The sequence below is a fragment of the Lathyrus oleraceus genome, chromosome 1 (genome assembly GCF_024323335.1).
Source record: "Lathyrus oleraceus cultivar Zhongwan6 chromosome 1, CAAS_Psat_ZW6_1.0, whole genome shotgun sequence".
Lineage (NCBI taxonomy): Eukaryota > Viridiplantae > Streptophyta > Magnoliopsida > Fabales > Fabaceae > Lathyrus > Lathyrus oleraceus.
The window spans coordinates 173,391,289-173,463,377 of record NC_066579.1 but is presented as its reverse complement, the minus strand read 5'-3'; the positions used below and the strand labels follow the sequence as shown (position 1 = coordinate 173,463,377).

The 72,089-nt window shown below is 34.9% G+C and overlaps 4 protein-coding genes, 1 long non-coding RNA gene and 1 pseudogene across 7 annotated transcripts; 2 read left to right on the top strand and 4 right to left on the bottom strand.

The window, feature by feature from the left end:
* Positions 1–14,362: 14,362 nt before the first annotated feature.
* LOC127097909 (uncharacterized) lies at positions 14,363–16,154 on the top strand (annotated as a pseudogene).
* A 5,526-nt stretch (positions 16,155–21,680) lies between these two features.
* LOC127115583 (uncharacterized) lies at positions 21,681–22,974 on the bottom strand. Its single transcript, XR_007800778.1, has 2 exons — positions 22,638–22,974; positions 21,681–21,872 (listed from the first exon to the last, which is right to left on the bottom strand). It is a non-coding gene; the product is annotated as an uncharacterized LOC127115583 (long non-coding RNA).
* A 12,730-nt stretch (positions 22,975–35,704) lies between these two features.
* LOC127097886 (uncharacterized) lies at positions 35,705–37,045 on the bottom strand. The gene has a single exon (XM_051036376.1). The coding sequence runs from the start codon at positions 37,043–37,045 to the stop codon at positions 35,705–35,707; it is 1,341 nt and encodes a 446-aa protein (XP_050892333.1).
* A 6,123-nt stretch (positions 37,046–43,168) lies between these two features.
* On the top strand, positions 43,169–52,625 carry LOC127125717 (FH protein interacting protein FIP2). 3 transcript variants are annotated; one of them, XR_007804793.1, is made up of 11 exons: positions 43,169–43,339; positions 43,432–43,541; positions 46,560–46,694; positions 47,937–48,092; positions 48,610–48,693; positions 49,296–49,342; positions 49,424–49,497; positions 50,580–50,638; positions 51,417–51,476; positions 51,574–51,683; positions 52,181–52,316. XR_007804793.1 is itself a non-coding variant. In XM_051054517.1 (11 exons), the coding sequence occupies exons 1-11, from the start codon at positions 43,288–43,290 to the stop codon at positions 52,232–52,234; spliced, it is 912 nt and encodes a 303-aa protein (XP_050910474.1). In that variant the 5' UTR covers positions 43,169–43,287; the 3' UTR covers positions 52,235–52,625. The 3 variants fall into 3 exon arrangements, 2 of the variants coding, with proteins under 2 accessions (XP_050910474.1, XP_050910483.1); XM_051054517.1 differs by having other exon boundaries at positions 51,603–51,683; positions 52,181–52,625; XM_051054526.1 differs by having other exon boundaries at positions 43,204–43,344; positions 51,603–51,683; positions 52,181–52,625.
* A 1,905-nt stretch (positions 52,626–54,530) lies between these two features.
* LOC127115582 (bifunctional UDP-glucose 4-epimerase and UDP-xylose 4-epimerase 1-like) lies at positions 54,531–55,713 on the bottom strand. Its single transcript, XM_051047096.1, has one exon. The coding sequence runs from the start codon at positions 55,581–55,583 to the stop codon at positions 54,531–54,533; it is 1,053 nt and encodes a 350-aa protein (XP_050903053.1). The 5' UTR covers positions 55,584–55,713.
* A 6,109-nt stretch (positions 55,714–61,822) lies between these two features.
* LOC127097877 (secreted RxLR effector protein 161-like) lies at positions 61,823–62,545 on the bottom strand. Its single transcript, XM_051036369.1, has one exon. It carries the CDS (start codon positions 62,543–62,545, stop codon positions 61,823–61,825), a length of 723 nt encoding a protein of 240 aa, XP_050892326.1.
* Positions 62,546–72,089: the final 9,544 nt, after the last annotated feature.

Sequence of the window (72,089 nt, the reverse complement as noted above, 5' to 3'; positions counted from 1 at the left end):
GCTTTTAACAAAAATTAAGTTTGAAAGGCACAAAGGCCTAAAATGGTTTGAATGAGTTAGTTCTTTTTGACTTTTTGAAAGTTTAAGTCAAGTATAGTTAAGTCTATGTACAAGTTTGATTTAAGAAAAGAAGTTTTGAAAATGCAATGGCATAAGGCCAAAGTTTCTATCTTTTTGCAAAAAGTGGTCAGAGTTTAGAACAAAAGTAGTTCACACAAAGAAGATTTAAAAAAAATGGAGGTAGAGATTTTTAAATTAAAGAAATGGGGAGAAGATGAAGAGACTATCCTATGCACAAAATTAAAAGTTTAGAGTTGAAAAGATCTGACCAAATGGGTAGCAATCCAATAGACAAAAATGTCAATAGAAACTCAAAATTCCCTTGGACTTTTTAGAATCAGGCAACACACAAATGCACAATTATATTATCTTGAAGAGCAAGGCATCAAATAAAGATGGCCACATCCAAGCTTATCCATTCCATGATCTTCTTCCAAAATAACCCATGTAACAGATGAATTCCACAAGTCACAGGTTCAAAAAATAACAGCTTCACAATGATCATGTTGCAGATGAACTCAGAGAGGTCTTCAAAGATGTATCAGATGAATTTCGAATTGTAAACACTTGGTTCTTCAACAAATTGGCATTGGCCAAGTCCATTAGCATATGAAGGTTGCCTAGATTCTAAGTCCATTTGTCCAGGATCAAGCCAACAGTCCACTCGAAAGTTTTTTTAGGCTTTTTGTTATTATTATGTACATTAATGGTCAAAGACCACACAAACAAGCAAAGTATACACAAACAAAATATATCACACAATATGGTCCAAATGGATAAAGTGAAAATTGCATTAACATAAACAATTAGAATGATATGAACAATGGCAAATGAAATAAAGTGCTAAAACTAAATTGCATTAAAGTAAAAGCTTGAAATTAAAAGTTAGTAGTTAGTAGGTTAGAAGTTAGTGTTGTTTTGCTTTTGCTTTTCAAGACATTCTTTGGAGAACACTCAACCCACTTATCACAAGCATGGATCCTTGAACCAAAACATCTTCCAAAGAAAGGAAAGAAGGCCAAGTTTCCACACAACACCATGAAAGAGGGGAGACTTACAATCTCACTAACTAGAATGCTTATGCCTTTTATGTCACAAATTTAGCGCTATGTTAAGCAATCGTAATTGGACTTATGTAGAAGTCACAACTATTTGAGGTCGGGCAATAAAACTTTGGTGTTAATGCATGTTAGAGACATAGTATAATGGACTATGCTCACGAAACATACCACACACAAAAAGAATATGCAAAAGGTGTGGCCTAATCTCATCCATACTTATGTCAATTTTTCAATCAACTAGCATTAGGACTTTGAGATGTCATAGGCCAAATGGAATGAACGAATGGAGAAGAGGAATAAGATGAAGTCGGAGGGCGATGAATGACATCACAAATTAGTCAAAGGAGGACTTTTACCAAATTAATATCATTCATTCATTTTGGGAGATGGAATGTATATTCCATCAATCCCCTAAATCCAATGATATTAATTTGACAAAGTCAAATCAACCGTGACCAAGGCCCAACAACAAGAGTTAAACATAAACAAGTCATCACAATTGGTCAACAAATTTATTTGACATTTATTCAATTTAAAAATACTAAAATAGTGCATTTAAATTAAATATGGTTTGTCCAATTCCTAAAATCTCATCAAAACACCAAAGAAATGGCCATGAGATTTATCATAGGTCAAACAAGGTCAAAGGACCTTGGACAAAAAAATTCATAATTTTTGGACATTTAAAAATATTTTTAAACAATTAAAAACAAAAGAAAAATAAATTAATTCATGAAAAATATTAATATTGATCCAAAAAATAATTTTAATTCAGAATATGAAAGAGAAAAATATTTGATTTTTTTGGTGAAAGTCCCATATTTTTTAGATCAATATTGAATTTAATATGAATTATTGAAAATAAAGCAAATAAAATGAAAATTAAAATATCAGAAAAAACGTGGACCACTTGATCTCCCTCATTAATTGAGGTGGCAGATCAAGTGGCCAGGAGCGCGCTATCCACCATAGTCCTTGGATTAAAACAAAATGAGTGGATCATGTGGTTCAGAGACTTGCCAACGCATCGCTGGAGCCAGAGCTCCGGTCATCTTCTCCGGTGGACCTCACCGGACTGGTCCACCATCAACCATTACCAAAATTAAAAACAAGGACATGATCTTAAAGAAAAAATGGCACTGAGCTCGAATCTGGCCTGAATTCACTCTAACTCCAAGTATATTGAGAGATACATGGAGTTGAAATTTGAGGTACATGAACTGAGTTGCTTTGATTTGACCTCAAAGCAACTTAAACTTCTTGCCGACATTGGTAGGACTTCAGACAACCAAAGAATCAATAGAATTGAGCAAGAATTTGAGAGAATCGAAGAGTTCAAAATTTCTGGAAAATACCTTCAATGGAGGTCTGGATTCAACTGATCTTGATTTTGCTTGTGCTTGGTCTCACTCCACTTGCTTGCAGAAGAAGGATTAGATGCTTGAAAGGCTATGGATTCCTGGAGATTTGAATTTCAAAACAGTGGAAATTCAACCTCAAATTCAAAAGAATTTCTCAGGCTTATCCTTTGCAAAGTGAGGGTTTGAGATGGGGGATCAAAGTTGGCGCGAATGTGTTCTCATTTCTGAGCAATTGAAGCTCTATTTATAGCCAAAACAGTTGATAATTGCACACTTCGAATCACTTTCCAATTTTGGCAAATAGTGATGCAAGGGTGCACGGGCATGCACAGGCCCATGAAATCATTGCTTGAGGTCCACAAATGAATGTTGGATAGTCTAAATTAAGCTTGGATTGCAAGGCAAGTGTGCATTGATGTTTGAAGTTTTATCCTTGCCAAGTGATATCACCCTGTTCATGAGGAAAGGTGCAAAATGTACGAATTTGAGCTCTTTGGAAAGGTGCGATCAAGAGGAACAACTTTCATGTTCAACATTTTTTCATTTGGAGCTTGGAACTTGGAGAAACTTGAGGTGGAAGTTTGTAAATTTTTGACATATCAAAATTTTTCTAAGTGTCAAGCCATATGTCTCAATATTCCACCTTGCTTAACTTTTTATATGAGCTTCAAATGAGAAAAATGTCTTCATAAAAGTTGTATCTCTCTCAAAGACCTTCAAAATGGTAACCAATTTCATGTCATTTGGATATGAAATGATAGAGTTATGCATTTTTGAAGTTTGGAAAAATCACTTGATCAATGGTATAGGTCAAAAGTGACCTATAATGTAACCTTATATCACATGCTCAAAAACGTTGAATTAGCTCCCACTCCAAACATCAAAGTTTAAGTAGACACATTGAATTTGATTGTTCAACTTAGAAATATTTCATCTTATAAAAATTGAGCAAGTTATGGCCTTGGGAAGTTGACTTTCAAATTAGGGTTTAGACAAAATGACCTATAATGTTTCAACATAGAAAATGATTTTCCAAGCAAAACTAGCTCTAGGTCTCAACATGAAAGTTGTTTTTTAATGTCATTTAGAGTAATTTTTCTCTTGGAATCATTTTCATATGGTGAAAATTGTAGGAGATAGGGTCTAGGGAGACCCAGTTTTGATTAGATGAATCCATCTGGCCAACCACCATCAACCAACTTGCTAACTTCCAATTCTCTTGACTTTCTTGGCTCATGGTAGATCATATATGCATAAGATGATGAATTTTGAAGTGTTCCTTGAGAAATTTGATTAATTGGTGAGATAGCTTGTTGGAGAAGTTATTCAAGATACCTAGTCAAGCTAGGGTTTCCAAGGCAAATCACCCTCAAACTCTTGAAGAAAACTTGATCAATATAATATGTAGAGATTATTGGGACTAATATATGATGTTCATAACCATTCTTGAATTAGTTCTTGGTTTCTCTTTGTTCATGAGAGTCTCAACCCTAGATGTGAACTTGATGAATAAATGGAATCATGCCCTTCCTACAAAAGAGTTAGACAAATGCAAAGACATATTTTTGGTATTTTGGTTAGTGAAATGATAAAATACAAGTATGATATAATCACAAAGTGTTTGGTGATCTCTCCCAAAACAAACCCAATGAAAAATGTGTAAGGAGAATGCCAAGACATGATTCCAATGCTAATGCTTATGATGGAATTGCATGAGGGATCTTAGGGTCAAATTTGGGGTCTTACAGTCTAAACCCTTACACTTCCCCCCATGGATACGCACACCTTTTGTCATTATTACTAAAATTGTCTATTTAAACTCACATCACTCACATTTTCACACCATGCGCACATTTATCCTACACTTTCAAGTTTTTTCATCCTCAAAACTCTCTCTCACTCTCTCTCTCAACTATTCTTCATCTCCATCTTCATCTTCATCACTCAAATGGTTGAACAATAATCTTCAATGCCTCAACATTCTGCAAAGTCTGTTGAACAACAACTCACTCTAAGTAGATCTAAGGATGCTCAGCAACAAAGGGTTCAACAACAGTTTCAACAACTACAATTAGATCAGACTAGATCTCATCCCAGATTTGTATCTGTTGAAGGATCTTATTCAGTTAAGGAAGAAATAAATGTCAATACTACTCAGGTGGAGAACTATCATATCTTCTCAAAGGTTGATCCTCATAAAGTCTTGGCGCTTAACATGCAGATCTGTCATGAAGAATGTGTTGATCCTTTAGTAGATCCCCTAAATCTCCCGGATAACTACCCAGTTGACTCGCCACCGCCTACCCCTTCCCCCCCAAACCCTTGGTTTTTATAAAATGTATTAGCACTTGCTTGTTTACCTAAGTGTGTCTATATGACTCTTATGTTTTCTTGCTGCATTTCGTTTGTATTTCTTGTTAAGTATCTTGCATTTCTTTTCCTTTGTTCTGAAACTGTACTCTGCACTACCTTTTTGGCATGTTTTAATGAAATCATTATTTGTTTTTCTTTATTTACTTTGTCTTTTTATTCTTTTTGATTAATGATAAAGGGGGAGAAAACATAACCTTCTAAAGGTTAATAATTAAGAGTTTATTTTGATATCTAAATTCCTAAGTAAAAAATCTAAACATTGTTTTAATGTTTCTATTAACAAATACTTCGAGAAAATTTTGTTAAGTGTTTTTGCAGGGATAACTCTCACGATTCAGAATAATTTGTTAAAGCTTATTTCTCAAGAATCAGAATGATTCTTCAAAACAAAATCTGAAGAAAGGTCTTCAAACAGGTTCTGAAGAAAGACTCTTCAAAGAAGTTTCTAAAGAAAGCCCTTTTGAAGGTCTATCAAAAGAATGATGTTATCAACCAGTGTTCTGGACAACATCAATCAACTTCTGAAGTTAAACCAGATTATGACTAATTATCCATTCTGGTACTTCAATAGGTAAATCAGGAAAGTGTTCTTTCATTCTGAGTTTATCTTTATAGGACTATACATCTCAGGGGGAGCTTTATGATTCTGTAAGATGTATGCTTATGTGATTACCCTGTACAAAACTGTTCATCAAAATACATGTTTTGTCATATTAAAAAAGGGGGAGATTGTTAGAAAAGATTTGGTTCTGCATCTATACCTTGAGTTTTTATGATAACAACGATATATTTGTGTGAGAACAATTTTGTCACCCTAATGATTTGTTATTTTGTAGCTTTAACAAACAGTGTTGATTCTGATCATATGATGTGTAACATCATCAGTTTCTAGACTTTGTATTCCAAATTCGCTTATGCGTTGCAATTAGAAATTCTGAAAGACGTCAATATTATTATTGTAATGTTCTTTCTACTTCTGCGTTATCTCACCTATCAGAAGCTTCTGAGGAGACACTATGTTGTTTTTTCAATATTCTCTCAGTTTTTTTTTGCTTCTGGACGTGACTCTGATCAACAAGTTTCTAAAGAATGGCAAACTTCTGAAGTTGTGTTATGTAGCTGAAGATTTTGAAGATCTCAAGACAGACGATTGAAGTTATCAAGGTTCTGACAGAGGTTTCTGAAGACACTGATGATTCTGAAGACACTAAAGAACATAACCTAGATTACTGGCACTGTCAAGGTTCTGACTCAAGGTTCTAAAGTTTTTGAATCCAGCTCTCTATTTCTTTACTTCATGCTTCAATCATCTTTTATCAGAATCCAATGAATCTAAAGATAAGATCAAATGGGAACGTGATCAAATAGTACATCGTACAAATCAAACAATCTTTCCACTACCTGATATCGTGGGTAAGGATTGTACTATTCATCACACCTGTCACTGAATTTGTGGGCGAAAGGACGTACGTGGTATCATTCCTTTCTCATCCAACAGTGGACATCTACTCAAGGAGTTTTTCCCATTTTTCCCTCCAACGGTCACATGCTTACACTATATAAGCATGCATTAGAGACTTGAAGAACTTTTGCTTGCTCTCTTGCTACTGAACTACACAAACTAATTTTCTTTGTGAAAATCTCATCTTTTGTATTCAGTGTTCTTTAAGTATTTATTATTCATTTATGTAAAATCTGCTTTTGAAGAAGCATCTTGTAACACATAAACTTGTATTCAAACTGTTTGTTTGATTCCTTAAGGCGGTTATCCTTGAGAAGGCAAAGAAAGGTTTTCTTTGTGAATCCTTGAGGAGACTGAGGTTTAGTTGGATCCTTGAGAAGACAAAAAAGGATATTCTTTGTGTTTATTATAATCTGTTGATTATAGTGGATTAAGTCCTTGTGTATAAGGCAAATCATCATGGCGGGTGGACTGGATTAGCTTTGAGTTTCAAACGAACCAGGATAAAAATCATTGTGTTTTTATCTCTTTATTATTCAACTTGTTAGTCGAGTTTTTATTTTGGAAAAAGCTTTTTCTCTTAAAACCCAATTCAAACCCCCCACTTCTTGTGTTTTTCACACCTTCAGTTACCATGTATTTGAGTCATATATTTTTGTTAGTTTTTTAAACTTAATCTTTCTTATTTTTTACACTTAATCTTTAAATAGCGATCTGCTTTGTATTTGCAACTTGTTTGTAGTGATTTTTAACAAGAAAGTATTGATTTTTAACATTTCATGTTTGAACTTCTATTCTGCTTTGTATTTTTAATTTTATGGTAATGATTTTTAACACAAAATATTGATTTTTAACACTTACTCTTTGAATTGCATTTATGTATTGTAGCACTTAGTCTTTAAACTTATATTCTACTTTGTATTTTAAACTTGTTTGAGTGATTTTTAACAAGAAAGTGTTATTTTTTTACTTCATCTTTGAACTTTTATTCTAATTTGTATTTTAAACTTTGTTGTAGAGTTTTAACACATAAGTATTGATTTTTAACACATGAGTATTGGTTTTTAACACTTACTTTTTGAACTGCATTTCTGTATTGTAACACTTAATCTTTGAGCTTATATTTTGCTTTGTATTTCAAACATGTTGGTAGTGATTTTTAATAAGGAAGTGGTGATTCTATTCCATACCTTTACCACTTTCCATTGTATTTGTTGCTTAATATGCAGTAAAACATTTACTTGGTATCTTGATTGCAAAGGCTTTTGGTTTGCCGAGAATGTTTTATGTAGGTTTTGTCCTCATTGTTTATGTTTCAGGGCTCAATTATCTAGTTATGCAAGTTATCATATCCCAAATTTGTCCCCCCGACTTCTTTATTTTTTGTCTCGATTCATTTGCATCATTTAATATTACACACATTGCATCTTTTAAAACATAAAGTCAAATTCCAAATAAAAGTTAGCAATTATTGATTGGAGTGGAAGACATAGTTGATTCCATTTATGCATTCTCATCCATTTGGCATACATCATGTGCATTGTTTTAGCCAAATACCATTCACAAATATGACCTCAATTGTGCATTGTTGTTTCTCTAAAAATCAAGTTGGTTTCCATTTGAACAAATTCAAGTCTTGATTTAATTTGGAAAACAGAGTTACGACTAACTTTACACATGAACCGACCTAACCAAATTTATCTTTTTCCCCATTTTTATCACATGTACATTAACTTCGTCATCACTCAAATTGAAATTTTCATTTAAACTACCTTATCACCACCATTATTCCAAGTCCAAACAAATTCATTTTCATCTCATTACCACATCATTATCATGATTCAAAAAAATCAAATTCCATTCATCAACATAATAACATCCAATTTTTTCAAACAATAATATCATTATCATTATAACCAAATCGTCCCCATCATCCCTCCGATTCCTTAACCATGTTCAAATTACATCATCATCATCATCTTTCAATTAGACCTTAACCATGCCATCTTTTCTTCTTTTCCACCATTATCCAAAACCAAAAGCAAAGCAAAAAGAATGGAAATGAAAATGAACCAAGAACGAGCAACATGCCATCCCATTCATTATCACATATCATCATCCCATAATTTGAAATAAAAAGGAGAATGAATTTTAAAATGAACAAGAATTTTGAATTGGAATAAATTCGAACATCATAATATTCATATCATTAAGCATTACATCCATCACATAGCCATGAATAAAAATTAAAAGCAAAATGAACAAAAGTCAATTTGAATAAAGGCTCTGTTTTATTGAATGCAAAAACACGTGAGTACATGAGAAATAAATTTATACATTACATAAACATCCCACAACATCCATTTTTATCATAATCACATAACATATGGTCATCACCAAACATGAAAATCAAATTTGAGCTTTGAATAAAAAACGTGTGAGTTACAACATTGCCATAAATACATTCATCCCCTACATTACATACACACATGAACTCACACTTTTTTCACCATATTCACGCAAATTCCACCATTGCTCACACATTCAACATACCACTATAATTTCCCCCAAAAAAATTACTCACACACTCACCAAATTCACTTCACACGAGTTTCCCACTCCCTCAATTATTTCCCTATAAAACAGAGTCTTCTAATTCACTCTTGACACACATTCAATCCCTTAAAACACTTGCATAATTCTTGCCAAAACTCGGATACTTCCATATAATTCATCTAACCAAAGCCTTTAGAGCCTCCCATGGAAGCTCCAAAGGCTTGAGCTCAACTTCATCCGCCAGTATCATACAACATATCCAAAAGAATGGGATAAGGAATTGGTAGAAGGATAAGAAGTAGAAAATGTTAGGTATGTGTTTTTATGATTGACAATAATTTTGTTAAAACATGTATCATAGCAAGATGTCTTGACACGTTGATAAGACATCTTTGCAGGTTTTGTTTTACTTCTTGGAAGACTTATTTTATTATGAGATCTCTGAAGATTCTCTGAATATTCAGCTATCATATCTGACTGTCCAAGAAAGTTTATTTAGGATATCTTGTTTCGTTTCCAGCAGTGCACTTATTTCATAAAAAGGGATGTTGAGACATTTTAGGAAACAAGTGATCTTGTTCCTGATTTTATGCAAAAGATTCTGCAGACTTTGTGCAACAGTCCATATTGGATCTGGTGCATTTTTAAGCCTAAGCCCATGCTTACCAAAGGCTATTTAAAGAGAATGTTGCTAATCTAATTTAAATAAGTGGGAGTTACGCTTGAGTATTGTGAAATTAGGGTTTTAGTGTTCTTTGTTATTTGTGAGTCACTCTTATATCTCGCTGATATTAGAGTTGGACTATCTCTTTGTGTTGTAATTGTTAATCACTCATAAGATTTTAAGCAAGAGGGGATTATATGTTATGGAAGAGTGTATTTTATTATTTGATTAAAGTCATTATCATTGTGTGTGATTGAGGGGAAGTGAGAGGGGTCTCATATCTAGGAGAGTCTTAGATAGAAATAGCACGGATAATGATTAGGTGCGAAGATTGTAAACTTGAGATTGCTTACTGAGGTCTTCAAACTAATACTATTATAATAGATTTCCTTCATGGCTTGGATGCCCCCAGATGTATGTGAAGTTGCATCGAACTGGGTTAACAATCATCTGTGTTATTTACTTTTAACTGTGCATTTTAACATCCTTATTGTTATTGTTGTGTGAATTCCTAATATTAGTTTCATGACATCGCATATGACATATGATATTTGAATACCATAATTTCAATTGGTATCAGAGCAGGCATCCTGCTCTTTTTCTGGGTGAGATTCGGGGAAGATACATTATGGTACCATGGATAAGGAATGAGGATTTGTTAATATACCGCATATCTTCGATGATACCAACTATGACTATGGGAAGACACACATGGTGGAATTCCTAAAATCTATGGATAAAAAGACTTGGAAAGATATCATCAAGGGTTGGGAACATCCTGTTGTGAAGAACAAAGATGGGAAGGCTACTACTGACTTAAAGCGTGAAGAGGACTAATCTAAGGAAGAAGATGACCTGGCTCTTAGAAACTCTAAAGCTTTGAATGCTATATTCAATGGAGTTGACAAAAATATATCCAGGTTAATAAAAATTTGTACTGTGGCCAAAGATGCATGGGAAATTCTCAAAATCACCCATGAAGGCACATCTAAAGCGAAGATATCTAGACTTCAGCTTCTCACCACTAGATTTGAGAATCTAAAGATGAAAGATGATGAGAGTATTCATGATTTTGACATGAATGTTATTGAAATAGCAAATTTTCATCTAGTTCCTTGGAAGAGAAGATGTCAGAAGAAAAGCTAGTTAGAAAAATTCCCAAATCCCTACCTAAGAAATTTGACATGAAGGTCACAACCGTTGAAGAAGCTCAAGACATCAGCAACACGAGAGTAGTTGAACTTGTTAGGTCACTCCAAACTTTTGAAATGGGTATTAGTGAAAGATCTGAAAAGATGAACAAAAGCATAACTTTTGTATCCAACACCGAAGATGAAGAGGACCAATGTGACTTGGACATTGATGAAGGAATGTCTAATGCTATTGTACTGCTTGGGAGACAACTCAACAAGGTGCTTAAGAGAATGGACAGGAAGTCAAGACCAAATGTCAAGAACAACTCATCTAACATCAACAAGAACAATGACTTTCAGAGAAGAACAAGAACAGAAGAGAAATACAATCAAGTTAAAGGAATTCAGTGTCATGGGTGTGAAGGATTTGGACACATTAGAGCAGAATGCCCTATATATCTCAAGAAACAAAAGAAGGGGATGTCTGTCTCTTGGTCTGATGATGATAGCTCTGAAAGTGAAGCTAGGGATGAATCTGCTAAACATGTAATTGCTTTAACTAGAAGATGTGATTCTGATGAAGATTCCTGTGATGAAGAAGTCTCTTATGATAAATTGGTTGCCTCTTATAAAGAACTGTACATCAAAAGTAAAGAATTTTGTCAGCTGGGAGAAAAACATAAGAAAATTATATCTTAATTTCAAGCTAAAAAAGAAAAATATTTGTCTACTATCTCTAGTATTAAAGATGAGGTGACCCTGTTGACTTCTAAACTTGAGAACATGACAAAGTATGTAAGAATGTTGAACAATGATTCTGATGTGCTAGATAAAGTTCTTCAAGTTGGGAAAGTGGTTGGAGACTTGAAATGGATAGGCTTTAATTATCAATCTTTAAACAAACAAGGAGAAACCCTTGTGACAAACTTTGTTCCTCCAAAAAGGAAGCATAAGCCTATGAGGTATAATCATTTGTCCCAACATCGTGCCAGACATTAGAATACTCAAAGTAAAGGTAAGTTATTACGCTGGACATGTCATTACTATGGAAAATTTGGTCATATAAGCCCTTTTGTTTCAAACTATATGGCTATCTGAGGCGTCCAACACAACCTAGGGCTAATCAAGTGGTGATTAAAACTAGAAAGGAGTGGATACCCAAGTCTGTCACCACTAGTCTTATGGCTCACACCTCTCTTAGAGCTTTGGCTAGAGAAGATTGGTACTTTGATAGTGAATGTTCTAGATATATGACAGGGGTCAAGAAGTTCTTGGTGAACATCAAGTCTAACTCCACCAGTTATATCACTTCTGGTGATGTGGATAAAGGTGAATTAAAGGAGTTGGAAGACTAGCTTATACATGACTCCCTAGTCTTGATAATGTTCTACTTGTAAAAGGTCTGACTGCTAGGCTGATTAGTATCAGTCAATTATGCGATCAAGGTCTTAACGTTAATTTCACTAAGTCTGAATGTTTGGTCACTAATGAAAGAATGAAGTACCGAGGAGAGGAGTCAGGTCTAAGGATAATTGTTACTTATTGACACCTCAAGAAATTAATTATTCTTCCACATCTTGTTGTCCAAGGAATGGGGCACCCCAAACTTGGAAATTTGCATCTGAAAGGCATGAAGAAGATTGTGTCTAAAGAAGCCATCATAGGTATTCGTAAGCTCTAGATTGAGGAAGGCAAATTTTGTGGTGAGTGTCAAATTGGAAAGCAGCCCAAGATGTCACACCAGAAGATCCAGCATTTGACTACTTCAAAGGTTCTAGAACTTATTCGTATGGATTTAATGGGGCTCATGCAGGTTGAGAGCCTTGGTGGGAAAAGGTATGCATATGTTCTTATTGAGCTAGGTCACTTCAAGAGGAATAAAGTACGAGATTTTGTTCCTAGGCCTGAAGGAACAAATGTCATTGGTACAAAATGGGTATATAAGAATAAATATGATTAAAAAGGGAGTTGTCACCATAAATAAGGCCAAACTTATGATTTAAGGATACACTCCAATTGAAGGAGTAGATTTTGATTAGACATTTTCTCCAGTTGCTCGTCTTGAATCCATAAGACTGTTGTTAAGAGTGGCATGTATACTAAAGTTCAAACTATTTAAAATGGATGTGAAAAGTGCCTTTTCAAATGGGTAATTAAATGAAGAGGTGTATGTTGAACAACCCAAGGGGTTCATAGATCCTACTTGTCCAGATCATGTATTCAAACTGAAGAAAGCTCTTTATTGGCTAAAGCAAGGTCATAGGGCTTGGTATGAAAGGTTGACAGAGTTTCTTGTCAACAACGGCAATATGAAATGAGGAATAAACAAGACCCTGTTTGTTAAGGTGAATGATGACAAACTCATGAGTGCTCAGATATATGTGGATGACATTGTGTTTGGTAGAATGTCAAGTGAGATGGTTCAAAATTTTGTCAAGCAGATGCAATCTGAATTTGAGACGCGTCTTGTTGGTGAATTAACCTATTTTCTTGGTCTTCAAGTGAAGCAGATGGATGATTCTATCTTCATCTCTTAAAGTAAGTATGTCAAGAACATAGTGAAAAAGTTTGGTATGGAGAATTCTAGTCACAAGAGGACACTTGCACCTACTCATTTGAAGTTATCTAAAGATGAAAAAAGTGTTAATATGGATCAAAGTCTGTACAAGAGCATGATTGGTAGCCTGTTATACCTTACAACTAGCAGACCTGACATCATATTTGTTGTAGGTGTTTGTGCAAGATATCAAGTTAAGTCCAAAATGAGTCACATCAATCAAGTGAAAAGGATTATGAAGTACATCAATGGTACAAGTGACCACGGCGTGTTATACTCTCATGGATATAATTCCATACTTGTAGGGTATTGTGATGCAGATTAGGCAGGTAGTGTAGATGATAGGAAAAGCACTTCAGGAGGTTGTTTCTTCTTAGGGAACAATCTTATATCTTGGTTTAGCAAGAAGCAAAATTATGTGTTCTTATCCACTGCTGAGGCTGAGTATATTGCAACAGGAAGCAGTTGTTCTTAGTTGATTTGGATGAAGTTGATGTTACAAGAATATAATGTCAAAGAAGATGTCATGACATTATATTGTGACAAAATGAGTGCTATCAATATCTCCAAAAATCCTATTCAACACAACAAGACAAAGCATATTGACATTTGTCATCACTTTATCAGGGGTCTTGTTGAAGATAAGGTTGTTACCCTTGAGCATGTGGCCACTGAGAAGCAATTAACTGATATTTTCACTAAGGCATTGGACGCGAATCAATTTGAAAAACTAAGGGGTGAACTTGGAATTTTCATTTTTGAGTAATAATAGCAATTATTGTTATTTAAGCATGCAATAAAAACTTTCTCTTCCCTTCATTCAATAGTGCACACTACTTAAAGGAAATCATTTCAAACTTTCCTCATTTGTTTTAAAATACGCCATCTCCTTATTTGCATCTACTCTGACGTTTCAGTTCACGTTATTCTCATAAATGTCCTGTTCTTTGTGCTTACCTATTGCCATCTCAAAATCCTCTTCTAAGTTATTTTCAAGATGTCAGAACAATCTTCTTCAACACCCATCAGCGTCTCAAAGGACAACTCAGATTCATCCCCCATGAAAGATATGGTTGCTTCCTCAACTACAATGGTGGCCCCTTCCGAGATGAACCTTGATGTAGCTCTTTTGTAAATGGTTCCATGCCCTGTCCCTATTAAAAATAAGGTGAGAACTCCATCTACAAAGAAGGCTAAGGCAACTGATGTGAGTAAGTCTTCCAAACCATTTCTTGTTGTCAAGAAAGCTCAGTATATGACAAACCTTTATGTTGAACCCATTCAATCTAATAATGTTGAATCAAATCTCAATACTTCTGCTAAAGAGGTTATTGGGTCAAAAATTATTAGTAGATTAGAACCTTAATATGAGTGAGGCTGAAAAAGTTTCCAATGATAAAAGTATTTGCAGGTTAGTGGTTATTGTTCTGAAGGAAGCTAGTCTGGTGATGTGTCGGATGTTACAACATCCTTGGCCCAAGCTGAGCATCTAGATGAAACCACCCCTGAAAACTCTATTGGTGGTTGTGATAATGACTTCATCTCAACTGAGTCTGATAAAGTTGTGTCTCTTGATAACCCTGTGTTTGTGACTCATGAGGAGAAGCAGGATATGTCTGGTGAGGAGGAAAACTATGGTAGAAGGAAAGAAAAATCCACTGTCACTATGAATGTTGATGAGTTGGACTCAGATGAAGAACTTATTGCTAAGAATCTGGCCCATGGCATTTCCAAGAGGCTGAAGAATAGAAGAGGCAAGGTTATGATGAGTGAAGACATGGGCTCTAAGACTTCCAAGAAGAAAGTTATTGTTGGTCCCACCAAAAGCTGGAGCAAAGTTGTGGCTCCTATTAGGAAGAGGAAAGAGATCTATTATAGTGAATCTGATTATAATATTGAAAATGATGTTCAAAACATCACCCCACAGAAGAAAGCAGTGGTGAGAAAGATACTTGTGAATGTTCCTAAGGCGCCTTTAGATAATATCTCATTCCACTCTGTCGATAATGTGGAGGGATGGAAATTTGTTTACCAGAGAAGGCTAGATTTAGAAAGGTAACTTGGACAATATGCAGTTGAGTGCAAGGAAATTATGAAACTCATTGAACATGCATGTTTGATGAAAAGTGTTATAGGATTTGGAAAATTCTATGAGGTGTTAGTGAAGGAATTTATTGTAAACATCCCTGATGACTGGGATGACAATAAAAGCAAGGAATTTAGAAAAGTTTTTGTGAGAGAAAAATGTGTGTAATTTTCACCTAATGTGATTAATAGGTACATGGGTAGATGTGAAGATGAACAACCTAATAGAGGTGACTGACAACCAGGCTTGCAAAATAATTACTGCAAAACAGTTATTACAATGGCCTAGAAAAGGAAATCTATTAGCTGGAAAATTAAGTGTAAAGTATGCAATCCTTCACATGATTGGTGCTGCTAACTGGGTTCCCACAAACCATACATCAACAATTTCCATTGAACTAGGGAAGTTCATCTATGTAGTTGGTACCAAGACCAACTTTGATTTTGGAGATTATGTTTTTGAACAAACATTGAAGCATGCTGGTACTTGTGCAACGAAGATGCCCATTTCATTTCCTTCACTTATATGTGGAATCATTCTCAGTCAACACCCAGATATCTTGAATAGTGTTGATGCTGTTAGCAAGAGGGAATCTCCTCTTTCTCTTTACTATAGGTTTTTTACAAGGACACATGTCCCAAATATTATCTTGACATCTGACAAAGACTTCGCCAGTTCAACCTCCAAGGTTGGTCTGATTGTTGAGTTAAAGGACACCTACAAAGCTTTGGATGATACTATCAAGACCTGCACTAAACGGAAGATCGGGCTTGAGAGACTGATCAAATCTTTAGCTGAAGAGAGTCCTGATGAGAATATGGTTGTTGATGCTGAAGAATGAAGTGAGGAAGAAGAGGATGTTGCTGCTGGAGTTGCCTATATAGATGAATCAAATGCTTCTGCTGGCATCTGAGCTGTTTGTTTTTCTGTTTGATTTTGTATGTTTTTTTGTGGGCCTTTACCATGAATATTTCACCTTTGTGCCATGGTCTATACCTCTAACTCACATGTTCTGCTACTGCTTTGATATATTGTTTTGTTTCCACTGAAGAATGTTTACTTGGTTTGTCATATTCTGGCTAAAAAGGGGGAGTAGATAATGTAGAATTATGCTCTTGAATGCTTTTTTTAATGCCTTGTATGCTCTGTGTGAAGGATGTTTCTTTGAGGGGGAGTATGTTTCCTGTGTGATAGGGGGTAGTTTTTGTGTTGCTGATCATGACATTCAGGGGGAGTTTGATATGTTTGTGCTTAGGTTGTTGTGTGCTTGTTGTGATGTCAGACAGAATGTCTTGACATTTTATTTCAGAGAATTTCTTCTCTGAAGGAGGCTTGGAGTGTGAGAGTTTATTTCTCTCTATGTATTTTCTGTGACACTAGGTTTCTACTTCTTTTTGTTGTGTGTGCCTCTGATATGTCTTGGTGTTATACCAAGTGTCTGGTTGTTTGGTTTTTGTGCGTGTGATTATTGCTGCTATTTTATCTTTTCTCCAGCTATATGATACAAAGGTTATTTTAGCCAAAATTTGCCAAATGGGGAGATTGTTAGGCCTGTGTTTTTATGATTGGCAGCAATTTTGTTAAAACATGTATCACAACAAGATGTTAAGTAAGATGTCTTGACATGTTGATCAGACATCTTTGCAGGTTTTGTTTTACTTCTTGGAAGACTTATTTTATTATGAGATCTCTGAAGATTCTCTGAATATTCAGCTATTATACCTGACTGTCCAAGAAGGTTTATTTTAGGAACTCTTGTTTCATTTCCAGTAGTGCACTTGTTTCATAAAAGGGGATGTTGAGACATTTTAGGAAACAAGTGATCTTGTTCCCAATTTTATGCAGAAGATTTTGTAGACTTTATGCCACAGTCTAGATTGGATCTGATGTGGTTTTAAGCCTAACCTAATTTAAAGAAGTGAGAGCTACACTTGAGTATTGTGAAATTAGGGTTTTAGTGTTCTTTTTTATTTGTGAGCCATTCTTATATCTCGTTGATATTATAGTTGGAATGTGTCTTTATGTTGTAATTGTTAATGACTCATAAGCTTTTAAGAAAGAATGGATTATATGTTTTAGAATAGTGTCTTCTATTATTTGATTAAAGTTATTATCACTGTGTGTGATTGAAGGGAAGTGATAGGGGTCTCATATCTATGAGAGTCTTATATAGAAATAGCACAGGTAGTGATTAGGTGCAAAGATTGTAAACAGAAGGTTATTTACTGAGGTCTTCAATCTAATACTATTATAGTGGAGTTCCTTTCTGGCTTGGATGCCCCCATATGTAGGTGAAGTTGCACCGAACTGGGTTAACAATCATATGTGTTATTTACTTTCAGCAATGCATTTTAACATCCTTATTATTATTATTGTTGTGTGAAGTCCTGATATTAGTGTTGTGACATCGCATACGACGTCTGATATCTGAATACCAAAATTTCAGAGAACAAATGACAGAAGGAGAAAAGTAAAATTTACGTACTTGAATGTGATTTTGACTTGTCGGAGTTCTCGCCGGAAACCTGGAAATTCCAGGTTCCGACGAGGTTTTGTTTCTTCCATTTTCCTTGCATTCTCATGTCGATTTATGTATTGTTTTCGTACTTATTAGTTTTTCGCTTCCAACCGATGTAATATGCCGTAATAGGTCGAATATTGAGAAAAAAAAAGGTTTAGGTTTTGTTTGGGATAAGGGCAATCTAATCATTTTATGTTTATTTTGGTTGTTCCAAACTTAGATTTGTGGTCGAGGTTAACATTATAGAGTGGTGTGTGCTGTTGATTTTTGGATTTTGGGACGCTTTTGACAAAATCTAGAAAATGGATGAACTCGTTCTTCATAAGTTCATCCCATGCTCATCTGTTTTATCAAAAGCCTCAAAACAATGCTCGTGAATCATTGGCCCCTCATCCCAAATTATCAATTGTGTTTGTCTTAGCAATTCTGTAAGGTCATCTTTAGGTTCAATGTTACAAAGAAAATTATCCAAAGTACAAACAAATATTTTGAACTTGGAGTGTGCAATTCTGACACCAGGGAGCAATAGAGATGCAATTCCATTGGATGCAACATTCAAAATAATTTGATGCTTTAATCTCAAATAACGTGCAAGGGTTTGCCACATGAATATTTTCTTGGTTCCGCAATGGCCATGAAGGAAGAAAACACCACATTTTTGTTTGGCAACAACATTTATGGTTTTGTTATAGATTATGTTTTGTTCATCTACAATATATTATTTCCAAAAAGTTAGACAATTGCATGTATATAATTAAAATGCAACGTAACAGTACAACTGAGCATATGTGTTGCTAACTATTAGAAAAAGGAACAATGTGTCAGTGATGCAAAAAGACTTGAAAATTCAGTTTAAGTGCTTCAACATCATAATTCATTTCTTCGTAGATCAATCGATTACCAAGTTGTTCCAAAACATAGCCATTTGGATATGGAATGGTACGAAAATCCTTTAAAGTACGTCGATTGACTTGTAAAATCTTTTCGATCTCCGTTAAAGTCATTTTTTTTATATCTTCATCACTTAAAATAAGATCTACCAGATGAAAAATAAAATCATATGATGTTCTATCGTTCTTAAAAAAAATAGTAGTTTCGATATAGCCAAGAACCTAAAAAACAAAAAATTGAGAATTATTGTAGTTTGTATCTGAATTATTTGACAAATTTTTGTGTGAATGCAATATACCACCCGACAACCATGTCTAAGTATTCTTCCACACATGACCTATTATATTTATTATACTTGATAACAACATAATGACAAATAGTTTCCTAAAAAAACTGAACCCCATGCACTTGGTTCTTTTATAGCCAAAATATATTTCGTGTCATCCTCAAGAAAGCTCGTTGCAAAATATGCATCTCTAAAGCTAAAGCACCGTGTTTCACAAACTTTACGAATGTCCTCAAAAGTTTTTGGGCCTTTCACAATAATTAACATCATTCTCAAATAGAATAATTCACCAGTTATCAGTGGAACCCATATTAACCGCCGGATGATAACACCTTTCTTCCTTGGTTTCTATGATCTACTTTTTGTCTCATAAACAAACTTTGTTAGAAACTGACTATATGTTAGGGTTCTTGCCTCTTCATACTTTTCATTTTCAAACAACCATATTGTAAACATGGATTCAGTGACACTCGCCTTTTCAAGAACATTTTCTATTGTTTCATGATTTGTAAAATATACGGGTTTTTCTCCAATGAGATGGTAAAACATATGTTTTCCAGCGGGTTTTCGGGCATGAATCTTGAAAGAAAATATTCTCCAACTTGCCTCACTCGGTTAGACATAGCGACAATCAAGATATTGTTGAACTTCATCTATAGTTGCACCCGATGTTAAATTTCCTCTATTTGCCGACACAATTGAAACAATAATTCTATCATAACCCTTGTGTATATATTTAAATAAGCACTTAATAGAAGTACGCTGGTTGCACCATTCCATATTTATATGAGCTTTAAAAATCAATAACAACCTTCTGTTGTAAGGCACCACATGTATGTTGTCAAGACTAATCCCATTTTTTTACAATGGTGTGAGTGTTTGACCTTCTTCTATATTAGGGATAACCATCTTGGTCAATAATAGTTGTTTCATTGAATTTTTTAGGGAAGAATTTGGAACGTTTTCTATTTTCAAGCATGGCGATGGTAATCTTGCCAATCCACAAGGGTCATGCATCATATGTTGCTTGACCAAATCGTGAAGTCTTGGATGTAGTTCGGGGTTAGGAATTTCACAGGAGACAATTCTATTAATATCACAAGGTTTCGTATATTTATTCAGAAGAAAATTTGAATGCGAGCATGTCGCAAACATCTTTTTTGAAATTCAATTGTAATTATAATTGTCAAAGGAGACATACAAAGTGTTGGAAGAATTAGTAAGACATTTATAAAAATATGTATTATAGAATGCAATTAAATGGATCTAAAATATTCAAATATACTTCATTAAAAACTCACATGCTAAGATCTCCAAGTATATGTCATCGTGTGACATCAACCATCAATTCATCAAGTTTAATTTTGAACACTCTTGACATGATATTAGGTTGATCATGAGGTTTTAAGTTTTCTTACGCTAACTCTTTAGTGATTTCAAGTCAATTGGGATTACACGTGAATGTAGAAAACAAATTAGGGAACCCAACTGCACTTGAAATTGCCAAACCATCAAAATAAAGTTAATCCATACACCTTTTGCTTCCAACAAACGTAGAAGGCAATGCAACTCTTTTTCCATTTTTTGCATTTGTATGTTGATTTGGGTTACCTGTATTATCTTGAAATTTGTGGTATTTAACGACTCTTAATTTTGATTTCCTTTGTATCCAACTCTAAAAAAAATAGAGATCAATGTGAGAAGGTGTCGTACCCCAAAATTTGTCATTCCTTTTTCACTTTTCATCTGACCCATGACTTGAGATTCATCTGCACTCATTCATATGCATCATTCATTCATACTAACACTTATGAGCATCCTCATAGATTCAAGGTTTAAAGTTATTTATACCTAACCAAGATAGGATTTTGAATGAGAGTCAAGCCCTAGGGTTCTTGGTGTTGTGTTCATATGGATCAATCTAGTAACCCATAATTTTAGGAGTCCCTTTGGTTTGGGACTGTTGATTGAGCCATGATGTTTGTTTTGGCTTGCAATCCTAGTTGTCTTAGTCCATGCCATTGAGGGTTATTTTCTTGCTTGTATGATCATCTTTGTCCATACAGTTGGGGTATGTTGATCCTATTGATTTGCATGAAAACCCTAGTCAGGTAGGCCTGATTATTGTTCATTGATATTAATTCTATGGGGCATATGGTTTGAGCTTGCTTCTAGAGACATGATGTTTGTCCTTATGCACATGACTTTTTTCTTGACTTGAAATCCTAATTCATGAGGTTAAACCATCTGATCATTTGAGGACTACATCATGCCTTTGTGTTTATTGATCCATTTGGGTTCAAAAGTCTTCTGTTATTTATGTTGATTCATTGCATTAGGTGCATTTATTCTAGTCCATTATTTGTGTTTTGTCTCATGATTCATTCAAACAAGATCCAACTTGCATCATTCATTCGATAACATGATTATTCACAGTGCATTATACACTTAATTGCATTTTTTGCTTAAGTTGACTTTTTGGTCAACCAGTTTACCAAAATCAACAAATCAATTTTGTTGTTTTATAGTCCATCTTATTTACTATGGTCATTTTTCACTTATCTTGTTTGGTTTCATTGCATTAATAAGGTGTGTTTGAGATTCAATGGGGGCTACGCGGGTTTTATTACATAATTTGCATTTGCATTCGCATTCATACACACTTTGAATTAACAAAGCCAAACCAAAGTCGATTAGAACAAAAATAGCTTTCATTACATTTTAGTGTTTCTACAAGGTCCATACAAATCCTACTATTACATCATGTTACATTAGCCATGAATGGAAGAATGGCTTTAGTCTTGAGCTTGCTTGCCATCCACTTGTTCCATATGCTCCTTCCAAGGTCCTTACACCTCCACCTATAATGCCATGAAAAAACCTTTCATTTAGTTCAAAGGACCAATCCAAACTTCCATTCAACAAACTTCTAACACAAACTAGTAAGATTACTAGTTCATAGTAATAGCTCATTTGCAAATTAACAAGTTTCAATAATGCAGCAGGTTAGCAATGGAAAGCAATGCAACAAGTTAGTGTAAAATTAAAAGTGAAATCCCCGAACAGAACCTTGTGAATCCATTCAACAGCACACCAAGTCAAGTTCATAATATAAAGCACCCTGCATGATTTCATTTGACAGAACATTAACATTCCCTGCAGTATCATTTCAATAGACCACAATGTGAATTCCACTATAAATCCAAACTAAAGTTAAAACCAAATTGAAGTTAAACTCAAATTCAAATGCAAATCCATTTCATTTCATTTCTGACAAATTCTTCATTTCTAACTAACAATCCTAATTTCTAACAAACTGATAATTTACATGAATTTTATGATGAATTCCATCTGAATTTCTAACAACTTTGAAATTCTATAAAGCATACCTCACTGCATTTCAGAATTCATAAATGCTCAATCTTCACTCTTCACATTCGCTCTTCACTCTCGATCACATAAACACTTTTCATCACCATTATCATGAAACACAAAGCTCTCACTCTCTCCCTCGGAACCGCTCTACACTCACGCTTTATAGCAATGCACACGCATGCAACAGAACAAAGCAGAAAACAGCGAGAAGATTGGAGGAGAAGAGATCAAAGAAGACTGAAGGAGGTTACCTGGTGCGTCACCAAGGAGCACCGTGCCGGAGCTCAAGAATCTGGTAAGTATTTGTCCTTCTCCTTGCTATGATTCAAATGTTCCAAGCATAAACCCATGAACTTTGAGGCGTGGAGAAGACACATCCTCGAAGATGATACCGATACGAAGAATCCAAATCCATGATCGTGATACTGAAACGGACACCATTGTTGTTGCATCTTGGAGATTATTGAAGAGGCATTTTCGATTCAGCTGCAGCTTATGAGATAAGCTTCTTCGGTTCGAGTCTGTTACATACATTCCAGGACCGGTTTTGTATTGATCCAATTTAGGCCTTAGGCTCAAACTAGTTGTTTGGTCTGTACACCACCAACCTAAAGCGTGCATCCTTCCTCCGTTTCATGGACTCCACGCTGGGCCTTTAACCAGGCCCATGCGTTTTTTTTTCTGTTGGCTTTCCCCCTAGCATTGGGCCTGCACCCCACTGTCCATTTCATAATTGTTTGAATAACTTTTAATTGTTATTTAATATATTAATTAAGGTTTTAGATATTGTTTAGAATTTAGATTAGATTAAAAATTCATGTGGATTTAGATAATTAGGATTAAGTAGAGGTGAGTCTAATAAAGTTAATGAGGTTAGAAATTGAGATTTAATTAGGTTAGAAATTAGAATTCTAGAATTACTTAGAGATTTTTAGGATTTAATTAGTTTTAAATCTTAATTAGGTTATGTTTAAATTTAATTAGAATAATTAGACTAATTAGGTTTTTTCATAACTAGATAATTAAGATTAATTAGTTTTGATCAAATATTGTATTTAGAAACTATTTTCCTAATTAATAAAATTTTGGCATATTGACCATTTTGCCCCTAGGGGGAAAAGTCTTGATTTTTATACATTTTCCCTTAGTTTAGGGCTTTAATCAGACTTGTCTGATGTTATCTAGTTGATTATTTCAATACGTTAATTTTTGTACATAGTTCAACTATTATTTTAATCCCATTGATTAGCGTTGACTAAAGGTCGCTTTACTAAAGGTCGCTTTAGTCAATCAAATCCTTTATTCAAGTGATCAAAAGACCCTTGATCACTTGATAAGGAAAGTTCATTACGCTTAAGTTATTGCGGATATGTAGAATCTCAGGATCTCAAGACCTCAAGGTTTAAACGCAAGATCAAGACTTCAAGTCAACATCAGTCAAGCATTGCTAGCAAAGTGGACTACTTCTTAAAACACATCAAAGGTATCAACACTTGACAAATGTGATTCAAATTGTAAGCCATAAGCCTTAAGTAATGAGGGATGATAAGACGGAGTTTCTCCTACCCATGTCTAGAGTGACTTTGAGTACGGGGCGTAGGCCCTAGCTATTTAAAGCATTCACCCTCATTCATAGACTAGCATAATTCGTATCAAACAATTGTCAAGTCTTCTCAATATAACAAACAACATGGCATCATCAAGATCAATAATCAGAAGCCTCTAATAACCCTTGTCAATCATGATAAAGGTTACACGTTATGAGCCTTAAGTAATGAGGAATGATAAGATGAAGTTTCTCCTACCCTTGTCTAGAGTGACTTTGTGTACGGGGTGTAGGCCCTAACTATTCAAAGCATTTGTAATTGTTTATAGACTTTAGTGCAATTTGAATTATGTAATTAACAAGTATTCTTCAAGCAAGCATCAGTCATTCAACACTCTAATAATGAAGCATCTTTTGCTATTAGTTATTTGTGGTTGTACACCCTTTTTCAGTTCAATTCTTTGCCTTGAGAGGTGGTAAACCTTGACACTTGTTCTTTGCCTTGAGAGGTGGTAAACCTTGGTAGTTAAATTATTTTCCTCGAGAGGTGGTAAACATTGAAACTTGTTCTTTGCCTTGAGAGGTGGTAAACCTTGGCAGTTCGGTTCTCTTTGCCTTGTAAGGCGGTAAACCTTGGCATTTATTCTTTGCCTTGTGAGGTGGTAAACATTGGCGATTCAGTTCTCTTTGCCTTGAGATATGGTAAACCTTGGCAGTTCAGTTTCTTGCCTTCAGAATTATAAGCTTTGGTAGTGATACCTTGCCGATAAGGTTGTGAACCTTGGCATCCTACTTTCTACCTTGAAGGGTTGTGTACCCTGGAAATCAATCTGTTTTCCTTTGTTTCAACCGTAGTAGGCTGAACTACGAAAGCTCTTACTTTCTCATTGCACGATAAGAATACGTAGGTTGGAGAATTCAGATTCTTCGCGAGCTACCTTATTTATTAATCTAATTCACCATTCTTAATTCATTTAATCAATACCATCTTTTTGAGATCATATCACTTTTCCTTGGATTTCATTCATATCCTTTTAGGACAACCTAATCAAAGTTCCCCTTGTGAATCAAGAGTTGTTTGGCTTATTTCCTGACACTTAATTTACTTTGTTTTTGGTTATTCCAATACAATGATACCATGCCTTAGGCCCCTCACTCGTTGGTGTACCTTTACTCTTCGGTTCAAAGTTTATTCCTTCATGGATCCAAGATACCATTCTCCTTTGATTTCAAATTGTTTGTTCCCCAACAAGTGATATATTTTCCTTATGCCAATCAATAATTCCCTTTGGGTTCCATACTCACCCTTTTAGGACGACCTAATCAATGTCCATCTTTATATCAAGAGTTGTTTGGCTTATTGCCAGTTATTTAATTCTCTTTGTTTCCAGTCATTCCAATGCAGTGATACCATGCCTCGGGCCCCTCACTTGTTGGTTTGTCTATTTACTATTTGATTCAAAGCCAATTTGCCTTTATGGATTTCCCATGCTACCATTCTGTTGGTACAAATTACATTGTTCATCATTGCAATCATACCCTTTTAGTTGTGTCTATCTTGTCATTCCTTGTTGCTTAGACAGAGACTTCTTTGTTTGATTTCCTTTGTTTTCGTGGTTCCACGAACTACAAATGCTTTAACTTTCTCATTTCACATTGAGAATACGTAGGCACGAGGATGTGAATCATTAGCGAGCATAATCCTAATTATTCTTCCTTCCGCCCTAGGGCACCACTCATATCTTTCACGATCCACCATCTACCTTCAATCATTAAGTCGTTCACCCTAGTGAGATACCGTTTCTTTGAAACCAAATAAAATTTTCTTTGGAATACCATATATATCCTTTTAGGACGCTCAGTAGAATGTCCATGTTTGTATTAAGAGTTGTTTGGCTTGTACCCAAACATTCCATTCCTTTTTTTTCCTGGCCAATATGCATGTTTCCATCTATAGTACATATTTCATTTCCGTTATGGATTTCAATATACCCATACCTTTGGTTACAAATTATACCTCTTTAGTCACTTATTACCAAACCCTTCATTTTTGTGACCTTGGTCATTCATCCCATTCATCTCCATGACGCGTTCATATTCTACCTTCATTCACTTCATGTGATATATCAGTTATCTTTGAGCCAAATACACCATTTTTTGAGCTCCATCTTGTATCTCCTTGTGAACCAAGAGATGATTGTGCTATCAAACCAAACACTTAATTCCTTTGTTTTTGGTTGTTCCAATACAGTGATACCATGCCTTAGGCCCCTCACTTGTTGGTTCATACCAGTTTTAGTCTTAGGTTCATATTTCACCCCTTGTTGGAGTTTAAACAATATTATCCCTTAGTTCATACTATACCTTTATCACAATTCTTTTCATCTCCCGCCATTAGTTCTATGAACTACAGAGCTCTGAATTCCTCGTTGCACTATGAGGATATGTAGGCATGAGGACCCTAATCTTCACCAAGCACTTTATTTATTTCTTTTCTTTTCCTTTATCCTTTCGCGAGTAACCTTAGATATAACACCCATTCGAGTAAGAACGATCAAAACGGTTCCCATGGATGCTAGATGATAAAATTTTAAACTTACTTTGTTGCATATGAGAATGTGAATGACTTCTCGTAGACCAGGGCGAGTGACGACAGTCTTGACCAACCCCATGCTTGTAGCAAATATGCGTAAGAATAAAACGTATAAGTATTTTTTTTTGGCATTTTTACACAACAAATTATATAGATGGGACAAAACAATTGAGCCCTAACTATATGTGCTTAGCTTATTTATGTTTCATAACAACGACAAATACATAATATTTACCATATTACCAGTGCTTTCAGGAAATAAAAAATTACCAAATAGAATCGTAATATAACATCGAGCTTTAATTATCTTTTCATACTCAGTGGATTCTTTGTTAATGTTTAATCGGGAAAATAGCAAGTGTACTATTTTTACCGATGTAGTAATGAAAAGGAATTATCCTGAGTATCGATCTCGAGGACTGCGTAGGAACTATCGGTGTTGATAACGATTCAATTAAACAAAAGAACCTTTGGTTGGTTAAGTGAAGAATAAATTTGCTCTGTAAAATATAAAGGAAAAGTAGAGAATTTGTAACGCAATATAGTTAAGCATGCTAGATCCGGGGTGTATGAATTGCTTTGAAATAAACTTAATCCTTATTTTATAACATCTATGTTAGAATGATTCAATATGATTCTCAAGAGTAGTTTCCCCTAATTCCTTAGCCAGAAACCATTAACATTCAATTTTAAATCCTAATTCCTTAGCCATTCAAAAGAATATTAATCCCATGTATGAATATCAAGAATTTCCCATCATCACTATTAGATCCTCATTCCTAAGAGAAATTAGGGATGTTATTACACACATAGTGATAAAGGGATTTGTCCGACCTCCTTTACCTCCATATCAATACCTAATTTTCCAATACGGCAAGCATTACACTCGTGTATAACAAATTGAATTCATAAAAACATAAATATTCATAAAATTGTAGGAAGAAGGTTCATTACAAATGCAATTCAGGGACACCCCCTAGCATTGGGGGGGTTAGCTCGTCATACTATTCAAAGAAGGTACAAATTTAAGATTAAACATTACAAGAGATTTGATAGCTTCGATCTTCAATTGCTTCCGCGCTTGATGATCTCCGTTCTCCAAAAACCTTGATTCCCTTCCTCTCTTCCTCGTTCTCTTTTTTCTTTTCCTTAGGTCTAAATAGTGCAGTACACATTACAGCCAAGCCAAAAAGTCAAAAATGCCCTCCGAGATCACTTACATGAGTGAAAACAAGAAAACAGAAAATTCAGCGCACCTGCCAACACGGGTCGTGCCAACCAACACGGTCGGCCGTGTTGGCTCTCTGGTTTTTGTATGAGATGATGTTGATCTTGCAGCACGAGCCGTGTCAGGAGACACGGGCCGTGTTTGGCTCCAGGATTTTGCTTTTTTTTTTTATTTTATTCTTTTCTTTAACTCTTCCATCCTCTTCCATTGTTGCCTTGGCACTTCCGACTCTTCAACTACTTCTGAAACATGCACAATACCACGGAAACGACATCAAACGCATCTAAAAACTTAAATTAACACCAAAAACATAATAAGCATAAAAATACTCAAATATGACATACTTAAAACTCAAACATTAAAACTCAAACATTAAAACTCAAAATAAAGTGTTACCACATTGATGAATTTGGACCGAAAACATGATGAAAATCAAGTAAAATGGTGACCGATCACAACCCCAAACTTATCTCATTGCTTGTCCTCAAGTGATGCAAGAGACAACAAACAGAGGTCGCCCCAGAATTCCTTTTCACCACTATACAGCCGATGTTATTCGCACCGAGTTTCCTACCTTCATGGTCAAGATTTCGGCCACCTGATCCGAACTATCCGCTACACCTCACAATCCAGCACCTCTTTACCTGCAATCTTTTCATACTTCTCACACAATCTCTCAGGGTTAGCACTCAAGATTCAGCATATGCAATATCGACTCTTAGTTTTTGAATAAATTCTACTTCTATTGCATAGACATATTTTACACACTTTAGGAGGACTTAGGGTTGTAACGAGGCTTAGGACAGATGGGATAAACAACAAAACGGATACACAAGGGTTTTTGGGCTCGACATTCATGCTATTTTTCTTGCACCTGTGCTTATTTTGATATAAAGGGTTTCGACATCGACTATTTAACTTTACTCAACTGATTGAGTATTTCAAATGTAATCAAGTCGTTTAGTTGGGACAAGTGCGTTTTTATCAGTTCTATTTTTCTTTTCTCTTTTTTTTTCGGAGCATTCAAAAAGCCTCCAATTTATTTTTCTTTTTCTCTTTTCTTGTAACAATTTTTCGCCACTTGTCCCTTTTGTATTAGATTCACCACCCCAAACTTAAAATTCAACACAGTTTCAAAATCCACAACATTGATGTCGAGCAAGGGTAAAAGAGATTATTATATTTTTTTTCTTTTTCTGGCCATCTGGTAACATAAGAGGTTTAAAAACAAACAAAATGGTTAAAGGCTCAACAGGGTTTTGCAACGGATAAAACGTACAAGGGTGGCTGGAAAGGCTCGAGGTTAACAACAAAAATGTGCCTCAGTGTGTGTCTTAATGCAGTGCTATGTCAGTAGAACGTACGCAAAATCAGAGTGATAGAGTCATACCTGGATTAACTCTCATGATGATATCTTTGTATTTGGCTTTTTGTAGTCTCACCATGTGGGGTAAACTTGCAGGTTCCAAAGCACTCTCAGTGTAATGTAGCTTCTTTTTGGTTCAGGTGTACCATAATTCTATCTCAATCCAGCTTTCATCACACTGCGTCCAACAATAGTTTTTCTTCGGCTGCATAAATTTCCAAGGTGCCTCGGGAGAGTAAGTCCGGGTTGTGTCTTTCATCCACTAAACATCATCTCATCATCCTCTGGTTTTTTATCCATCAATTTGTAACCCAACACCCAAACAGTTGAAAATAAAAGAAATCAAAGTTAACTTCAAAAATTGAAAAAAAACAAAACGGAAAATAACTAAAACTGAAACAATGAAACAAAAACTAAAACAATGAAAAGAACCCCCCCCCCCCTCACACACACACACACACACACACTTGAACTAAACATTGACCCCCAATGTTTAAGCCCAAATGCAAGAGGGACTTACAGTGCCTATTGCGATGGAGGAAGGTGCTGTGGAAACTGCAACATCATTTGCTGCATCATCCTTCGAATATCATCAATGGTAGCCCCTTGACGGAGCTGCTTTGTCACGATCCAATTAATCTCCGCCCCTGGCGAGCCTGCTCGACACGGAATTGATCCATGTCCATGGGTGTCCATCCAGTAGAGGAGGATCCCATACCTCGGTGGTGAGAGGAGTAAGGGTGAGGAACACTCCTCTCCCTTGCCGGTGCATCTTCCTCCATCGTTTCACCTGCACGAAATTCATCTTCTCCCGCCTCTTCGGGATTAATAGAAGTATACAACCAATTCTCATTATTATCAACATTTGTTTTATCAGTGTTCGGTAATCGGAACAGCCGACGTGTCCGACTTACCAACACATAACCATGACAACTTTGTTCGAGCATTCCCTGCGTGCACAGGGCATTGAGGTCAAACTTACCCAACGCCTGCATCGGGGTCTCTCCGTCCAAAACCGGCCTACACCCACACCATTCAGCAATTTGTGTGATCATACCGCCAACCAAAATGGCACCTGAGCTGGCACGCCCCATGGTACCCAAATGGTCGACGACAAATGCCGCCACATTCACAGGTTCCTCATTAACCATGACATGCATCAAATATAACTCTCTTTTTGCCGTTATCCCTGTACTATCTCCTCGTCCGAACAAGGTGAACGCTAACCCTTTTTGCGCATATCGGAAACACGGGTTCTGAATCCATGAGGCCTTTGCACTCCTGGATTCATACTGCGGTAAACTTGTAATCGAAGACCAAAAGGGACCTGCAGAAAACTCATTTGGCACAGCCCCTAGTCCTACCAATGGTAACCGGAGGCATTGCCCAAGCTGAATAACCGACATCGAATAATCTTCATTATAGAGTCGGAAACTCATAGTACCAAAATATTCATAAACATGACCAGTCCAATTCTTTTCCAATTTAAATTTTACAGTGCTTAGGAACTCTAGAGTGATGCGCTCATAGGAAGGCACATCAGCATGCATAAATTCAAAAATACCTAAATTGTGAAACATTTGAGATACATCATCTATAATTCCTAAAGCACACATAGTATCATCACAAACATACCTAGTAGGCACAAGCTTTCTTTTAAGGTGAGTTTTGTACCTTTCAACATGGTCATCATCCTAAAAAATAAGTGCATTTGGCATCCTCTGGGCCCTTTGTCTCGGCCTTGAGGGCTCTACCACAGCCTTTCCTCGCTCGGCTCTTTTGGGGGGCATAATGGTCACCTGAAAAGTTAGCGGAAAAAAAATAGTGGGGATAGAGAAAAAGATTACCGTCACGATGTAGAGTGCGACAAACAGCCCAACTTTTGTGAAGGGACTTTGAAAAAAAATGGTTGGATGATGATGAGAGTTGAGGTTTAAAGTGAAGGTGGTTATGGAGTTTGAGAGGTTTGAGAGAAAAATAGGGTTGGAGAAGATGAAGTGGCTGAAAAGTGAGTGGGGTAGTGGTATAAAGTGTTTAAAAATGTGTGGGCCCCACTCCAACGTCTTTAAAATTTTTTTTTCTGAGTTACGTACTGCAACACGGCTCGTGCAAGCTCACACGGTCGGCTGTGTTGCACCTCTGGAAAAAGCATGGGATTCTGGCAATTGAGAAACACGGCTCGTGCTAGCCCACACGGCCGGCCGTGTTGCACCTCTGGAAAATGTATGAGGACTTTGGCAAGAGAGCAACACGGCCCGTGCTAGCTCACACGGCCGGCCGTGTTGCCTTGTTTTGTCTTATATTTTTCTCTTTTCAAGTGTACGGCTGAACTCCTCAGTTGCTACCCCATTTGAATTTTCCACCTTCACTAGTAGCACACTGCGACTACCTACAAACATTCAAACTCAAAAACAGAAACAAAAGAATTGATTAGAAAAAAAGATGAAAACCCGTGGGTTGCCTCCCACGAAGCGCTTTGTTTAACGTCGCATGGCTCGACGGTTGTTCATCTCACCCTGTGAGACGAACAACATGTATTTGGCCACTCTCTTGCCCTTGGTAATACGACTTTAACCTCTGACCATTGACTTTGAAGGTATCCCCGTTCACTTGATTCTTTAATTCAATCGCTCCATGAGGGAAAACTTTGTGAACAACAAACGGTCCTGACCATTTGGATCTTAGCTTCCCAGGGAATAACTTTAATCGAGAATTATACAAAAGGACCAGTTGTCCTTCATAAAACTATTTTCTCACTATCCTGTTATCATGCCATTTCTTCGTTTGGTCTTTATAGACCTTAGCATTCTCATAAGCACGATTCTGAAATTCTTCTAATTCGTGGAGCTGAAGGATCCGAGAACTTCCTGCCTTGGATAAATCCATATTCAAAAATTTTGAAGCCCAGAATGCCTTGTGTTCCAATTCAAGAGGTAAATGGCACGCTTTGCCATAAACTAATTGGTACGACGACATACCAATTGGCGTTTTGAAAGCTGTTCGGTAAGCCCAAAGTGCATCATCCAACTTGCTTGCCCAATCCTTGCGAGATGAGTTGACGGTCTTTTCAAGGATTTGTTTGAGTTGCCTATTTGACACTTCCACCTGCCCACTAGTTTGAGGGTGGTATGGAGTAGCAATTCGATGCTTCACATTGTATTTCAAGAGTAGCTTCTCCATTAGATGATTCAGAAAATGTGTTCCTTCATCACTTATTAAAGCTCTTGGCACTCCGAACCTAGCAAAGATAGTCTCCTTTAGAAACCTGATCACCACTCGAGCATCATTAGTTGGTAAGGCCACGGCCTCCACCCACTTTGAGATATAATCCACCGCCACTAAGATGTACTGCTTCCCAAAAGATGGTGGAAAAGGACCCATGAAATCGATACCCCATACATCAAAGAGTTCAACTTCTAGCATGGCATTTTGGGGCATCTGATTTCTTTTTGAGATGTTGCCCGTTCTCTGACATTTGTCGCATTATTTAATTATTTGTTGAGCATCTTTGAACAGAGTTGGCCAGTATAGCCCAGATTGGAGAACTTTGGCGGCAGTTCTATCATCACTAAAGTGTCCTCCATAGTCGAAGTCGTGGCATGCTTTCAACACATCCCTTTGTTCCTCCTCTGGAACACATCTCCTAATCAGTCCATCCACTCCTCTCTTATACAAGAAGGGATCTTCCCACAAGTAAAACCTGCAATCATGCAAAAACTTTTTCTTCTTGTTAGAATCAAAATCATCGGGGATTACCCCACCTACCAGATAGTTCGCATAATCTGCGAACCAAGGCACTCCATTGACAGTGAGGATGTATTCATCGGCGAACTCATCCTTTATTGGACGCTTGTCTTCTGCCTCTTCTATAGGTGACATTCGAGAGAGGTGATCGGCAACAGTGTTTTCACATCCTTTCTTGTCACGAATCTCCATATCAAACTCTTGAAGGAGTAAGATCCACCTAAGAAGTCTTGGCTTAGAATCCTGTTTAGCAAAAAGATACTTCAAAGCAGCATGGTCAGTATAAACAATGACTCTAGAACCCAACAAATATTGCCTGAATTTATCAAAGGTGTACACTACAGCTAACAACTCCTTTTCAGTAGTTGCATAATTCATCTGTGCGGGGTTCAACATATGACTAGCATAATAAATGACATGTAACAATTTTTCTCGACGCTGCCCAAGAACTGCCCCGACTGCAATATCACTTGCATCACACATTATCTCAAAAGGTAGAGACCAGTCAGGGGCTACAACAATTGGTGTTGATACTAATTTTTGCTTTATTGTTTCAAACGCTACAGCACACTCTTTATCAAAAGCAAAGGTATTATCCTTAACTAAAAGAGTCGTTAAGGGTTTTGCTATTTTAGAGAAATCTCTTATGAACCTACGGTAAAAACCCGCATGCCCTAAGAAACTTCTAATACCTTTTTCATTCATCGGCGGGGGAAGTTTTGAGATGACTTCAATCTTTGCTTGGTCCACTTCTATCTCCCAGTTGAGGATTAGATTTGCTTGTTGGCACCTTTCTAACACAAGAGCAAGGTTAGTCAAGCAATTATCAAAGGACTTACCAAAAACTGAGAAATTATCCATGAAGACTTCCATGTGCTTCTCAAGCATATCCGCAAAGATTGATTGCATGCATCTCTGAAAAGTTGTTGGTGCATTACATAACCCGAATGGCATCCTTCTGTAGGCAAAAATACCAAAGGGGCATGTAAATGCGGTCTTCTCCTGATCTTCTGGTGCAACAGCTATCTGATTGTATCCAGAGTAACCATCGAGGAAGCAATAATAGTCATGACCGGCTAACCTTTCCAACATCTGATCAATGAATGGTAGGGGAAAATGGTCCTTCCTTGTGGCAAGATTCAATCTTCTATAATCGATGCATACCCGTCATCCAGTGACTGTCCTTGTGGGTATCAACTCATTCTTCTCATTTTTTATCATAATAGTTCCACCTTTCTTTGGCACCACATGAACTGGACTTACCCATGAACTATCAGATATGGGATAAATCATCCCTGCATCTAACAATTTAACCACCTCTTTTCTGACTACTTCCTTCATTGCTGGATTAAGTCGTCGTTGAGGTTGGACAACCGGCTTGTGATCATCTTCCATGAGAATTTTGTGCATGCATATTGTAGGGTTTATTCCCTTCAAATCTTCAATAGACCAGCCAATATCACTCTTATGTTTTTTTAAAACTTTGACAAGCTTATCTTCCTGAAGAACTTCTAGATGTGAACTGATGATGGTCGGGCACTTACTATCTGTGTCTAGGAAGACATATTTGAGGTTCTCCGGTAGTTGTTTCAATTCGGTCCCCTTCTTTTGTTCATCTTTCTTTTCTTCAATTAAGGGTTGCCTTAAATCTTCCCACCGGTTGTGTAGATAACCTTTAAAAGGTGGTGATGCTTCCATCATGGCTACTACTTCCATATCTTTCTCGTCAACTACTTCCTCTTCGTTAAAAATTGATAAGCTCAACACCCTTTCCAAGGGTAATTTTTGTGTTGTCAAGCAATTTTTCTTCTCACATATTTGATCAATTGTCTGAATATGTTGATTAGTGGCAACCTCATCCTTGTACTTCATGGTGTTTCGCACATCAATTTTTAACTCTTCATCATACACTTTCAAAGTCATCGTGCCTTCTTCTATGTCGATCAAACATCTCCCGGTCTCTAAAAATGGTCTCCCCAAAATGATTGGTATCTCTTCATCTTCCGGCATTTCCAAAATGACAAAAGCCACCGGAAACACAAACTTGTCGATCTTTACTAGCACATCTTCTACTATCCCATACGGTCTCTTCACAGAGTGGTCAGTAAACTAGAGTGTCATTCTTGTATCTTGCACTTTACCTATCCCTAATCTCTTATAGATGGATAGCGGCATAAGACTTACACTCGCTCCTAAATCAATTAGAGCTTTCTTGAAGGATCTATCTCCAATGGTACACGGAATAGTCACAGACCCTCGATCCTTCTTTTTCACCGGAACCTTCATACCCTGCAAAATGGCACTAAAAGTTTCCGTTAGAATAATCGGGTTAGTCTCTATGGTCCGCTTCTTCGAGATGATATCTTTCATGAACTTTGCGTAGGTAGGCATTTGCTCAAGCACCTCCAAGAACGGAATGTTTAGCTCAAGCTTTTTAAACATCTCCAAGAACTTCTCAAAGTTTTTCTCATGTTACCCTTTCTTCTTATTTCTTGTTGGGAATGGAAGTTTGACGGCCGGTTTTGGATCAATAACTTTATCTTTAACCACTCTTTCATCACTAGTAACCTCTTCATTTGCAACCTCATTTTCTTTTATCTCTATATCAACTTCAAGCAATAAGTCTTCTTCTACAGAACTCTTCTCAGGTACTTCTTTCGACTTACCATCCCTTGTGGTCACCGCATTCACATGATTATTTTCTCTTGGATTAGTAACCGTAGAACTTGGTAAAACGCCCTGTTGTTGAGAACCCGCTAGTTGTTGGGTTATCTGACTCATCTGTATTTTAAGATTCTTAATTGAAGCACCTGTGTTTTTTAAATTACTTCGAGTCTCTTCTTAAAATTGAGAGCTTTGAGCGGCCATCTTCTCAATGGCAAGCTCCCAATCAACTTTTCTTGGTACCTGTTGCTGAAACTGTTGTTGAGGTTGTTGATACGATTGTTGTTGCTGAGGTCGAAATTGTTGTTGCTGTGGTTGGTTCTTCAAATTTCCTTGTTGATCCTTCCATGAGAAATTTGGATGGTTTTTCCAACCCGGATTGTATGTATTTGAATAAGGGTTGTTCTGCCTTAGAAACTTGATCTCCTCAATTTGTTGTGCGGTTGCAACACAATGTGCGGTAAGATGAGGTCCTCCATAAATTTTGCAATTACTAGCTTGAGTTGGTTGAACCGGTTGAACCTGTGCCACAGTTTGAGTATCAATAGCCAACTTCTTTAGTCTCCTTTCTACTTCAGCTGCTATTTGATCTTCCATCTTCACCACTTGACTTGCCAATTTCAGGTCAATTATCCCTTCGGATTGACTAACACTACGGTCATACAACTCCAGGTGCTCATTGGCTGCAATGGCTTCGATAATATTTTTAATACCAGTGGTTGTTGTAAAGTTAGTTGAGCCACCAGCTGCTGTGTCAATGAGTTGCTTAGTCTTCATCCGAAGATCATTTACAAAATTCTGCATTTGCTCTGTTGCATCCGTATTATGAGTAGGACATGCAACCAACAATCGTTTAAACCTCTTATACGTATCTCCAAGTGACTCTCCTTCCTTTTGTTTAAAATTCACTATGTCGTACCTCTTTCGGATGTATACAGAGGCCGGAAAGTACTCGTTGAGAAAAGTTGTCTCCATCTGTTGCCAAGTTGTGATGCTTCCAGCAGGTAAAGAGTAGAACCACTCTTCAGCGTCTTCTGACAATGTAAACGGAAACATGACCAACTTCTTAGCTTCCTCAGAATTCCCCTCAATCTTTAACGATGTAGTCATAGTCAGAAACCTTTGCAAATGCTTGTTGGCATCTTCGTTAATTTTTCCTGAGAAAGGTCTCCTTTCTAGTTGCCGTATCGTTGAGGGGTGAAGTTGAAAGTGGGCAACATTGACTGGTTGATTTACGATTGTCATCCTTCCAAGCAGAGCATTAGCTCCCCCATAATCACCTAATAGTCTCTCCACAGGAGGTGGGGCAGCTGCCATAGTTTCAGACTCGGTATCTGAATTTTCAGAATCAGAGTGTTCCGAATGAATAGAAACGGTTCCCTCTTTCTCAAAATCAGAAACTATCAGCGGTTCTTCTATCGCTTCCAGTCTGTCGTGTCTGGCTTTTCTGATTCTTGCTCGTAACGATCGTTCTGGTTCTGCATCAAAAAGAAATTCAGCTGAGGCCTTACCTCGCATAAAAATATTAGACAATTGTTAGGATAAGCAAAGTGAAATAAACAAATAAAAGAAAACAAAGTAAAATTTTAGTTGCAGAGCAACAAAATTCCAATTGAATAATTATTAACAGATAGTTTGGCAGTCCCCGGCAACGGCGTCAAAAACTTGATCGGGAAAATAGCAAGTGTACTATTTTTATCGATGTAGTAATGAAAAGGAATTATCCTGAGTATCGATCTCGAGGACTGCGTAGGAACTATCGGTGTTGATAACGATTCAATTAAACAAAAGAACCTTTGGTTGGTTAAGTGAAGAATAAATTTGCTCGGTAAATTAAAAAGGAAAAGTAGAGAATTTGTAACGCAGTATAGTTAAGCATGCTAGGTCCGGGGTGTATGAATTGCTTTGAAATAAACTTAATCCTTATTTTATAACATCTATGTTAGAATGATTCAATATGATTCTCAAGAGTAGTTTCCCCTAATTCCTTAGCCAGAAACCATTAACATTCAATTTTAAATCCTAATTCCTTAGCCATTCAAAAGAATATTAATCCCATGTATGAATATCAAGAATTTTTCATCATCACTATTAGATCCTCATTCCTAAGAGAAATTAGCGATGTTATTACACACATAGTGATAAAGGGATTTGTCCGACCTCCTTTACCTCCATATCAATACCTAATTTTCCAATACGACAAGCATTACACTCGTGTATAACAAATTGAATTCATAAAAACATAAATATTCATAAAATTGTAGGAAGAAGGTTCATTACAAATGCAATTCAGGGACACCCCCTAGCATTGGGGGGGGGGGGGGGGGGGGGGGGGTTAGCTCGTCATACTATTCAAAGAAGGTACAAATTTAAGATTAAACATTACAAGAGATTGGATAGCTTCGATCTTCAATTGCTTCCGCGCTTGATGATCTCCGTTCTCCAAAAACCTTGATTCCCTTCCTCACTTCCTCGTTCTCTTTTTTTCTTTTCCTTAGGTCTAAATAGTGCAGTACACATTACAACCAAGCCAAAAAGTCAAAAAAGCCCTCCGGGATCACTTACATGAGTGAAAACAAGAAAACAGAAAATTCAGCGCACCTGCCAACACGGGCCGTGCCAAGCAACACGGTCGGCCGTGTTGGCTCTCTGGTTTTTGTATGAGATGATGTTGATCTTGCAGCACGGGCCGTGTCAGGAGACATGGACCGTGTTTGGCTTAAGGCTTTTGCTTTTTCTTTTTTTATTTTATTCTTTTCTTTAACTCTTCCATCCTCTTCCATTGTTGCCTTGGCACTTCCGACTCTTCAACTACTTCTGAAACATGCACAATACCACGGAAATGACATCAAACGCATCTAAAAACTTAAATTAACACCAAAAACATAATAAGCATAAAAATACTCAAATATGACATACTTAAAACTCAAAATAAAGTGTTACCGCATTGATGAATTTGGACCGAAAACATGATGAAAATCAAGTAAAATGGTGACCGATCAATGTTATACTTGAATAATATTGTTTAAGATATTTTAAATTAATACCTTGACCCCTAGCTTGACCAGAAGTCTCTCCTGTAGTTGTGTCTTCATATAAAGGGGCACCCAATAATTCATCGCATATAGAGTTGTCTTGGTTAACTCTACCATTTACGGCCTTACCATTGATACGTAGACCTAACAACATGTAGGCGTCTTCAAGTGTGACGGTACACTCACCGAAAGGAAGGTGAAATGTGTGGGTCTCGGGTCTTCATCTCTCTAACAAAGCAAGAATAAATTTGTAGTCAACCGAGTATGAGACTATGTTGAGTAGATTACCAAAACCGCATCCTCGAATATATGGATCTATCAAAGGATCGTGTGGTACATATTCATGTACACGACATCGAAATCTCTTTGGGTCCTAATAAAACATAAGTAAGAAATAAGTAAGAAGAAGTAATAAACAATAGATAAATTTTATTACAAAATAAGAATAAGAATAAAAATAACTAATAAACAATATAGATTGAGTAATAACATACAAATGTCGCAATATTATCGATTGTTCCCCGATGTTCATCACTGATAGTCAATAGAGACATATTGTTGCAAAGAGGTTGACCGTTGCAAAGAGGTTGAGTGTTACAATGAGATTGTGTGTTGAAGATGTTGAGTGTTGCATGTATTGAATGTTGAAGATGTTGAGTGTTGCAGAGGTTGAGTGTTGCAGGTATTGAGTGTTGTAGATGTTGAGTGTTGCAGAGGTTGAGTGTTGCAGGTATTGAGTGTTGAAAATATTTAGTGTTACAGAGGTTGAGTTGTTGCAATATTTATAGATGAGAAATGTTGGTGTGATGTATAAATGTAGGCGTCATTGGTAAGGGCACATGCCTTTTACTTTTGCATGCATGTGATAATGCGCCAAAGGTCAGGGCACATGTCTTGTGTTTAAGCATGCATGTGAGTAGGCACCATTGAAGAGGGCACATGAGTTTCTTTATGCATGTCATCACACACCATTGATAAGGGTGCATGCCTTGCATTGTTAGGGCAGAAGCATCTTTGTAGAGAATCATGCAGGCGCATGCCTTGTTAGGACAAAAGAATCTTGCATGCGCCATTGGTAAGGGCGTTTGCCTTGTCTTGTCTCTGCATGGAATCCTTCAAATTCTTAAAAAAGTTGATACGCTATCAATACACTTACCTTGTCTTCTGCATGTGTTGCCTTCACCATCTACCCTATTTAACTACATGTTAATATGTGATCAATGCACTCACCATCAAACACTAAACTTACATTTAAAAAAAACGTCTTCATCACCACATTACATGGTCAGTGCCCATACCAATGGTGAAATATTTGAGTGTCACTTACTCAGTTTTTGTTTTCACAACACATAAGTAACTCGGTTTACAATAAATCAACGATCAAAATTTTCATATTTGAAACAAAGAATAGAAAAGAAATTGCAGTGTAGTCAGGTGGGACATATCATCTATAAAAATCCGGTGTTCTTTGAAGATAACCAAGTAAAGTTTTATCTGTTGAAGATTCAAGATGATGACGATGTTCAACATATGTTTCTCAGTCATGAACAATCTTGGTACAATGATATAGAGTTATATATATTAACACAACAAAATCAAGTGTCTCAGTTCGTTGATCTGTCACAAGTGTTTTGTGAAGCTGATGACGACGAACAAGCTGAAGTCAATGTTGTTGACGAGGACGAAGAAGAAGCTGAGTTATTGGTTGATTCAACGGTGAATGATGAAGAAGAAGAAGAAGAGCCATTACCAGCTAGTCATGTATATTGTCCACATCAACACATGACAAGCTTGAATTTGGGTGCAGATGAACCTTCGTCATATATATTTTATAATCCTTATATGCAAATTCAAGGATCATTGAAAGAAGGAGGCATATTTCGTACAAAAGAAGACTGTGTCAGAGCCATTAAAAAGTATCACATGGAATTATCAGCTGATTATAGGGTTGATCAAACTAATGCAACGAGGTATACAATTTATTATTGAAATGAGCTCTGCTTGTTCCAATTGTCAGCATCTTATCGGAAGAGGAGTGATTCTCGGGAGATTGGTTCTATGGGTCCAGTTCACACATGCTTAATCATAAACCCAATGCAAGACCATCACAAACTCAACTCTCAGTTAATATGCAATGAAATTTTGTCTGTCATTAGCGACAATCTATCGTTAAAGGTGAGTATAATAATCTCACATATTGTAACACAATATAACTATACTCTATCATACATGAAGGCATGGATAGATATGACTAAAGCAGTTGAAAAATTATTTGGAAATTGGGAGGAGTCATACAAACAACTTCCAAAATACTAGGCGACTCTTAAACATTATGCTCCAGGGACTATTGTCAAATTGGAAACATTGTCGGCGTATACCTCGGACGAGACTTTTGCTATTGGTAATGCAATATTCCACCGACTCTTCTGGGCGTATCAACCATGCATCAAAGGATTTGCTTTATGTAAACCTATTATACCAATTGATGGTACATGGTTGTACGCGAAATATTAAGGAACGTTACTGATGGCAGTGGTACAAGATGGCAACAACAACATTTTTCCAATCGCCTTTGCCCTAGTTGAATGAGAGACTACTGAGAGATGAAGTTTTTTCCTAAAAAATCTCCGATTGCACGTTGCTCCTCAGCCTAACTTATGTTTGATCTCAGACCGACACCTTTCAATAGTGAGTGCCTATAAAAATATTGATAATGGCTGGCAGGATCCTCCGTTGATGCATATCTATTGCATTAGACATATCGCTCAAAATTTCATGCGAGAGATCAAAGATAAAATGTTGCGGAAGAAGGTTGTCAATGCAGGGTATGCATTAACAAAACCTTCTTTCAAACACTACCGTGAAGACATCAGATTGTCAAGCGCATATGCAGTAAGGTGAATCAACAATATTCCATTGGAGAAGTGGACCAGGGCATACGACAACGATCAATATTGGGTCCACATGACAACAAATCTTGTGGAATCAATGAACTATGTCTTCAAAGACATTTGAAACCTACCTATAACTGCTTTAGTGCAAGCAACCTATTTCCGGCTTGGGGCGCTGTTTGAGATCAGACGTTTCAAATGGAGTTCAGTATTACAATCTGGGCAGTTGTTCAATGATGCTTCAATGAAATTCATAAAGAGGAAGCTGCCAAAGCTAACACATATGTGATCATGATGTTTGACCACACTAAAGGTTGGTAAAATATTGATGAGTTCATGGATCACAATGAAGGCATGCAGAGGGGACACTATTGAGTGGAACTAGATAGAGGTTGATGCGACTGCGAAAAGTTCCAAGCCTTTCGTATGCCCTGCTCCCATGTCATAGCGTATTGTTCAAAGGTTCGACGGGATTCATCCTACTTACTATCCGACATTTACAAAGTCATAAGCCTTTCCAATGTTTACAAAATTAGCTTTTCAGTAGTAGCAAAAGAGGATTACTGGTCTGCATATCAAGGGGACATTCTATAACACAATGAAATAATGCAAAGAAAGAAAAAGGGCCACCAAAACAATACCCGTATTCGAACCGAAATGGATACGGCGAACAAAATGGTTAGATTATGTAGTTCATGTCGTCAGCCCCGTCATAATCGTACTAACTGCCCCAGTGTTGGAACAAACACAACAAGATAATTTTAATTGTAACTCTTTTGCTTTATATTAAAAACAACATTCATTTCATATGATAACTTTGTGAGGAAATACCACCACAAACAAATACAACACATAAGCAACACATAAACAACAACACAACAAACTACAATAAATAAAATACCATTACTAACAAATACAACACATAAACAACATAACAATGCGATTACAACAACATAACTATGTGATTACAACCATCAAAACAATTTTGAACATAGTATACATCATCCTATGAACGTCTATGTCAATCTTAATATCCACCCATACACGAACTTCTCCATTTTGCTTGAACGTTGACTCAACCCATTGAATTCTTCTGATCCTTTCACCCTATATAATTTCTCTATCTAACAAACGGTTCAAGGTCCTATTAAGACGTTCAAACGTTTATATATTTCAAAGTTGGATCTTTATCGGAGGCTGCACTACTGAAAATATTAAATCGACATTTCTCTTGTGAATATATGAATATTCAGACATGGTTAAAAGAAAAGAAAATTGAAGGAGATGAAAGGAAAATGGAGGGAGTAAGAAGTTGTGTGAAAAATTATGAGAAAAACGCTCTGCATTTATAGAGCGCGCACACACATGCATGCATCATTGCCTTAGACACGCACACATGACACATAAATGCGCCAATGCATGTGGGGCACACTCACATGTCTACATGCATGCGCCAATGCATGTGGCGCAAAAGCATGCATGCGTCAAGGATATTGGCACCTATGCTCATATGCTTCCCATGCATGTGCCAACGGTAATGACGTCTCCTTTTAATGGCAATTAGATACGTCAATTGAATCAAATATGGTTATTTCGGTAATTAATTTAAAAATTAAATTATTTAAATATTTTAAATTAAAAAAAAGGTGATTATTTTAAAAATAATTGTAAGTTTTCTATTGTCATTAACCTAATTAATTAAGACTAAAGATCTATACAACTTCCTCTAAAAATAAAATAAACTATACAACTTGATTTAATTTAACTTCATTTGATACATCCTGTTCGTCACCGGCACTCTGGCAGCACTCTACAGCACCGCCGCAACAACACAATGAAAGACGATTCCCAATCCGATACATCTTCCGTTCTCCGTCTCAACATCGGTAACGTAATCCCTAATCCTTCCACAAACCCTAACCTCACACTATATCACTACACGACACCGTTTGATTGAATTTCGATTTCATTTTCGCAGGAGGGAAGAAATTCTGGACGACAATCGATACAATGACACATCGTGAGCCAGATTCAATGCTCGCTGCTATGTTCAGTGGTCGCCATACTCTCTCTCAAGATCCTCACAAGGTAATCCCTAATTTTTTTCTTCCTTTTTTGTTTGTTTCTATTGTTATTGGTTATTAGGTTAAGAATGAAGGAAAAAATGGTAAATGAAATAGTTTAAGTTTAATCTAGATTAACTTTTAGTGAAGTTTTACAATGTAGTTATGATTCACACTGACTATATGCATTAATTAATTCCATACATAAAAGGAAAGTTAGTAAGAATGACCACTTTATATTTAAAATAGTTTACAAGTGAAAAATTGAATGAAAAAATGTCACACCAAAAGCTGGTATCGTTTTTATATTAAATAGCTATATGAGTTGTCCGCAAACTTAGTTCGACATTGAACCCAGCCTTGGGCACACAGCAGGGTTAAATTCTCTTGAGGGATTCTCTTGAGGGAGAGCTTTGCTGTCTGTCCATTGTAGTCCTCCCCGGCTTGAGAGGCTGAGCCATACCTGGTTTCTACCGAAAAAAAAACTTTGCTCGACAGACAAAAGCCGATATTGCTAGGTTGGAAAGGAGGAGGGGATGGATTTAAAAAAAAATTGTTTAGGTTTGTCGGGTGGAGAGAAGATATTTTTATAGAGGGAAAGTGCAAAATTACATTTTTAATATGACTGTAATGATTAAAATGACATTAAATGAAGGGGCATTTAAGTCCAAATGGGAAACAAACATACTCTCCCTCCAAATCTTCTTATTTTGGAGGGATTTTGCTCCCTTTCCTTCTCCTCCACCCCTCTTGTGTTTGGATATCATTAAGGCTTTGTTTGGATTGATGGAGTTGGATGGAGAGGAGCGGAATGAGATGGAGTGGAATGATATTCCATTGTTTGGATCATTTAAAATTAGATGGAGCGGAGCGGAATAGAGTGTTACGAATTCCATTCCATTCCATCACTTACCACCATATTTCTTCCCCTCCAATTTGGATGGAATGAACAACTTGTCTTATTCCGTTCTAAAATTTCCAAACAATGGAATGAGACATTCGTTCCGCTCCGCTCCGCTCCGCTCCGCTCCGTCTCACTCCGCGTCACTATCGCTCTGTTCATTTTATGATATCCAAATATAGCCTAAATGAACGGAGCATAATGGATTGTGTTTGGATATCATTAAATGAACAAAGCATAATGGAGCGGAATGGAATGAAGTAGAGTGGAGTGGAGCGGAATGAAGATTCCATTCTATTGTTTGGGTATTTTAGGACGAACAAGGTAAATTCTTCATTCCGCCCAAATAGGATGGGAATAAATATAATGGTAAGTGATGGATTATACCACTCCATTCCGCTCCGCTCCGCTCCGTTTGATTTTTAATTAATCCAAACAGAGGAGCCTCAATCCATATCATTCTATTCCGCTCCATTCTGTCATATTCCATCAATCTAAACATACCACATTCCATCAATCTAAACATACCACATTCCACCAATCTAAACACACTCTAAGGGTATGTTTGGATTAATGGAATAAACTTAAATTCCGTTGTTTGGTTTAATTAAAAATGGATGGAATGGAGCAGAACCGGCATTCCATCACTTTCCATCACTTTTTGTACCCTCCAATTTGAGCGGAATGATAAAATTGCTCTCTTCCGTCATAAAATACCCAAACAATGGAATGATATCTTTATTCCATTCCGCTCCGCTCCACTCCATTCCACTCTGTTCCGCTCCGCTCCACTCCATTCCACTTTGTTCCGCTCCATTCGTTTTACCATATCCAAACATAATCTAAGGTTATGTTTGAATATTATAAAACGAACAGAGCAGAATGGAGCAGAGTGGAATGAAGCGGAACAAAACGGAATGGAATAAAAATATCTTTCCATTGTTTGAGTATTTCATGACGGAATAAAGCAAATTTGTCATCACGCCCAAATCGGAGGGTACAAAAATGATGGAAAGGGATGAAATGCATTCCATCCGGTTCCGCTCCATTCCATCCTTTTATAATTAATCCAAACCATGGAACATAAATTTATACCATTCCATTCCATCTATCCAAACATACCCTAAGTAATTGAACAAAACATCTCATATTTAAAATAATCCCTCCTCTCCATTTCCCTCCAACCAAATACATACTCTTCAATAAACATTCTTCAATACTAATGTTTATTGAAGAATATTGATTAATCTTTTTACTTTTGCTGCATCAAGACAAACATAGAATCTGTAAATTTTTGGTGCTAAGTTTAGAAAAGGACTAAATTGACACTTATAGTTAAGGAACTATATTGCAACTTCTCAAATTTGAGGATTGCATTGCTTGACCTTTACAATTTTAGGGGCTAAATGCTATTTACAAACATGTTTTATTAATATTATTATTATTATTATTATTATTATTATTATTATTATTATCATCATCATCAATAACTGAATATTCAAATTACCCATAACATTTGGCGCAAGTGGTTAGTACTCTCATCTAAAGGGCCAGACTTTGGGCTGGTACTCAAGTTCAACCCTACCCTGGTGATGAAACAAATTATAACCAGGCGTTGTTTACCTCCTAAGTCCAAACACATATTGGTCCATGTGTCATTTTGTTTTGACAAAAGATTACGAATATCTATTTAATATTGGAGAAATGAAAAACCACGACGGTTCTTAAGAATCTCATGTGGATAAGATTAGTTATTTTAGGGATATTTTAGTTTCTATCTATGACACACCGACACAGACACAGACACTTGCACTCATATTAATTTGAGAAAAATGAATAATTGAATGTAAGACAATTAGATTTGCATTTGAGAATGTTAGTTCTTTGAGACCAAATAGCTCTTAGTGTTTTTTGTCACGACCAATTTGGATATTTACTTATTATTGTGGTAATTAAACTAAAAGCATATGGTGAGATTATGTATTAGAGATTGACCTAACTCATCCATATTGATCCGACTTGTAAGGCGAGGGTGCAACTCTATCTTTATTAATATGTATAAAGTTCTGTATAATTGTCAAATCATAGATTTCTGTATATTTGTTTATTTTGGGACACTGGTAATGTGTGTTTGCATTGCAGGGATATGTGTTTGTTGATAGGGATGGGACGCACTTCAGACACATTCTCAATTGGTTAAGGGACGGCGTGGTGCCCACTCTAGAGGAAGCCGAATATACAGAGCTGTTGAGGGAAGCTGAGTACTATCAGTTACTTGTGAGCACAACTTCTTCCTTTCTTTTATTTTTTGCTTTGTTTCTAGCGTGTAGCAATTCTTGAATGAGTATAGTGTTTATAATCAAGACCTTGAAATGATATGTAAATAACTTTGGTAAGGACTTCATTGTTTATTCATATGGCTATAATCATGAGTATAATTGTACTTGAATAGTAGACATAATTGAGGAACATATTTACATAGAGTAAGATAGGGAAAGTACTAACAAGGAAATAGGGCAAGTTGTTCTCTTGTTGGTTTTGTTTTCTGCTAGCACTGTCATTATTGTTTGGGTCTTATTTAGCATGGATGAGGCGCAGTACTGCTACTAAAAATAAAACAAATGTAAATGAGAACTTAACATGCCAATTTTGTTTATGATGAGAATGTCAGCGTTATGAGAGCCATGCATTGGCATTAAATCGTTAGCATAAGGGCGTGTTTCATTTCTCTGTTTCTTGTTTTCATTTTCAATTCAACCCATAAACATGAGAGGATAGATTCAACACTTCCTTCACCATTTTATTTTACAATATTTGAAAACAGATTCAACATTTTAAGTAATTTTGGAAATGACAAAGTACTGTTTTCACTGTTTCTGAAACACATTCTCCCTAGCTAACCTTCTATCTTCTTTCTATCACAATTGATCATTACACGAGTCTTCTAAGTTCTATCTCCTTGTTAGCAATTTAAAATGAACACAAATTTTAGAAAATGGAAATTGCAAATGTTTTTTTTCTTCTTTTTTTCTTTCCAAAGTCATTTTCAATTGTGGGTTAGATAACAGATGAATTTGATAGGTTTTGAACATGCATTCTCATCTCTCATGTTTGACCCTTTTTTTTAAAAAATATAAAATTTGGGAATGTGTTTTTGTAATTCTTTGAAGTTTTTTCCTGCTAGTTTGGTGATTATAGCGACTTTTTTCATTAATAATCCAAATCATAACTTTAAGCACAAGGATCACGGTTGTTGTGAAGGTTGTGTCATTAAGAGCAATTTGCAATGGCAATTTTCCCGATCTTAACTCAAAGCCATCATTTGCTATATGAAAAACAGATATTTGGATACTTGCTTTCTATTATATCTTGCTTGGCTCTTCACTCCATGATGTTATACTTTTAAGTTTCTTATATACCTTCCTGGATTCTCTGTAATTACTTTACTAAATGGAAAAGAAACTGAAACTTCAGGCCATATTGAATTCCTAAAACCTATGATCACTTGCAAAACACTAGGGGCTTATAGATGGAATCCAAGATGTCCTTAGTAAGAGGAAGGAAGATGATGAGCTCCGAACAGAATTGACTCGCACTGATATCATCAAGTGTATACAATCTGAGAAAGTCAGGTTTCGAGGGGTTAATCTTTCTGGCATCGACCTCTCTAAACTGGTAAGGTATCATCCTCTCTAAACTGATAAAATCTTGGGCCATATATTATATAAAATGTGTGTATGTGTACTTGTAAGTTAACAAATGTTGTTATTACCTGGATATGAGTTTTGGAGAGAGTTGTGCATTTTCTTTTAGCCATTATATAGTGCTTTTTTTTTAGCCATTATATAGTGCATTTTCTTAACTTATGTTTTGTAACTTCAATTCTGTCAATACTTGGAAGTTGTAAGCTCATATATGTGAACAAAATTATTTAAATTAACATGTGTTTATTTTTATCTTATCGTAAATATTATAACAATTTGGGCATTTGAAGAACTCAACAAGGATGGTATTAATATGTTACCTTAGGCTGAGAAACTTATATCTGTAACCATTTTTCTAGAAAGTAATATAATGAAAGACAGAGATTTAAGTCATCATTTTCAATAGTTATTAAATGGTAAATTTATTCAGGATAATACGCCCACTAACATCAACCCCTATCTTGATCTCTTGAATTTTTGAGTTTCAGGATTTATCATTCGTGGATTTCAGCTATGCTTGTCTTAAAAATGTCTTCTTTTCAAGAGCAAATCTTCAATGTGCAAAGTTTCGGGTAAGTGTGATTATAACCAAGCGAATTAATAACAATATCAGGCAAGATAGGTTTAAAATTACTGAAGCTTGAGCTAAATTCAGTTCAGGCCATTCATGAGTTTAGACTTTCAATAGTTTTAACACAGCTTATAGTCCAACACTATTGTCCAGCCAAATGATACCTGTCTGGTACTAGCCAAATTCTAAACCAGGAATAGCTAAGCTGGAAAACTACTCAAGGAGAAGAATTGAAAGATATAAACTAGTGCTGATGGAAAAGAGAGAGAATATCGCAATTGATCAGAATTGGCTATTTATTCATGATACATGCCTTCAAGGCTATAAGTAGGGAAGTTGGTTACAGTCATCTCACCAATCACTATAATCCAAAGAGAATCTAGTAACTAACTACCAGCTCAGCTTCTTAACAAAAATATATTGATGTAAATGATTGAGTTTTTCTTTTGTTGACAAATGTAAATGATTAATAGTGGTATAGACTATATTAGTATTCAGCGATCACCAAATATTTTCTTGATTACTTTTCGAAAGCATTAAGACTGCATTCATGCTTGTACTGTTTAATTTACAATTTGACCTACGACCTATATAAATTTATAGGATGTTGATGCCGAGGGCTCCATCTTTCACAATGCAAATTTGCGTGAGTAAGTCACTAAAAAAAACTATGCTATTTAATTGCACACATGCTTGCAGGCCTCTTAATTATTTCATCTTTCCTAGGGAAGATGTGAGTTTACTGGGGCAAATCTCCGTGGTGCTTTATTGGCTGGGGCGTGCCTTCAGAGTGCAAATCTACAAGGTCTGTTAATATGTTATACGGTTACATGTTTTTTATCTTTTACTATCAATTCTGATGTTTGGAATCAAACTGGTATTATCACCACATAATGCAAATAACAACCAAACCTTTTCTCACTATTGAAGGGATCAATCTATTGGAGCATATCAAAATAGCAAATTTTTAGTCATTCTCTGCCCATTTGATCAGACTAGACTGTCTTCCATTTGATTCACTTTTTCACTTGAACCTTTATTGGTCTTCTCTATTACCTAACCACCTCACTAAAGTTTTCTATCTTGTCCTTGATAGGCACTACACCAACTTTCTCTAATATACATATATTCATTCATAACTATATACTTATCTTTACGCCTGTCTAATTATCCACCCCGGCATTTTCATCTGTTACACTAATTTTTTTGCTTGTGCTGGCATTTCATTTTCACAACTGCTTTTTTTTCTTATTTAGTGAGGATATGTAACTTCTTTGCCGACGTTTGATGGTTGACAGAACATGCATGCCTTATTTTTACTATAAATTGTCAGAAATTGTTCCGTGTTTGAATTAAATTGTTTTATTCTATCTGCTCTTCATTCAATATGAATTGTCGGATGCAATGATAAACTTGATAATAGATAAGGAAAATATCGATAACAGCCCTTACGGTGACATTTTATTGTGCATTCATATTCCTTACTATTTATGTGAACAAATAAGGAACAAATCCGGAGTGAAAACCAAGTCCATCTTTGAGGTTACCTTTCTATTCTACTTGCATCCGGCATAATATTTTTAATTTGGTTTGCAATATCTAAGTAATTTTCTTGGTTTGCAATATCTAAGTAATTTTCTTGGTTTGCCTGAAACAGAACTAGGATACTATGCATTTGTTTCTGATAGTATAGTATATTTGTGTTTCTAATAGTATAGCATATTTGTGTTTGTAATTGGTCTACTTGATTCCTTTAAACGTTCATTTGTGTTTGTTACAGGTCCACTTGATTCCTGTAAATGTAGTTCATTTGTGTTTGTAATAGTATAGTATATTGAACAGTATTCTTGTAAATGTATTTCATTTGTTTAAACTGCTATTTTGCAGATGCTTGTTTAGTAGATTGTAGCTTCTGTGAAGCAGACCTGCGATCTGCACATCTACAGGTTTGGCAAACTTGAACATTTATCTTTATATCTAATAATTTAAATTTGTTCATACCTTTCATGCTATTCTTTATTTTATTCTAGAAGCTTTTAATTTGGGTCTTTTATTTTATCATGTGCAAGGTTTATCGGAGTACATTCTTTACCTTTGGTAATAAAGGATATTCCCGTGTAATCTCATTCCTGTCATTTTCCATTGAAGTTAGAAGTGGAACGCATAAACTAGCCTCTTTATTGCATTTTCCTATAACTCCTGTTAATAGTTGGAGCGACAACAAAATCCTTTTTCATCTAGGTATAGTAAATTGCAAGGATCACATGACATAATAAAATCCTATCATAAATTAATGTATTGACACCATTTAGGTCTAAAATCATTGATTTGGCCTTTAGTTTTCCTTGGTCTCTCACAAACTCTTATTTTTTCTCTATTCTCCTTTTTGAGACTTCTATAGGTTTTCCACATAAGGAAGTGATCTACTATTTTTCTGCAACTGATGCCATCCCAATTTTCTCGTCAATATTGTGTTTAGTCATTCTTAATCCTATTTGTGGTTCAACCATTGGTTAATTAAAACTGTTCTGTCCCGCCGTAAACTTGAGCTATGATCCTATATCTGTTAACCTTTTGAGATCTACAACGCCATTTATCTGATACTTTTCTACAATTAATGGCAAATAAATCATTTAAGTTTCAACATGCAGCACTAGTGTAGTAGTATTGCATCTTGATTATAGGTTTCAGATGGTTGATTACTTGGAACTTTTAATTTCACAGAATGCTGATCTTATCAATGCCAATTTGGAGGGAGCTAATCTGGAAGGAGCTAATTTAAAGGTAAAGATATTGTGAACCTATATGAGTGAATATAATTGTGCTGCAATGAAAACCTTTCAATGGATGTGTGAAATGTTATTTTCCTATTTTGGTTTAGATGACTGGAATCATTTCCCTATGTCTCAGGGTGCAAAGCTGAACAATGCCAACTTGAAGGGTGCTAACCTTCAACGAGCGTATATGCGTCATGTAGATCTTAGAGATACGGTATGTAAATGAGCTGAATTTTAGATAGAAATATTTAAAAATAATTTAATCGCCAGAATGAAGAATTCTTACGCAACTGCCAAAACAGCATGAGTACAAAGTGTTCATAGTGGCCATAGCATAACAGAATTTCAACACTCACTGTTCTGTTATACGCTAATTAGTACAAAGTGTAGTCAAATAGCGGCTATAGCTAATAACACGGACGCATAGTAGAACTTAAACAAACTATTATTTTCAGCAATCTGCAATGCAGGATAACATTGAAGGTTTTCAGTTTCTCTATGATTTGATGCTCCTTTTGTTTCAGAGTCAGTTTTTTTGGCAAAATCTAATGTTTATTTTCTGGTTTTGGATGTCCACTGATGGCTAACTTTCGGATAACTAGCATTAATTAAGCCAACAAAAGGATATAGTGGGTGGGGAAAAGACGGCAAGTTTATTCTTTTGTTCAAAATACGATAATCTTACATGATTGGTCTTTTTTTATAAATCAGGACTTGGAAGGAGCAAGACTTGATGGTGCCAATTTGCTTGGAGCAATCAGATGATATTTGGACCGAAGAGTGAAGATATTAAACTTGAGAAGTGGGATGTGGTTAAAGAATTTCAAGATGAGTTGACTTGGGAAGGTGAAAGTTGTCATATTTCGAAAGTACTTACTATTGCTGCTCATGAAGTTGTGCATCGGGGCGTTGATTGATGCAATGGTTGTACCTGTTGATGATCTTCTCCAACATGCTGTCATTGTAAGGAGGAAGCCATTTAGGCTTTTGTTGTTCATATTTGGTATTTTATTGTGTGGTTTTTTGTTAATGTATCTAGTGATAGAAAGTTGCAATATTACTAATACTTATGATATGTGAACCATCTGGTGTATAGCACTGTTTCTAATAACATTTAAGCACGATCTGTATGGTTAAAAACCTGATAATTGTGATATGTAGCATGGTCACCTGAGTGAAATGATGTTGGAGAACATGATAGGTAGCATAAAATTAGAGATAATTCTTAAGAAAGCAAACTCATAAACCACAGTTAACTTTATTTTCAGCCCTCTATAGTTACCATAGTTTAAAGCTCTTAGACTGAGAGATCAATTTCTTAACTTTTTCCAAGGTGATGTGTCTTTGTTTATAATAACTTTTATTTAAGATAGATAGTAATTGTGACACACAATTAATATATTTGTTAAAATAGATATTTATAAAATAAGTATATTTGAGCTCTACACAAATATACAATTTTAAATATAAAAATAAAATTGTGGTCTAAAATTGTCAACAAAAATGTACAATGTAGATTGTAAAATAGATATATAGAAGTTAAGAATTATTTTATCTCACAAGTTAATAGACAACAAATATGCCAACTTTAAAACTCTTATTTCACTTGCAATGACTCTTCTTAATATGAAGGCCAAATATAAAATATGAACAAGAAGCATATTTATTTTTCCTTTATTTTTTATTATTGAAAGAAAAATATATAGCATATTTGATTTTCTTTTATTTTTTATTATTGAAAGGAAAATATAAAATATATATGTCGAAGAAGATTCAAAATTTAATAGAGTGGTAAAAAGATATAAAATATATATGCAGTACAACAAATAGTTGTATGTTGTGTTTGGGAAGACGAGTTGCTTCCGAAAAATAATTTATTAATTCTCTCACTGGGTGGGACTGGTTTCCTTAAGTAAGAAAAAGAATTTATTAGTTCTTTCTCGGGCCGGGACTGGTTTCCTTAAGTCCCCTTAAGTAAGACTTATATTTAAGAACGGTCTATTAGAAGGTTTCAATACAAATCTGTGAGTAGAGTCTAATCGTGCTATTTCAAAAGGATCTTCTAGGTCTTTTCTTCCTATCTGGTTCTTGGTTAAATCCTATGTTCGTTCATAACCACACTTAGCTTTTCAATAATATCCACCTATGGATTTTTTCGATTAAGATTCTAGAAGATATGGACAAACATAAAGGTTAATTGAGGAATTCTAAACTCCACATTGAGTTAGTTGTGAGAATTGCCCATTGGGAGAAAGATAAAGGGACTCAGTAAATTATATACTACTTTAAATATTTGTTTTCAAGAGGAATAATTCCGCAAATATTGATTGAAACATGAATCACTATGCAATTTTAAAAAGCATAAAAATTAAAATAGATAATAATCTCTTATCTCGGATCAAAGATGCTAACGGGTCAAAAATTGAAGTGGGGGACCTATCTAATGTATGTGTCTATCTCTGGTCTAGGATAATCCCTAGACATTATATATATATATATATATATATATATATATATATATATATATATATATATATATATATATATATATATATATATATATAATATATATATATATATATATTACATGATTTAAATAATTAAAATAACTATTTATATTGTTTATATGAGCAAATTACTCAATTTATTAAATAATAAAGTACATTTTACTTTTCAAATGTTACTAGAGGCTCTAGGCCATACGACCACTAACATACTTCCGTCTCGTATTTTTATTCTTGTTTATTTTTAAATTATATTAATTTGTTTAGAGATGTGCCGGATGAGAGTATGTTACCATTATATCAAAGAGTTGTTGCGTGTGTGCTCGATTAATTCATGGAATATGACGACTGAACTTTAAAAATTTACTCTTGATTGTATTCTAGCATAAGATATTTGTTAAATTATTGTTATTAAGTTATTGAATATTGGTTTAAAATAGAATCTCATTAGAATTAGTGTTTGACATATACATGCTTCAAGTACTCTTTAACAAACAATGGGATGCCTATTTGTATAGAGAATATCGGTAGATGAGTAGTGTATTTGTTTAGCTGATTCAATGCTTTCCCGAGTAACCCCAGGGGTTGTTCTTTGCCCAATTCCACTGATCCCTGCACATCTCCTCCACACCATATTTGGCCTTCCAACCGAGTTCTCTCTCTGCTTTCTCTGTAGATGCATAAACCTCTATAGCATCTCCTGGCCTTCTCGGACACAATTTCAATGCGATTTTCTTACCAGAAGCTTTATTAAATGCGTCAACCATTTCAAACACAGACGTACCACGACCGGTTCCTAAATTGTAAGACGTACAACCTATGTTTTTTGTTGTAAAAAGCTTTCTCAGAGCAGCAATGTGACCATCTGCTAAGTCCATCACGTGGATATAGTCCCGTACCGCAGAGCCATCCCTTGTAGGATAATCATGACCATATACATTGAGCTCGGGTAATCTTCCAACGGCTACTTGCTGTATATAAGGCATGAGGTTATTTGGGATGCCTCTAGGATCTTCACCCAGTTTACCACTTTCATGTGCCCCAACTGGATTAAAGTATCTCAGTAAAATGATTCTCCATTCCGGCTCAGCTTTTGAAATATCTCGTGCGATTTCTTCAAGAAAAAGCTTCGTCCGTCCATAAGGGTTCGTTGCTTGTAACTCAAAATCCTCCACACATGGCATCTTTTTAGGTTGCCCATAAACAGTTGCAGACGATGAGAAAACCATGTTTTTGCAATTGTGCGTAGCCATTACTTCATAGAGGTTGATGGTGCCAACAAGATTATTATCAAAATAACGACGAGGATTTGAAACACTTTCACCGACTGCTTTTAACCCAGCAAAATGAATGACAGCGTCGAATTTAGATTTTGAGAAAAGTTTCTCCAAATCATCTTTATTCCTGAGATCTCCCCGTGTGAATTCAAGATTCTGTGAAAGGTTTGGACCAACAATTTCACGAACACGGTCCACTGCTTCCATAGCAGAATTATCAAAATTATCAATGATGGAAACATGAAACCCGTCTTTGAGAAGCTGAACAACAGTGTGAGCGCCAATGAAACCGGCCCCGCCGGTTACAAGTATCTTTTGCGATGAAGACGCCATATCTTGGAATAGGTCAGGTAGAGAGAGGACTGAGATTTTGAAGTTTTGAAAAAGTTGATAGATTTAGAATTTGAGTTTTGGATTTTATATAGTAATGAAATATTATCAATTGCTATTTTTGGGTAATGGACAGAAAGTTGCGATCTGGAATGATTTTGTTAGTTTCTAATTTTCTTTCTCTCTGTAATCTGTTTTTGATTTGTTAAATTTGACGTGGAATTAATTTAAGATAGCATTAGTAATTCTGTTTTGTTGGTAGGTTCCATTTTTAGCTTAGATTGGATTGCCAAGTAAGTTTCTTTTCAACCGTGCGTCACCATTAATAGAATATTGTCAAACTCTAATTTTAAGATGGTATGACGAAGACAAACACAAAGAATCATATCGTAAGCTTTCATTATCGTAAATAAATTTTTGATTGTCATTTCAAAATTTAACTCTAATTCAACATGAGTATTTATATTAGTTCAACAACCGTCAAAATTAAAACTAAATCAATTACTTGTGAGTATTACACTCGTTTGATTAAAGTTTTTATTGGAATTATTGCAGCTGAATTGATATCTGACGACGATAGATCGGTAAGTCAACTTTATTGCCCGTCGCATGTAATTTTAATTTGCAGAGTTTAACAAACCTCCAACTCCAAGTACTTAAAATCTTATACAATGCAACTTGTTCTTTTGCGGTTTGCTGGCGAAGATGAAAGCAATGTTGATGAAGGAATGTTATGTAAGTGAATCAGCTGCATCTCTACTTTAGTTACAATGATTCTTTCAATTGCTTACCAAAATGATATTTTGGGTAGTGTGTCGAACATATACTTTATCAGCAAGGCCGTCTTTGGAATCTGAAAACAGTTTTTATCTTGTTTGATTACTTGGCAGTAATTCTAGTAAGGTTTCTTTGATTTGAATGCTGGTCGCATCACAATCTAACCTCTTTTATTGAAAAATATGTTTTCTGAAATTATACAATACAATCTTGACATCCATTATTGTTTATTTATATACTGTACATTCTTAGTTAATCATATTAATTGTTGATCATTCAAGATGTTTGATATTTATCATAATTATCTTAAAAGTTATGTTGATGAATGGTTGTTACCAATTTAACAGTTAAACATCTTTTTGCAATTGAAAATTGTTTCATAATTTGTCATTCAAATAACAAATAATTTGGTCTTGCAGATGAAAATTGAAAATAAAAATCCATCCTCCTTTATGTTTTTCCTAGCTTTCTTGCATTATCACTAAAAATCGGTATGAATAAAAAACGTTTTTTTTTAAAATTAATTTGATAATATATATATATATATATATATATATATATATATATATATATATATATATATATATATATATATATATATATATATATATATATATGATTGTTTGACATGTTTTTCAAACGAAAAAAATTAAGAAGCTAGAAACACAAATGATGTATATTCTGGTTTGTTTTCTCCATCTGAATGGTATATCTAGTCCTTTTTTAGAGGATTTTTTTTGTTATCTATCAAGATTTTTAATTACAAGCCTCACACCAAGATTATTCACAATGAACACTTAATACTCATACTCTTTACAATGAACACTTAATATTCAAACAAGAAAGTACACCACTTTTTTATTTTATATCATCTTTCACCAAACACCGGTGAATTAAGAATCACACAAATTCTTAAAACATGAAGAATAATAATTTATAGGCCAAAGAATCCCAAACCTAACATGAAAATATAATCCTTATCAATATTATTTTTAAGAACAATATCACTTTAAAGCTCAGGACTTTCGAGTTTCAGAATGTTTGATAAAATTTTCAATAGTCAAAATTTTGAATAACCACTTATAAATGTGTAAATTTCTTATGTAAAAGTTAAAACTGTTTAGAAATTAAACAAGAATTTATAGACTTTAAGAAGACACCATGAATCATTATTATACTCTGAAGAGGTATCATGAACCACTGCACAACTTGAATAATGCATAAAAAGACATTAGTTCGTGAAAAAATAGGTTGTCAGGTTGATGTAATCGATTACATGCTTTTAATGTGAGAAAAAAAATACATATGTGTTTTTGATATTTAAGGTCCTTTCGTTTTTCTTATTTGTTGATATGGTTGTATTTATAAAAATTCAACCAAGATTATAAGAGACACCTTCTTCACAATCTCCATCTTTTTGATGATGAAAAACCATATCGTTTGATAGTTTTTGTTTAGCATTTGATACTGATGACTTCTCGATAAGTGTACCGATGATTTCGCAGTAGTAAAAAGATCGAATCCACAGGGACTACCTTCAAGCAAGACAATATGTGTGTAATATATAGAAAATTAGTAAGAAGGCGTTTTCGAGTTTCAGTGAGAAAAGTAAATAAACGATTAAACAATATCATAAAAGAGGTTAGATTATTTTCTATAATCCCCTATTTCTCTATTGTTGATGTTTGATGCCATGTATGAATGATTTTATCACCATAACACCACAACGAATTAACAAAATCATTATAGTCGACCCCTCACGAAATAACTCACTAACCACTACTCAGAGTTTTCTATCTCTAGTCCACCAGCGTAAGCATGGTTAGACGATGTATAAAGCGTTAATTTCCTATGCCTCTACTCGGGGTCTCCTATTTCTATTCAACCAACATAAGTACAACAATTTCCCTAGGTTTACCACATAGACTAATGGTCATTATTCCCTATATGCCCAAAATCAGATTAAAAGAGTATCTCATATAAAAATCATTATGAACAAGAAGCAATTGAATGACATTATAGATCAAAAGGTTCATACAATGGTTAAATCAACATAGAATCCAACAATATAGAAATATATGTGAGTGCGACTTCTGTTAGATATGTTTTGCATGATGTTAAAATTACGATACTTTAGCATTAATGTATGTTGGACGGTGTCCTCAGATTCTTTATGTGCATCATAGCATTAGGAAGCATATAAGTATTTGGAAACAACTTAGAAAAGGTCTTGCACGTGAAAATTGAAAATAAAAATCCATCCTCCTTTATGTTTTCCCTAGCTTTCTTGCACTATCATTAAAAATAGGCACGAATAAAAAAAGTTTTTTAATTAATTTGATAACATATATATAATTGTTTGACATGGTTTTTAAACGAAAAAATATAAGAAGCTAGATTTTTTTTTATTTAAGTGCTTATTTATGATAATTTATTTTAGTGGAGGTTGTGAAGTTATAATTAATCCAAAAATAATAATGAGTAAAATGTGGAATATAAAATGTAAGGGAGAAGAGAAACACAAATGATATATATTATGGTTTGCTTTCTTCCACTGAATGGTATATCTAGCTCCTTTTTTTATTAGAGAAATTTTCACTAAGTATCAAGATTTTTAATTACAAGCCTCATATCAAGACTCTGAACAATGAACACTTAATACCCTGACTCTTCACAATGAAAACTTAATACCCAAGCAAGAAAGCACACCACTTTCTATTTTATATCACCTTTCACCAAACACCGATGAATTAAGAATCACACTAATTCTTAAGAGATGAAGAATAATCTTTTATAGGTTGAAAAATTCCAAACCTAACATGAAAATATAATCCTTAACAATATTACTTTTCAGAATAATATCACTTTAAGACTCAGAACTTTCGGGTTCCAGAGTGTTTGATAAAATTTTCAATACTCGAAATTTGAATCACCACTTATAAATGTATCAAGATTTTTAATTACAATCTTCACATCAAGACTCTTCACAATAAACACTCAATACTCAAACAAGAACGCACACCACTTTCTATTTTACATCATCTTTCACGACGCACTATGATGAGTTAAGAATCACACTAATTCTTAAGAAATGAAGAATAATCTTTTATAGACCGAAGAATCCAAAATCTAACATTAAAATATAATCCTTATCAATATTACTTTTCAGAACAATATCATTTTAAGGCTCAAAACTTTCAGATTTCAGAATGTTTGATAAAATTTTCAATACTTGAAAATTTGAATAACCAATTATAAATGTGTAAATTTCTTATGTAAAATTTAAATTTTTTTAGAAATTAAACAAGGATTTATAGACTTTAAGAAGGCACCATGAATCATTATAACACTTTGAAGAGGCATCATAAACCACTGCACAACTTGAACAATGCATAAAAAGACACTTGTTCATGAAAAAAATAGGTTGCCAGGTTGATGTAATCGATTACATGCTTTTAATGTGAGAAAAAAAATACATATCCAACATCATGTAATCGATTAAATATATATGGTAATCGATTACCATTGTGTTTTTTTACCGCTTTTATGTTGAAAACAAGTTGCACCAACATGCAATTGATTACATATGTATGGTAATCAATTACCATAATGGTTTTTATCTTCTCTTTTTGTATGTTGGGAACAAGTTGTTTTTTGATTTTGCAAGGTTTTATAAGCTTTGAAGTGATATTTGAACTTAAAAGGTAATCTATCAAATGTAAAGACAAATACTTTAAAGATTTTTGATTTTAACTAATGAGTTTTTCATTTTGTGCTTTGATATTTAAGGTCTTTACCTTTTTCTTCTTTGTTGATATCGTTGTATTTATAAAAATTCAACTAAGGTTATATGAGAGATCTTCTTCACAATCTCCCCCTTTTTTATGATAACAAACTACATCATTTGATAGTTTTTATTTAGCATTTAATACTTCCCCTTATCTTTTTTAGCATTTGATATCTTCCCATTTATTTTTCAATTAAAACTTTAGTGTCCTGAAATAAGATAAACAAAAAAAAACATGCATACCTTTTCTGCCCCTTTTAACATTATAAAAAAAAACAATAATAATTCATGTGTCATCCAACAAACATAGCATAAAGACATAGAGAAAACACATATGATAGTTAATGAAACAATCATAGGACAACCAAAAAATAATTCAGATAGACAATGCAAATAACGACGAAAACCACAAACATAAACAAGTCATAAAGCATGCAGCTAAGACATAAGTGCTAAACGAGCAACTAAAATCATCATCATCCTCCTGAAATACGTCTAGTTCATTTAGCATTTGTGAGATACCATCCATATCCTGACGAAGTCCATCAAATTGTTGAGTTATAAACCTTCAAATGCTAAGTAACTCATCCATAATCATTTAGTTTGTAGGCCCACCTTCAAGCGCAAAAGTAGATGCTGAGGAAGAAAATGGAGAAGAATCATATATAGACGAATTTAGTTCACTCTTATGTTTGAGGTAGTAATCAACATGATCCCTTATTATATCCATTTTGTTAATAACATCGACTTCAACTCGATGATCACGAGTGTCCATCTCTGTCTTTAGTCCCCCACTTGTATCGACATGATAGTACTTAAAGAGACGAGTCATAAGATATGCATATGGTAAATCACATTCTCAATCTTTTTGAAGCAGCAAATGCTTGCATGACAAGATAGATAGATTGAAGTTCTAGGTCATTGAATTGAGTATGATTTGAATTCTTTGGAGGAAGGATATATCATAAACTCTAAAAGTGAACACTATCAAAACTATTAGAAAATCCTAATACTCTAAAGCTGAGGAGAAGATAAAACGCTAGCTATAAAAAGTAAAGACTTTTTCATTTCTTTAATACCTTCAAATGTACCAAAGACAGGACATATGTAATACTAATAGGGATAAATAAAGTAAAATACTCAAACATCTAAATTAATTGCAACACCATTAACCCATGAAAACAATTTACTACCCATTTCTTTCCGATTACAATATAAAACATGAACCGACTCAGAAGCAAAATCACCAAGTTCTTGAAAAGTTAAAATTATAGAGTCTAAAGTTTTCGCTCAACAAACTTTCGTCTGTTCCGTTGCTGGAAACAGAGATGAGAAGATGACAAATGTTACTGTCTTTTTTCTCTTTCATTTTATTTATTTTTTGGCTGCACTCTCAAACTTTTCTATGAAGAAAAGCTATTATTGTTAGGTATGAGAAAAAACCTTGCATATTATTCAATAGATACTATGCTGTTATATAGCCAATAGTCTGTTACAGAAACAACCAAAGCTAAAAAATAGCCACTACTGACATAAACTAAAAGAGTTATTCAATGTAAACCAACTAACCTATAAAGTAGGACGTTATTCCTACGTAGCATATCTGGCCCTAAATACTAGGAAAAACAACCTAGCTGATCTTTTCATACTCCCCCTTAAGCTAATATTGTGAAATACATTAGCTTACTAGTGCAATGTCACACATTCCTAGTGAAGTTCTAAGCTTTTGAAATGCATCTGCTTTCAACGACTTAGTCATGATATCTGCAACTTGATCAACACTTGCACAATGGACTAAAGAGATAACTCCTTCTTCGGACAAGTTTCTTAAGAAGTGAAACCGAACATCAATGTGTTTGCTGCGTCCATGCATAACTGGGTTTTTGGACAGCTTGATGGTGGAACTATTATCACAATTTATGCTTATGCAATCCCTTTCTTCATGACCGAGAACCATAAGTATCCTCTTCATCCAAATAGCTTGACAAGCACAAACAGTTGTTGCTACAAATTCTGCTTCTATAGTAGAAAGTGTGATTATAGGTTGTTTCTTTGAGCTCCACGCAACAGCTCCTAAAGTGAGTAGAAAAGTGTACCCACTTGTACTCTTTCTGTCTTCTGCATCACCAGCATAATCACTGTCCTTATAGGCCTTCAACTCCTTACCTTGACTGCTCATTTTGTAAAATATTCCCAGATTCATAGTTCCTTTCAAATATCTTAGAACTCTTTTGGCAACTTGTAAATGAAGTTCTGTAGGCTTTGCCATATATCTGCTCAACAAACTAGTTGCATACATCAAACCATGCCTGGTGGATGTAAGGTACATGAGACTTCCTACAATCTGCTTGTAGTAAGTTTCATCTACTGGGTCACCCTCTGCATCACTATTAATTTGCATGCCTCATACAGTAGGATTGTTGACAGAATTGCTCTATAGCATTCCAAATCTTCTTAAAACCTCTTCTTCATAACGTCTCTGACATATGAAAATTCCTTCCTTCTTTTGCAAGACTTCAATTCCTAAGAAGTAGCTCATACATCCCAAGTCTGACATATCAAACTCCCTCATCATGGAGGCCTTGAATTCCAACATTAAATTCTCATCATCGCCAATGAATATTAAGTCATCAACATAGACACTGACAATAATGATTTTACCTTCTTTGCTTCTCTTGGTGAAGAGAGTTTGTTCATAGTCACAGCCTTGGAAACCTTCCTTGATAAAATGAGCTTTGATGCGACTAAACCAAGCTCTTGGAGCTTGTTTTAATCCATACAATGCTTTGTGTAGCTGATACACCAAATGCTCATTCCCTTTTTTCTCATAGCCTCTTGGTTGATCAACAAAAACTTGTTCACTCAACTGACCATGTAAGAAAGCAGACTTTACATCTAATTGGAAGATCTTCCATCCTTTCTGAGTTGCTGTAGCTATCACCATTCTCACAGTGTCAAGCCGAGCTTCTGGAGCAAACACTTCAGAGTAGTCTATTCCCTGCTTCTGAGGGTATCCTTTCGCCACTAAACGAGCTTTATGCTTTATGATCTTGCCATTTTCATCTCTCATAGTCTTGAAAACCCACTTGACTCCAATCTTCTTGACGCCTTTTGGTAGTTCAGATAGTGTCCATGTGTTGTTCTTCTCAATGGAATTTATTTCATTATCCATGGCTTTCCTCCATTTTTGTTCTTTCACTGCATCTTCAAAATGAATTGGATCTTCGGTTCCCGCGTCTTGGACCATGTTAACTTCATCATCATCAGATAAAGAATCTCCACTTACAAAATCATTCAAATATATAGGAGCTCTTCTTACTCTAGGAGTTCTTCTTTCTCTCCCTTGAACTATATCCCTCTCAATTTGGTCTCCTGAAAACTCTATTTCTTCTCCACTTTTACTTTCCGTGACTACCTCCCCATTGCCAGGACTTACTTCTCCGTCTTCCTCATTTCCATCTCTCACTTCTCCACTTCCCTCAGCTTGTGTTTTCTCTCCCCATTCTAAATCTATACCAACTTGTGTTTCATATTTTTTTCCCAAACCCATTTCTCATCTTCTTGAAAGACCACATCTAGACTTATTATAATTTTGTTTGTGATGACATTGAAAAGTCTATATCCCTTAGTATTTTCACTCACCCCTAAGAAAATGCAAACTGAACTTTTGTTGTCTAGTTTACCTCGTTTGGCGTCTGGAATATGAGCATGAGCAAGGCAGCCCCAAACTCTGAAATGATCCACATATGGTTTGATTCCGCTCTATGCTTCTTGAGGCGTTACATCTTTAACTGCCAAGGTGGGGCAGCGGTTGAGAACATGGAAAGTCCAATCTACTGCTTCGGGCCAGAATGATTTTGGAATTCCTTTTGCTGATAGTAATGCTCGCACCATATTCATGACTGTCCTGTTTTTTCTCTCCGCAACGCCATTTTGTTGGGGTGTGTAGGCATTTGTAAGTTGCCTTCGAATTTCGTTCTCTTCGCAGAAGTGGACAAAGTTTGTTGAAGTATATTCACCCCCTCTGTCTGTACGAAGACACTTGAGCATCATACCTGCTTCTTTCTCAACCATACTCTTGAATATTTTGAAACAGTTCAGAGTATCCGATTTTTCGGCTAGCAAATAAGCCCATGCTTTTCGACTATAGTCATCAATGAAACTTAAGAAGTACCTCTTCCCACTGTTGGAGATGGGAGATATGGGACCACAAATTTCGGAATGAACGAGCTCCACGGGCTGAGTTGATCTCGATGAACACTGCTTTGGAATGGAGTTTCTTGTTTGCTTTCCATTCAAGCAATCCACACATGTGACAGTTGAGGCTGGGAACCTTGGAAGACCATGAACCATGTCTTTGTTCTGCAGCGTGTGTAAGCCCTTATAACTGAGATGACCATAGCGTTCATGCCGGAGTTTTGACAGATCAGCTCCATTTGTATTGAGACAAGTCACCTCCGTATTCTTTTCTTCTCATGTTCCACGTGTTTCTGGTGGTTCGGACAGGATAGTGAACATTCTGTTTGCACTCATGATAAATTTCACAATCAATCCTCTTTGAGGATGATATATACTGCATGCTTCTTCTTGAAACAACACTGCCAAACCTTTTTCCTGGAGCTGGCCGACGCTCAACAAGTTGTTCTTAAGTTCAGGTACAAAATAAACATCCCCAACGATGTACAAGATTTCTCCTAGCATTAGTTTGACAACACCTTTTCCAGCTACTTCCATTTTATTATTGTTTCCAAGTTTGACAGAATGAGAGAAAGTCATATCCAAACTTGAAAACATACCTTTGTTATTACACATATGATTTGAGCATCCTGAATCCACAAACCATATATCTTTCCTCTTTATCTCACCCACATATGCCATGAGCAGGAGATCATCTTCTTCCAGCTCTACATAATTTGCTTCTCTGTTCCACATAGGACATTCATATTGGAAATATCCTAATTTATGGCAATTGAAGCATTCGACAGTTGCTTTATTGACGCTGAATCTTCCTCTACCTCGACCACGCCCTCGAGGTGAACCTCTACGTCTGCCTCTCGCAAAAATTGTTCTTCCTTCCACTTTAAGAGCATGGTCTTCATCTTCTCTGTTGACTTTGGGTCGGTTGAACTTTTGTTCATGCATTACTAATGAACTTTGTAGTTCATCAATGTAGATGTCATCTGCGTCCTTTGATTCTTCAATAGACACCACCACATAAGTAAATTGGTCTGTTAGAGTCTGTAAGATCTTCTCCACGACCTTTGAATCCGGCATATCGTCTCCATTGTTGCGTAATTTGTTTGATACCACCATTACTCTTGCAAAGTAGTCAGTGATAGTCTCTCCTTTCTTCATTTCGAGGATTTCAAATTCTCTTCGCAAAGCATTTCGCAGAGATTTCTTCACTTTCTCATTTCCTCTGAACTTCTTTTTCAATGATTCCCACACGATTTTGGATGTGCTTCGATCCAAAATCTGCTTAAACACATTTCTGTCTATTGCTTGGTAGAGGTAATGTTTTACCTGGTGATCTTTGATTAGCACAGATTCCTCGGTTGGTTTTTCAAAACCAGTTTCCACCAGATTCCAGACACCCTTTGCCCTCAATAGATTTTCCATTAGTTCGCTCCAATGATCATAATGACCATCAAAATGGGGAATTTTGGTAAGTGTTTTATCGTCACTCATTCTCTCGGTTTTAATTCTCATAGGCTACTGCAGCAGTTTAGTTCGCTCTCTCTGATACCATATGTTAGGTATGAGAAAAAACCTTGCATATTATTCAATAGATATTAGGTTGTCATATAGTCAATAGTCTTTTACAGAAACAACCAAAGCTAAAAAATAGCCACTACTAACATAAACTAAAAGAGTTATTCAATGAAAACCAACTAACCTATAAAGTAGGACCTTATTCCTACGTAGCATATCTGGCCCTAAATACTAGGAAAAACAACCTAGCTGATCTTTTCAATTATTACTTGCACTGTTGCTTTGTTTTAGCCTTGCCCCATTTCAATTTTATGTTACTATTGTCTTTGCTACCTTCGTTTCAACCATCAAAATCATAGCTTTGTAATAGCGAAGAAGAAACAAATGAAATTTTATGATATCTTGTTGACTCATTTGTTTGTAAACCCTGTGAAGTTTCAATATTCATAGTCATTTAAACAGTTTGTGTTTATTAGGCAATTGAATGTTGGTTTTTAAATCGCGGAATTTGATATATCTCTATGAATCACATTCAAAGACTACTGTTAGGGTTTCAATTATGGTTACATTGCAGAGACGTTAGAAACCTTTGATGTCGCGGCTTAGATTGTAGGTTAACAACCACTACAACAAAAATGGGTTTAGGCAACAACGAAAAACCGCCCCTTAAAGGTATAAAACCGTTGCTTAATGCTTTAGGGGACGGTTTATCAAGCGTGGAATAAACAGCCGTTGCTTATTCCATTAGAGCGCGGTTTTTTGATTTCTACCTACGGATTCTGAACACCATCGCCTTAAATATCAAAGTCCATGGTTTTAGTTGAACTTTTAAGCTGCGGTTTTCAAGTAACAACATAAAATAACTGTCCCCTAAACGTGTGAAAAGGCAACCGTTATTAATAACCAACAGATGTAAACCGTAGCTTAATCTATAATTTAATTTACACAACACACATAACCGCGCCTAAAATAAAGGAATATACTACGGTTTTTGATAAGCAACGCATAAAAAGCGTTGTCTATAGATTGAAAAACAAATCAAATTTATATATAACGTTAGACTTTGAAAGACATAATTAGTATAACATTTTCCTGTTGTGCACTTTAGACTTTGAAAGATATAATTAGTATAGAATTTTCCTGTTCATTTATATGGTGATACATTTATGATCATATACCTTCACATTATTCTAATAGATTATTTTTCAATATTATTAGAAGAAACACATTTATAAATTGAAAACATATATAAATATGAAGTATTAATAAGATGAAGTGTAATCAACTCTTTGAAATTCAAAAAAATACAAATATTTTCAAAATAAATCCAAGCAATATAAGTTATAGCTAGTTGGCTTATGTAACTCCATAAAACAAAACATAATCGTCAATATTTAAATCAATGGCGGTCTTTATCATATTCATTGTGTTGAGGTCCATGAGAATCATCATCTTGAAAACCATCATATTGAAGATCATTATCATCTTGATCATATTGAAGATCATCATCATCTTGATCATATTGAAGATCATCATCATCTTGATTATATTGAAGATTATCGTCATCTTGAAGATCATCATCTTGTTCATCTTGAGGATCATCTTTGTTTCTAACCTATAAATATGAAGAATTTCTTTTATATATTATTCAATAACAAAGTTACAATAATCAAAGCGGCATATGCAAGGCTTCAAATGACTCAACATCCATGCAATAATGATTCAATCCAAACAATCGATAGTTATATATTACTCACTAACGAACTTTGCACGCTTAGAATTCAAACTCGAATCTTTGAAATTTATACATGAATCTTACCATCTAAACCATTATACAATGTTAATTTTTAAAAAACATAATGAAAATGTGCATGGTAACATATGTTCACAATGTTCAACCTAGCTAGCATGAATATATACTAACTTAATGAGTAACTTATAAAACTAACACCGCATGTTTAAAAAATTAAACAACTATAAAATAACAACTCAACACTTAATAAAATAAATGTTGATTTTTATTAATGTCAATTATAGTACCTTTTGATGAGTAGGAGCATATGTTGATGTCGATGAGCGTGGTGTTGGAATATTATCATTGTGCAAAGCTTCTCTCATCTTATCATCTACTTCCTCTTCACTTAAATGTGGATTTTGTTGCATATACATGCTTTTCAAAAGTGCCTCCATTGCTCCCATCTTTTGCGCCATGTCAGAAATCTTACCATCATATTGCATTTTCATTAAAGAAATTTCTTCATTTTTTTTTCAACAATGATGGTGTGACAGTTCTTCCATAACATCTCACTCTACCGGGCTTTTCTTTCCCAAACAATGATTGAAATGCTTGTGTTCCAGCTTCAACTGAGTCTTCAATAGATTCTTGAAGTTTATCCTAATATTTTAAATTATTAGTTTTGAACAAAATTAAAAACCACATGTATTTATAATGAATATTATAATTTAACTTACAATAGCAAATTGGGTTTCCCCATCCACTTGTTTTCCCTTGCGACTTTTTCGAGTTTCAATAAACATTTCAGCTTGAGTGACTTCTTCTCCATCCTTTTTTGCCCGCTACATGATTATTCATATATTAAAAAAAATACTACTTCATAAGATATTGAAAAAACAACTTATTCTATTGATAATCACACACAAATGTCATACCAATTTTGCACGAATTCTAGCAAAATTTGTTGGTCCTACACGATGCATAAACTTTTGCTTGCTCCTATTACCTGCATTCTTTTTACTAATATCCTACAATACATAAAATAGTTCACCGAGTAGAATCAATGTTACATGTAAAGAAGTTGAGTTAGTTCATTGAGTAGTAAGTATTTAATAAAGATAGCATGAAAATATGCACAATAATGTCTAAGCAGAAATTATGCTAATATGGGGCTGCAATTGTGTTTCATTATGTCTATATTGTCTTTACTACTAAACATAATTAGAAATTGTCTAACTAGAAAATATGTTAAATATGCAAAGAAATTTAACTGTGTTTCATACCGTTCGAAACTATGCACATAATTGTTTGAATAAATCATATAAACGAAAATTGTTTGATATATAAATGCTGATATATAAGGGAACATGAAACTCAATCCAAAATTACTCTAAGATAGAATTAATATAACAATATATTATTTTATAAATTAACACTAAATATAAGTTGTATCAAAATTGTTTGAAATAAATCATATAAACGAAAACTTGTTTAGTGGTTAGAATACTTATAATACCAATTCGTGTAAATTCTTCTAATTGAGTATTTTATTTCTCACTTTCATAATCTTGCATTTTTTAAAAATTGTTCATATCTTAACACTATATTTCCTCCTGGACTTTCTCCTCGAATTCCAAATTCCTCACATATCTTAACACATATTTGACATGAATAAATAATTCTTGTTTATTATTAAAATAATGAAAAAAATTATTACTCTCAAGATTAGTGCAACATGTCTGATCAATAGGAAATCAAATTAAACTATACTTGTTATGGTTGAGTGCAATTTCTATGGGTGCAGACCTGTTATGGTTCAGGTTTTAGGACCATTACAACCGCCTTCTTAAGTTAACCTTCTTCATGGACAAAACAAGGACATATACTCGAATAATTGGTTACTAACTAATCTTATGTGAGGTCATTTTGGTTTTATGAAATTAAAACAGGATTAAAATAACTGTATATTTTTGGTTGATTAGATATAATAGTGTATAATAATACTATATTCTTCCTAACTTCTTCTATTTTGAAAAGTATGTCCCTCCTTTTATATGATTAATTAAATTTTTTAACTCTGTTAAGTTATTCTTGTACCAAAATGTTACTATAATATGAGTTACTAAAAACCCAAAACTAAACCTTATGTGACTATCAATAATCAAGAACATATACTCGAATAATTGGTTACTAACTAATCTTATGTAAGGTCATTTTGGTTTTATGAAATTAAAACAGGATTAAAATAACTGTACATTTTTGGTTGATTAGATATAATAGTGTATAATAATACTATATTCTTCCTAGCTAGCTTCTTCTATTTTGAAAAGTATGTCCCTCCTTTTATATGATTAATTAAATTTTTTAACTCTGTTAAGTTATTCTTGTACCAAAATGTTACTATAATATGAGTTACTAAAAACCCAAAACTAAACCTTATGTGACTATCAATAATCAAGGACATATACTCAGAATAATTGGTTACTAACTAATCTTATGTGAGGTCATTTCGGTTTTATGAAATTAAAACAGGATTAAAATAACTGTATATTTTTGGTTGATTAGATATAATAGTGTATAATAATACTATATTCTTCCTAGCTAGCTTCTTCTATTTTGAAAAGTATGTCCCTCCTTTTATATGATTAATTACATTTTTTAACTCTGTTAAGTTATTCTTGTACCAAAATGTTACTATATTATGAGTTACTAAAAACCCAAAACTAAACCTTATGTGACTATCAATAATCAAGGACATATACTCAGAATAATTGGTTACTAACTAATCTTATGTGAGGTCATTTTGGTTTTATGAAATTAAAACAGGATTAAAATAACTGTATATTTTTGGTTGATTAGATATAATAGTGTATAATAATACTATATTCTTCCTAACTTCTTCTATTTTGAAAAGTATGTCCCTCCTTTTATATGATTAATTAAATTTTTTAACTTTGTTAAGTTATTCTTGTACCAAAATGTTACTATAATATGAGTTACTAAAAACCCAAAACTAAACCTTATGTGACTATCAATAATCAAGGACATATACTCAGAATAATTGGTTACTAACTAATCTTATGTGAGGTCATTTTGGTTTTATGAAATTAAAAAAGGATTAAAATAACTGTACATTTTTGGTTGATTAGATATAATAGTGTATAATAACACTATATTCTTCCCGGTTTCTTCTATTTTGAAAAGTATGTCCCTCCTTTTATATGATTAATTAAATTTTTTAACTCTGTTAAGTTATTATTGTACCAATATGTTAAAACAGGATTAAAATAACTGTATATTTTTGGTTGATTAGATATAATAGTGTATAATAATACTATATTCTTCCTAGCTTCTTCTATTTTGAAAAGTATGTCCCTCCTTTTCTATCATTAATTAAATTTTTTAACTCTGTTAGGTTATTCTTGTACCAAAATGTTACTGTAATATGAGTTACTAAAAACCCAAAACTAAACCTTATGTGACTATCAATAATCAAGGACATATACTCGAATAATTGGTTACTAACTAATCGAATAATTGGTTACTAACTAATCGAATAATTGGTTACTAACTAATCTTATGTGAGGTCATTTTGGTTTTATGAAATTAAAACAGGATTAAAATAACGGTATATTTTTGGTTGATTAGATATAATAGTGTATAATAATACTATATTCTTCCTAGCTTCTTCTATTTTGAAAAGTATGTCCCTCCTTTTATATGATTAATTAAATTTTTTAACTCTGTTAAGTTATTCTTGTACCAAAATGTTACTATAATATGAGTTACTAAAAACCAAAAAGTTAAAGCAATTGATGTTATAATTTGAAACAACTCTCACGCTAAGCCTAGGAAAGAAAATACAATCCCACTAAAATATTATAACGCCCTTATATAATAAACCCTAATAACCATATGACATCCTTACAAAATAATTTTTGTAACAAAAAATATTTAAAGTAATATTTTTCAATTCAGATTTGGAGAAATAGGAAGGTTAGAGTTTTAGCATAATTTAAGTATTTGAGTAATTTTAAGAAGAACGAGACTCACCCTTGGAGACAAATATGGCAGATAATTTGAGGCGGTGGTCCTGCTCGAGCGATTTCTAATTTCACAAACACAAAGGAAAAAACGAAGGTATTCAAAACAGAGAAGTAAATGAAAAAGATGAACAACAAAAGATTTTGGTGGTAAGAGGTATTTATGAGAAATAGAATGAGAATGAGAAACTTACTCTGGAGAGGTGTTTGTAACAAATGATGCAACAATACAGCGAAGGAGAGTTGCAGCAGAAAGCGTGCGGTGGCCGGCGTGAGAGTATGTGAGTGAGTTGCAGCAGAAAGCGTGCGGTGGCTGGCGTGAGAGTATGTGAGTTATACAGAAAATATTTCTTTGAGTAGAGAGAAAGAAGAAAAGACAGAATGTTGTGTAGAGAGAAAGAAGAAACGGTTTTAATTCTCATAGGCTGCTGCAGCAGTTTAGTTCGCTCTCTCTG

Coding starts and splice junctions, on each gene's coding strand:
- LOC127097886 (XM_051036376.1), bottom strand. CDS start 37,045: ATGCGAGGTAAGGCCTCAGCTGAATTTCTTTTTGATGCAGAACCAGAA.
- LOC127125717 (XM_051054517.1), top strand. CDS start 43,288: ATGAAAGACGATTCCCAATCCGATACATCTTCCGTTCTCCGTCTCAAC. Junction 43,542..46,559: donor TCTCTCAAGATCCTCACAAG/GTAATCCCTAAT, acceptor TTTGCATTGCAG/GGATATGTGTTTGTTGATAG. Junction 50,639..51,416: donor TGCGATCTGCACATCTACAG/GTTTGGCAAACT, acceptor TTAATTTCACAG/AATGCTGATCTTATCAATGC.
- LOC127115582 (XM_051047096.1), bottom strand. CDS start 55,583: ATGGCGTCTTCATCGCAAAAGATACTTGTAACCGGCGGGGCCGGTTTC.
- LOC127097877 (XM_051036369.1), bottom strand. CDS start 62,545: ATGCAAATTAATAGTGATGCAGAGGGTGACCCAGTAGATGAAACTTAC.